Below are 72,089 nucleotides of genomic sequence, written 5' to 3'. Positions count from 1 at the left end.
TAGTCTCCCAAGTGTCCCTGGGAACTCCCAGGTAATAATGTAGAGTATTATCGGACATCACAGGAAAATTGCCAGGTGAAAAATGAAAGTCGACATAGCAACAACTTCTCGAAGGTACATGTGTCAATCTATTTGCTACCCCACCCACATCCCCCCCCCCCCCAAGTATAGAAGAGTCATATATGCTTCTTTATGACGTGTACACACAAAGATATGGCAGATATACATCGTTGTATCTCCTAACTTGATATCGGACACATAGATAACTTTGAGCACAAGACAACTCGAAATACATACCGGCACATGCATACAATGTGGCTCAGTTAGCTGTTCATTTTCAGTAGAGTTTAAAGTGTGCTATTACCTGCTGTCCGGCAGTCTCAAATGTTTGGCCTATAAATGTGTACCTATTTAGCCATTTGCTGAGAGTTCATGTCAGTAATGAATGCCATTCTGTTCCTTCGGACAGTTGGATGTGGTGCAGAATTGTGCAGAGTTTTCATACTATTAGAAGAACCTGTTCTAAATCCATTGTAAATTTACTTCTTGCAAAATTAGTATTGATTTTTTTTTTTTTTTATTGGGCTAAGACTGAATTTGAATCATGATTTTTGCCAAAATTTTTCAAGCCAACCGAGATCACAATATATTTTCTCATTCAGTTTCATGCTTAGTTGGCAGAACATAACGTTTGTTTTTATAGCCAACGCATTTTGGCCACAGGTGACAGCAAAGCAAAACAAACCATACATTGTGCCATACAGTGTCATACCAAGCCAGATTGAGAGCGTGTTGTCATAGCAACAAGGTCATGCACCTGGCCCTGAAACATTGCATACATGTACATTGTACAGGTGTCCAGAACAAAGAGAATCAATTGACTCTTAGCATTGTGATGAAAGTGTGTGCCATAGTGCAGTGGAGTGCACGTTCGGAGCGTTCCAGCACGTCTCTGGCACGGGTATGGTACGGTATTCAAATAATGCACAGGACAGAGTGGGTCGGTGAGAATTGGATGCGCGAGTTGAACTTTGGAACTGTTTAAACCCACGAGTGCAGCGAGTTGGTTTTAGACTGTTCCAAAGTTAAAACAAGAGCATCCAGTTCTCACTAATCGATGAAATAGGCCTGAGCATCATTTGTTTTATAAAATGGGCCCGTCAATTCATAATAATACAACCCTTTTCCCCATCATGCGTCCGGTACACCTACTACACTATACAAGACTTGAGTCATGCTTTCAGATTTTACCGGACATGGCTCAGTGTGGATCAGTAAAAATCAATGCGTGACAATTGACCAATCAGATTGCAGTAATTCTAAAGCTTATTTTATAATACAGTATGGTATGCATTAGGATAGCACTCAAATTCACCCTTTGTTTGAGGGTCACAAGGGTGAAACTTTTCCTTTTCTGTACACTCTATGAACTCTTAGCAGGTTTTGAAATGTGTGGCAGAAAGATAATCCTTACAAATTCTTCTGTAAGTCTGACATTTCTCTGTGGCTGGAAGGTCATACAAATGATGGCCAGAAAGCCAAAGTTGTAGCTCACTGTGGAGTGGAAGGATTACAGTAGTATACAGTGAATATCCATTTTTAATGGTAATTGTATACAGTATGTGTACGTAAACTCTTGAAAATCTACAAAAAATTTGCCATTTGTGAACATTTTGCATAGCTATGAGTATACACAGCAACTGACTTGTTATTCCAAAGTATAATGTCTCTTCCTTGAACAGTCTTTAGAAGATAATGTGATTGATGTATCAATGAATGCAGTGCTAGACTTTGTCATCGATTCAGAAGATCTCTTAAAACTGAAGTAAATGTAGCTTGCTTGAAGATTTCAGTATTTAGTGTGAGTCAAGGCATTTTCATCATTTTTTCAATAACCTTTGGGATGGGAGGAATGGAGGTTTTATTTTATGAGCAGCCTACATCTAAGAGTTTATAGCTTTATTTTTTCCCCTTTTCATTGTTTTGATAATGGATTGTTTACTATTTTTCCGTTTGCTGTTTTTGCTTTTTATTTCTTATAGCCCCAACTTGCACAAGAGGTAGAGTGGTGTAATTATTGTACAGAATATATGTCACTCAATTTTCTCACAGAATGAGTTCAAAATTCAACAGTGTAAATCTAGTTAATCAGTGTTTATGATCATGTACTATGTTTGTTTCTAAAAGAATTACCAACAGTTAGAACTTTTGCTCAGCTCATACTGTAAATGCTGCCTTAACTATAGCAAACTTCAAATTGATTCACAAATGTTTTTTCATGATTTTTTTATAATTGTCAATGCTTTGTCTGTCAGCTGCACAGAGATTTTCGATTCATGTAAGCATTGCATTTCCCTGTTAGATACGTTCTTACCTTAAGGTATCAGATACGTTGGCATGAAGGCAACAGAGAATTTGCTTGTGACCACTGAAAGGCGATAAGTCCATCAGATTGGGATGATCAGACGTCTGTCAGTGCCCTTATAGCGATCACAGCAGAACCTCATCAGAGCGAGGTCGGATGTAGCGAAAACATGATGTAGCAAGATAATTTTTCAGGTCCCGTCATTTTTATATTTGTTTGACTTCATCCCTGCTGTTTAGAGATACCTGATATTAGGAGGGAAATTCATTTGTCTCAAATAGCAGCTATTATTAAGATCCTTTGTATGATTTCCCTGCAGGAATAATGTCCTTTTAGACTTTCCAATAGTGGACAATGTTGCAACCGAGAAATGACATTGATCTGTGATACCTGAAAATGAAAGATAATGATATTGCTTTCATATGTGTTGATAAGTGTGTGTATGCCTTTTTGTATGTCCTGTTTGTTTATTTGTTGTTGTAATTGTTTTTGTCTGTATGACTGTTTTAGTTTCTGACTACACAGAGAACACTCAGTGTCCTGTAATTTTGAATACATCCATTTGTTGATGCTTCACTCATCATGGCAATGATATATAGTATCATTTAAAAATGATTATTATGACTATAACCAGGCTTGACTGGTATTAAAACTTTACAGTATGCACAGTGATACCAAGAACATTTTGATACAGGTCAAGCCTGGTTACACCAGGAGAAGGAGGAAAGATCCAGGGGGCAGGTCTCCCACCATCTTGGAAGGATTATTGTACACACTAGATTCCCTCCCTTATTGGATTCTCAGTGCAGGCGAATCAGCAGACATGTTACCATACTCTTTTCTTGTTTATTTTTCTTGTGTGGAAAAAACTGAGTTTCATATTTTATAAAGACATGCTCCGTTCTTGATGCATAGGAATTATTCTTCAGAAGGGTGTGTACTGTTTCCACTTCAAAGGGATTCAGGTTGACATACTTGCATTAGTTCTGGATTTGTTCCCTTTTGTTTCATGTTTATACGGGTTGAGGTATTTTGTTGATTGATGGGCATAGACATGATATCAAATTCATGGGACTGCGAAGCTGCAAAGAATGCTTCCTGTAGCAGGGATCTAATTCTGATTTTGTGTACCCAGGGTATCCAAGAGCATTCAGAGCTAGATGGTATTAATCTGAGAGTATTGCTTTTAACCACTGTTTATGCTCAGGCAGGTGCGTATGGGAAATATTTGTTGTAGCAAAATCAGCTCGTCCTCGATGGGTTAATACATAACAGCATATTCTGATGCATTGGCCTGATGCTATCTAAAGCACAGATTCGAAATTTTGTAGTGGGATTTTCACATGTCAAACTTAGTATCTGATACTTGTCTGATAGAAAGTAATAGCGCAGTTGGTCTGGTGCTGTTGTAAACTTTGTGGCTACTGCCCTCTATTCATGTAAGCAATCGACAATCTCGCAGTGCTCTGATGTATACAAGTAACATTAGTACAGCTTGATATATAATGTATAATATTTGTATCTTTGTGATGGGTGAAATCTATCATGTTCTGCTTTGTTGTCCTAACATCAATGAGTTTATTGTTGAAATACTCACATCTTCAGAAAATTTGATAAGTAGGGGAAAAACTGGTGCATATTTTATTCTGCTCTTCATTTTTCACCAAGAAGGAAATAGGTGTATTGGAAAGTAAAGGTTAAATGCATGCCTACCGGTGTCACTAGTAGTTATATCAAAAGTATTAAAAAAAAAGGACACAGTCTGCTCTCTTGGCACCAAGTGGCGTTTTACTGGGGGTGGGGGGGGGGGGGGCTCATTATAATGAGGACCTAAAAAAAAATGACAATAACCTTGTTATACTAGGTTTTTAGATTAAAGGACAAGTCCACGTTCATATACATAAGGACTGAGAGAATGCAGCAATATTAGTAGAACACATCAGTTAAAGTTTGAGGAAAATTGGACAATCCGTTCAAAAGTTACGAATATTTTAAGTATCTGCGCAGTCACTGCTGAAATAGAAAGACTACTAGAGTTTATGATGTCACATGCGTACAACTACATTGTATATAAAGAAAATAAAAAGAGAATTTCAAAAAATTTTACTTTTTGAATAAAGTGCACATTTCTTTGACTTGCTACTGACGTATGTTAAAGGTAATATTATTCCCCCTGCCTTCTGAAAGAGAGAATTAGAGCGTTCTTTTGTTATGTGAGAAAAATGGAAATATGTTGAATTTTCTTTATTCTTTCTTTATATCGTTGTACTCATGTGACATCACAAGCTATAGTTGTCTTTTCATCCAGCTGTGACTGAGCAGAAACTTCAAAAATTCATAACTTTTTAATGGATTGTCTGATTTTGCTCAAACTCTCACCGATGTGTTCTACTAATATTGCTGCATTCACTCAACCCACATGTCTATGAAGGTGAACTTGTCCTTTAATGTTTGGGTATAAGAATAGAAATGTAAAGATTTGAGACCTACAACATCACCCAGCAATTAGCATGTTTTGTTATGCCTTTTATGACTTTCCACTGTACAAGTTACAGAATTGCTGCAAGAGGTAAATCAATGACTACAATGTAAATGGGATTGGTATTGCTGAAGATTTTGCATGAATTTGCATGACTTATCTCTTTCAGTCCAAGAAGTATAAACTTGTCTTGGACACAAAAGTATTTGGTAACCACATTGATTGTCCTTCAAAATGATATTCGTGTCAGAGATTTGTGATGTACCTTGGCCGTCATTAGTTTTGTTTCTTTAATTGCTGCCTATTTAAACAAGGAAACAAGAAACAAGTTGTAATCTTGTCACCTGGTTCAATAGCAGATATTGCCGTGTACGTTGTTTTGTCACATGGTCACATGACATGTTTTGCAATGTGATCACATGACATAGTCATTGTCATGCATCAATGAATGAAATTTATATCTTCCGTTCTGTTCTTGTATGTTGATTTTTTTTTATCTGATGTGTGGTAAGATCTGTTTGTAAATGTTAAAACAGAGTGCTTAGCCTCATGAAGAAGCAGCATTGATTCTTCTATTTGTATTTCTCAACATGGAGAAAGAGAGAGAAAAAAAAGAATAATGATAGAATATAATGGAAATTTATGATGAAATATGAAGCTTTTGTACCGGTGTCTCTGTACTATTAAAGTCAGCATTTCACGTTTATTTTTTTTTCTCGTAAGTAAATGCAGTATGAGTGAAAGGTGTGTGTGTGTGTGCATGTGCGTTAGTGTATGTTTCTTTATACAAGCTCCTCATGTTGCACAGGAAAGAATACACCCACATACAAAATATTTACAAGTGGATGGGATAGTGAACCTTGTGAGATACACAGGAAAATAAGAACAAAGATGTACCTCCTGTAGTTCCATGTTCCAAGGTTTACAAAATGAGTCTGCATGTGTATGTTTCTATGTGTGTATGTGTTTTTAAATGGATGTGTGTGTTCATGTGTGTTTAAAATGTGTGTTTATGGCCTGTCACTTACTTACCAAACAAACCAAGAAAGCTTGTAGATTTTGGACGAGATTATTTTCTGATTGTGTCAATTAACTTAGGGAAGTAACTTAGGGAGAATTTGTTCTAAAGGTGAATTTTTTTCTCCTTAATGTTTTGACAATGTTTTCAAAGCCTTATCATTGATCTGGGGCGTCAGGACTACTCTCAAGTAGGGAAAAGATGGCATAGTGTATAGATTGAGGACTGTACCATCAATACAATTTAGGGGAGATTGGCAGGGATGGGGAAAAAATGGGTGCACATATTGGATATGACCATGCACTACAAACGAAGAAAAAGTCTCACGCACGGATTTTTTGTGAGGACTAAAAAATAGGTGAAAAGGGTCAATTTGGTCAATCTTGACTTTTATATATTTTCTAAATGAGCAAGTCTTCTTCTACATCATGCTAAAATTTGGTGTCATAAAATGAACATGAATGTTTGTTTTTTAGCAGGTAGTCTTGAACACTTTTTTAACAGTTTTATTAGGTGAGTCCCCCTATCATTTCTTTAAAAACCCTGATGTGCACACTCTTCACTTTCAACTCTAATAACTTTAGAAAGGATGATACTACTGCTTTGAAAATAGAAAGAACGTGTTAATTGAACATGCCCAATTTCAGCTTAATCTGACAATCCCTTCATTGTGGTTAAACCGGTAGTTTCAAACCTGGTTGTTTTTTTTTTTTTTTTTTTTTTTTTTTTTTTTTTTTTTTTTTGTCCCATTCATTGTACAGGTAGCACGGCTTGGTGAGTGAAGATTAAACGCTTAATTATACCCTGCGATTCATAGCCTCTATTCTCAGTTCACATGTTTTCCGGAGTGTGTGCTTTCTTTCCAATATTAAGATAGGTTAGGAGAGTCCATTTGATTTGAGTTATACATCATTTTAAAGCTTAAAATCTCCTCTTTCACAATATGCTCAGAACTAAAAATCCATGTCTGACGACTTTTAGTTTGTTTTGTGGTGCAGGGTCACATATTATAAGCAGTTTATTCTTTTAAGTGCAATATTTGCATTTGTCTGAATAGTTTCATGCTTTTTTTTTTATCAACATATCCCCGAACTATCATTTATTCTGCATTTTCTCTTATGGCTGGAAGTAGCGATTTACATCTATTATTTTATTATTTAAGTTACAGATTTTACTCACAAAAAAAAAAGAAAAGTAGAGAGATGCTGACTTCGAGGTGTTCAAAGGATTCTGACATCTTTAAATTTGGACAAGAGGACGTTTAAAATTCAAAATATTGTAATCTTCAAAATAAAACTGAATATTCAATTTTCCCTTCCTCAAATAGATTACCATTTTCCATTTTGACCTCAGTTTCAACACGTAAGTATTGGTTGTGTGCACACTTAAACAGTAATATCCTATATTACATCATCACTACATTCTATCAACGTATGTTTTAGATATCTTTCGACTCATCTCTACACTCTCTGTTCACTGTTGGGGAAAAAAGACCGATCTCTTGTGCATGATCATTTTGCCCTAGAAATACCTCCATAACATCTCAGACAATCATTCGAGAAATAGATAAAAACTAATATGAACGAAAAGCAGGGGAAGAAGACTCAAGGCAAATGATGGAGAGGAGACAATGAAAACGAAATTTGAAAAGGATAAAAGCAAGGAGACTTTTCTTTTGTTTTCTAATTGTTTATTACACCGAATACCAATTACGTTAATAACATTACAAGGAGAGACTTAACTTCTATATCGTGCATAATGTTACCAATCATTTTGATGACTACTAAATACAAAAGTTCATTAAGATGATTGAAAGTGCAGAAATTATGGGCAGAGTCTTTCGGGAAAAGAACAAATTTCACAGCATGGCTACCTGGGGAATTATGCATTTGAAAAATATAAAATCACAATTTTTTGTTCTTTTATGACACAAAGATGCAGCAGCATTAAACAGGGAGAGAATGCACAAAACATAATCTCTAACCCTAACCCTAACCCTAACCCAATCCCTAACCCTAACCCTAACTCCAACCTTCACCCAAACCCTAACCCTAACCAAAACCCTAACACTAACGCTAAGTAGATATCAGTTACGTAAACATAAATATTGCAACTATAGACTTATTTTCTTTATCGTGCATAACAGCTATCAATCATTTTGATGACTGCTAAACACAAAAGTTCATTTAGATAACTGAAATTGGAGAAATTCCCGGCAGAGTCTCTTTGGGATAAGAACACATTTTACAGGATGGCTACCTTGCGAATTATGGATTATTATAATATCATTAAAAACATAAAATCAGAAATTGTTTTTATATCTTTCATGAAACAGTGATGCAGCGGCATTATACAGAGTGTGAATGATTAGGAGATGATATCATAGCTTCATAAGTTGGATATTAACTCGATCACAAATCTCTCTAAAAAGAGTTTTTTTTTTTTATCTATCATAACTAAATTAGACTTATGAAATAAAGGTTGCATTATTCTCATTTTTTTTTTATTCTGTGATCTAGCACTGATACCTGTGTTGAGGGAAAAGAGTGGTAATAACTACTTTATCAATGAAGAAAAGAGGTTTATCAATATGAGGTAAATAGGTTTGACACATACTCAAGGGGGATTCGTGAGTCTATGAGTGACATCATTGCCTTCAATTTCCAATTTGCATATTAATGTCTTTTTTTAATCATGCAGTTGCAATGTTTTGTTAATGAGAATCTTCACGATATGTTCTTTCTTTCGGTCTTCTTTCCTTTTTCATACGCCTCATTTGTTGGAAATGAATATAAACCAACAACTTTCGCTCTTTAAATCTGCCATACTTAACAAGATTACGGAACTCATTTTCCCTCCCTGTTTGTCTGCTTAGAAAATGATATGGATCTAGTCTTCTTTTAATTTATTCCCATTAATTCATTTTCACATCCGCACAAAACCATGCTCAATGATACAGGATGTATCATTAATATTTGTGTCCATTTCTATTGCTAAGTCCTAGTAATTTATTTTTCTCTCTTTTTTGGCAATAACTTATTGTTTCGTTTGACCTGGAAAGAAATGCTGTCAAACTCTTACCCTTTTTAGAAAAGTTAAACTAAACATCAAACAAAATAGGGAGAGTGACAACATTAAGCTGATTTACCATTTATTTTTCTTGCAGTTCACCCCGTACTATGTAAAATGTGCACATTTTATAAACATGTTTCAAGTAAGTGACGCCGGCTGTTATTTCTCACCTGTCGAATTGCAATCTTCTTCGAACTCATAAAACAAATGATCTTGTTTTGCCATACTGTGATCCTGTCCAGCTGCTTTTAATGACAAATACACGTAAACTGCAAACGCGTCTTTCGGTATAAGTATCTGTGCACGTGAGAAAGATTAATAACCTTTATTATGGTTACACGATACTTTATACAAGTTTTCATGAGAACAAACCAGTCCAAACAGACAATGGATTGTCTTACTTGAAAAGAACAGAGAGAACCATTTTAGCCGATTACATTCACATTTATTTTGATACTCGATAATACACACATTACACAAAATGCAGGGTTTTTTTTAGCATACATGACTGTTTCCAGATTTTTGTGATTGTTGAACGACAGATTTTGCATAATAATTAAATATTCCATCCAAAAGGGGTCAAAATAACGTACATGTATGACGGTCAGAGATTAGCATATGTAAAACAGTATATGCAACAAATATTTACATTTCTATGTCCACGTGTTATGTCGATTTGGTAGTGCGCATTTCCTTGACCAATCTTTGAAAGTATAACGGTGCAGGAACAGCCTTTTAAATTCGTTATTGCATTGTATTCACATTGTGATATGTAAATTTTATTTGCTGGAAATGAAATAAAATGAAATGAAGTACATGCAAATACAATCCGGCTTCTGGACTGATCGACCTCTGCGGAAAATATAGTGACAGACACTTTACTACAATGAAAACATAATTATATACAAATCCAAGATGACGAAAAATCTCTCTTGGTACACGTACATAACTACATCAACATAAAAGTATAATTACAGTCATATTCGTATATGTATCATTTTTATCAGAAGAGTGCTGACAAATTTTTCGTCATTGAAACAATAACGCCAAATCAAATACCATAATGCCAGGAGGTTTTTGCTCCTATTTGTCTCCGGCAGCCGGGTACAAAAAAAAAAAGAAAAAAAAATCGCCGAGTTAACGCAACCTGGAACAACGAAACCATAATTATTTCGAAAAAAAGTCATAATATACCCAGGCATCAGTATCATAAAAGTGTAATTTATACATCAAAATAAGTAAGACAATATACATGCATGCGCTTAACAAAAATTACAGAGAAAATGCATGTGCTTTTATGTACCTGCGCCATAATCAAAATTGATGAACATTACATTACTATCGATACTAAATAGTAAATAGAAAACAAGACACTGCACATTCCTGGTTTTAAATATTTAAGAGTTGAACCAAACTTCAAATTGCATAGTCTTCATGGAAGAGAGACAGAAATATATAGAAATGAAAAACACACACCCACGCAAATACACACATAACCTTTCTTAGGTTCTCTCTCTCTCTCTATCTCTCACGTAGTTATGCCGCAGTTCGTTTACCTTGGCATCCTGCAAGTAATTAACATCATGTCCAGTACTTTGCAGCATTATACTCGACAAAATGATACGAGTAAATGAGCATTTCAATTTCAACAATTTCAAACACATTACAAGTTCAACGAAATTAAGCTATTTTACAGTACGAAGCATTGACAAAAAAAAAAAAACACACACACACAGACGTAATGCTCGATAACAACGACCATTCGATGAAAATGTGTAAAGTTTTAGAATACAATTTTCAAAAGAGGGTTTAGAAATGGGCGATGCTGTTCATGTCACACTGTAACGTTCTTCCAGAGAATATGGTTATGTCAGACGATGAAACCTACATGCCAGTGAAATAGCTAGAGCTGAAGGAGCAATGCAGAAATTTGAAACGATACACTTGAGTTTTGTTCATCAGGCATTTTCGTTAAACTCATTTTGAAACAAAGACTGTAATAAATTCATTAGCGATTCACCTTATCCTCTCTTTCGAGAAATCACGGCACATGAGCAAACGTGATGTATTTTTCATTGCATTCCCTATAATTATCGCTATAATTATTCAATAATTCTCGGAAAGCTTCCATTAGACATTAATTCATGTTCCATCACCATTTATTACTTTTTTGTTTATGTATTTCTTTATTTGTTTACTTATTTATTTATTTATTCACTTATATTTTTGGGGGGGTTGGGTTGGAAAAAGAAAGGGATTGATTATTTCACTCGCGGTTTCTAGGAATCTTAATTTGACCTTACCGTCTGCATGGATTATGGAAGGTAGCCCTTTCATGTAGTAATAAATTTGGAATGTTTCTGCCTCCCTTCCCCCAATAAAAAAGGGAACCATGATTGGATGTATTCTTCTAGAAGTGTTTCCCTGTAGATATAATTCTGAAGTATAAATAACAAAATACACATCTTAAAATGTCGACCAACGCTGCTACATTTGAGGGTTTCTAGTACCACACTACACTTTTCCAAGAAAAGACGATTTATTTTAACAATCCTTTGTTAATAATTTCATCGTGATGACAATTGTCACGTTTGTGTATGTCTTTGTGCATGACTTTGACCTATCTATACTTTCGACAAAATGTGTTACTGCTAGCTGTAATTTGTAATGATAAGCTAGAAAACAAAAATCAGTACGTGCAAGATTTTGTTTGGTTGTTTCTGTTTTATGTTTGTTTTTGTTTTTTATACAATAAAGAGTCAAAAGGGCAAGTTGCTAAAATACATGATACACAGATGTCTCCGCAAGACAGGTCCATCAGGCATCTCTTAGATGTAAAACGTAAAACAACAACAACGACTATGCAGTCCTCAATTAATCTGGTTATTAGTTCATTTCTTAGTCACTCTCTGAGTTTCGATTTGTGTATGTTTTCACTCTTGCCAAATTATTGCCCACATTTACTTGTACTTCATTCTCTTCTTCTCCAGTTCTTCTCTATTTCCAGAAGCTTCCTAATTTAAGGTCTCTCGATCGACGCCTTACTCCTTTCGTCTTCCTCAAGTGTCTCTTCCCTTTCGCAAATCTCTCACGCTTTCTATCATTTGTCTGCTTTGCCTTGTTGGTCCCAACTTATCAATGTCGAAATATATCTTTGACACTCTTTTTGAGGTAATTCGGGAAAAGTTTTCCTCTGATGTCTTGACGTTGTTTTCTTATCGGTCTCGTTTCTCTCCCTGGTCCTTTCGAGAAATAATCTCCTCTGACATGGTACCATCTATGCTTGTTTGCAGTTCTGTTCTGAGCTCGTACACTTGCCTAGAAAAGAACCTGGCCAGTAGTTCCGTGACCTCTCTCACCTTTTGGGCTGCTGCTACCTCTGCATCTCTGTGTCATAGGGAGAAAGGACATTTCATATGAGCGCCATTTATAAACCCTTGCTTTGATTGCTTTTAGACCAAACATTCTTTCCGTGTTTGTACGTTTGGTTGTTCTTTGTTTGATTGTTGTTGTTTTTTTTTCTTCAAATCTATGATAATATGGCTTGTTATTCACAAAAGGTAACTATATACATATGTATATATATATATATATATATATATATATATATATATATATATATATATTATCATACATATATATGTATATATATATATTATCATACATATACATATATATTATACATATACATACGAAGAGTTTGTTCGCAAAAACCGATAAGTCCATTATTGAAGATTTTGAAGTACGGTCTCTGTCATAAAGTACAAAATAACACCTTTTAAATTATATATTGGTCACTATATATATAAAGGTACATTTTTGAAGTTATGGTCAAAAGAAGCAACAATTTTCTCATTATTCTCTTTATTTTTCTTGACCTTTAATCGCAAATATCTCCATTTAGCAAATATGGACATTGGTTTTTGCGAACAAACTATATATATATATATATATATATATATATATATATACATATATAATATGATATTTGAAGGTGCTTAAAATATCATATTCTATGAACTTCGTCTTGTGCACGTGAAATATGGAAGAGATGGTACTGACATTACTGGTGGAATGGGGTAGACTTGAAATCAGCACACCAATTCACACAAAATACACAGGCTCAGTTGACGACATACAGACTACTGGTATGCTAACACAACCGCAGCTCACTATGCTGTCTTTATCACTTAAACTTTGATCAACAAGTCACGATCTTGAATGTTTTATTCAAGATTCGGGAGTTTATGAATTGTATTTTAGCAGGAAAAGAACTGAACAATTAAGGTGCTAAGACGCTGAACAGGTTCATAAACGACCGCTCTCCGTGCGATGTTCTAGTATAGTATATATGAATGAATGAATGAATGAATAGTGTTAAGGTAGCGTAGGCATTGCAGGCACCAGTAATTCAAGAAAACAGCGTTCTTTTTAATGTTTCTTCAACATGTATGTCAATATCATGTCATATAAGCTGCTAATTCTAATAGGGCTTCAAGACGTGACATGTGAATTTTAGTATTTACTCATTTGAAACACATAAAAAACATCCTTAACAATAAAAGGCATACCCGTGTCTTGCCTCCTTACTCGTCACCGAGCCACTGTTTCAACGGTTTTCCATTGATGGTAATGTGCTCAAGCTGTAACAGGTACGACAATATACACAAGTAAAACCATATTTGAATTCAACTGATTCCATTTTACTCAAACATAAATTGCTACATGGAATCATTTCATTGTGTGATCTTGCTGATAGTATATATATATATACATATATATATATATATATATATATGTATATATATATATATATATATATATATATATAATATATATATATGTATATATATATATATATATATATATATATATATATATTAATATATATATATATAATACAGCTTGCTGGTTTTATTGTCTCTTTGTTTCCACAAATTTAGACACACTACATTTGGGCCAATTTCTTTGTGAACTGGTGCTGCGGATGGAAAAATACAATTTCGGAAAATCACAATATAAATGAGTTCAGGAAACGGATTGAAATGAAATGGGACCCATCTATCATTTCATACATATTAACAGGTGTCAGAATAAGATATGAGTGGATTACCCTTTCCCCTGAATGATAGCTATTCGAAATTTTTCGTCGCAAAGACCGCAAACACCTCTGCAGTATACTTTGATATTGAAATATAGGCCAATGAATGCTTATCTGTTTACATTTTTAGCAAGTTGTAAATAAAACACCATTTCGACCTCATACTTACCTTACAGAATGCGTGCTGTGAAGCCATTTCTGTAAAAAATGTCTCCGGCATGTCGGGGCATGTGATATCGGTCCGTTCAAGATGAGGCATATGGCACAGAAATTGGGCTAAGTGTGTTGCTGCTGAGGCTGACTCTGACTTCCAACTCTCGGTAAATTTCATCGAAAGTTCGCGGATCTGAAGAAAACGAACAGAAGAACGCACACTTGCAAGAATACCCCTTTTCTTTTGCCCCGTCCTCTTCAAATATGTCACTCATTTTTACGTGAAAATAAACGAGTCATTGGAGGATATATTATGTGACCGTGCATCACAAAACGAACAAAAAGTCGCACCCCTTGATTTTACTTGCGGACTCAAAAAGGTGAAACGGGTCAACCGAATCTTGGGTTTTTCATATTTGTTGATAGTGCTACTTTTCTTTAACAAGATTCTTCAGGTTGGGATCATAGCATGAAAGGGAAAGTATGTTTTAAGCAGTTTTTTTTTCTACAACCCCCTTTTTTTTTTGGGGGGGGGGGAGAATAGAATAATCCCGTATGTCTCAGAGTCCCCTTTTCATTTCTTGTAATCCTTTACACACTCTTCACTTTCAAGTCTAATAACTTTTGATAGGATATCTCTACTGCTTTAAAGTTGGCATTTATTATGGACAAAATGTTTTGATAGGACATCATTAATTTCAGCTTGATCTGATAATCCCTTCATTGTTGTTGCTCCAGTGGTTTACATCCTGTGTTTTGTTCCTTTCATTGCACAGCTAAAGCACGGCGTGGTAAAGATCAAGCGCTTTCGAAATAGACCCTGTACTTCAGAGTCTCTTTTTCACACTTTTCAAGAGTGTGTGCTTTCCTTTCAGTATTTAGATAGGTTAGGGGAGTCAATTTGAATTGAGTTATACATCATTTTAAAGGTCAGAGTCTCCTCTTTCAGAATCTGCCCTTACCTAAAATTCCATGTTTGGTGACTTTTTTGTTGATTTTGTGATTCAGGGTCACAGATTACTTTCCAGTATAGGGAAGACCCACGATTTGCTAGAAATAGCGTAAGCACACGACATGTCCCAAAATATCACTATACCTAATTGGAAAAATCCTCGGGGAACAATTATCTCTGTGCAACTTTCATTAGAATTATCTCCTCGATATTAAACTTGTAGATGTTCGACATAACTTATTTCTCATTTCTTTTTTTTTTTCATTAGAATTCACACCACACCCTCTTCCCTTTTCTTTAATTTCTGTTTCTTTTTCAATTTTTATTTTTTTTTGGGGGGATGGGCAGTAAGAAAAGACAATATTCTAATCAAGGGAAACATCACACCATCCTGTAATTTGAACAGGATGAGTCCTCAGATTCTCAACGGAAATTCGATCTATTTGCTTTTCATGACATTGGTATTATGGAATCAAGTGCGATCTAATTCAGTTCTAGTCGGTGAATGAAGCAGTCATTACACTGGTAACAGTGGGGGATGGGGGGGGGGGGAAGGGGCGCACCGGGCGTGCGCCCCTCTCTTTATTTGCTGTTAAAACAAAATAAATAAAAAGAAAAACAAAGAGATGAAACCCGGAAGTAGCACCAGAAATATTGTTTGAGCCCCTACCCCCTTTAAAGAATCCCAGGATCAGCCCATAAGCATTCTAATAAGTCCCGCATGCTTCAATGTTTCGAATCCATCGAGCATGAGAGAGGGATCTATTACGTATAAAAGATTGTAAGGGAAGGGGACACAAAGACACAGCGCTCCTATAAAGGATTACCCAACCAGACACAGGGACAGCTAAAACATACCGTACATAATAAGGGGCTATGTTTCCCTAGCCCCTTTCTTTCCGACACGCTTTGTTTCTCGTTTCCTTTCTACATCACCTTTTTTATTTTCCGTTTATTAATTTTCAAAATTTTCTTTCATTCTTTCATTATGTTTCATTATGTTTCCCTAGCCCCTTTCTTTCCGACACGCTTTGTTTCTCGTTTCCTTTCTACATCACTTTTTTATTTTCCGTTTATTAATTTATGTTTTTTCCATTCTCACAAGGTGATTTCTCGCTTCCCTTTTCTCCTTTTCTTTTCTTTTTTTCTCACGGGCTTTATCTCTTGATTTCTTATGATTTTCTTCGTCGTATAATCTTTCTCTCTGTGAATTCTCGATTCACTTGTCTCAAGAATGCTCTCTATTCATTATCTTTGTTTTTTAATGATGCCATTACATTCTTCACATTGGTTTTACACTGGCGTTTCCTTATTAGGTAAGAAAAACAAATCTGAAAATCTAACAGCTGATACAATCAAGACGGTCGATGAGTAATAAGACCACCTATACTAAACACACTATTGGTACTACGTTTGTGACATTGTAATGGTAAAGTGTGTAATTAGAAGAATAAATATGAATCTAGTTTTGAAAGCTCCGTGCCATACGTACGTTCCTGCCCTGGCACTCTACATTATGCACGTATTAGAACAGCACAGCATACCCACAGGTCAAAGCACTGTTGGTAGGGGCGTCAAAATTTCATGCCATAATATTTACATAAAGTAACTCTGCTTCCAGACTAGTTGTCACACATTTACTAGGTGTGAAGCATAATCCATACCTACAAAGTGTTTGTACTAGTAAATAATTTTGAGGACAATTTATGGCTCAAACAGTAAATAACAGTAAACGGAGTACGTGAGACGACATGAAAGTCACATAATTTCCCCAGTTTCTCCGCCGCTTCTCCTTCGCTCTTGTCTACAGTACTTAACCTTTTCTTAGGATGGTCTGTCGTGCCAATGAGTTCTCCTTCATTTTCCTCCATTGCTTGATCAAAATGTGATGATTTTTTAAATATATTTGTCAGATTTGTGTGGTGATTTTAGCAGAAAGCCAACATCCAGAAGCCAACTTCTATTGTCTACAGACTTTGTCTACAGACTGTCAGTAGACAATAGTAGAGGGTGAAGTCAATACTGATCTCTGATTGGTCAATTTCCCGATGATGGCATTGGATTAGATGTAGTGCCTTGTGAAACCGAAGTAAAATTGATGAAATACCTTTTGAAACCAAACTGATTTTTTAATGTCATTTTTAAACACTTTCTGGTTGAAAATTCAGCTTTTTGTAAATGAGCACTACATCGCTGCTCAGTGACTGCTGCTACTAGTGAAGCTTGAAGAGAATTAAAAGTTGAGAGATTGTCAAAGGAGGGATTATTCCGCTCATGTGGTCTCTCTCTATCTTATAATAAAGTGATTGCTCGGGGTTTTTCGTGAAACACTAATGTGAAATTAGGCCGATTAACGATGTAAATAAGCAAAAAAAGAGAGACCCTCTGGTCTCGCGCCCGTCAGAGTATTTCCTTAATTCTATCATTTCAGGTTTTAGAGAAGTAGATTTTTAAAGATTCCTTTTTTTTTTAGGGGGGGGGGAGGTGGTGTGGGGGGGGGGAATGAGCCGACTTAACCCTTTTGTTACGGGAACCTGATACATGTATACGGAAACCTGGTATACTAGGTTCCAAAGATGATGGCACGAGTGCTTGATGTCGTGGCCTAAAATGTGTGTTTCTTTGTGTTATAAGGATCTGAAAATGAGTTAGGTAAAAAGATAAGAGTTTATTCTGTCAGTATTCGTTTTCTTTCTGTTGGGAAAATGCGTATATCACAGTATTATTTACCTTTTTTTTTCTGTTTCAGTTTTTTCTGTTTCAGCTTCTCCTGCTATAAAACCCGAGTAAACATGCACATAGCGATCAAAGCTGAGCTCAGTAGATTTGTGTGTTCGCTGAACCCAGTCATACTATTTAGGTGCCTGGTTTTTGCGTAGAACAAACGAGGCTGTAAGCCCTTCAGCGCACGCCCTATTCATACCTCGCATCCATTCGATATTACCATTGTTCAATAGCACAAGCAGTAGACTGTGGAAAGGGGGGGGGTGGGGTATACGCACCACTTGACTGCTTTTGCACAGGTGGCTTACCAACCTTACGGGTACACCTGGTATACGGTGTTCCCGCGGGAGCAACTGATATACGGGAACCTGGTATACCAGATTCCCAAGATGAAGATAAGAGTGCCTGCTTTGGCGGCCTAAATTCATGCTTCTTTGTCTTATAATGTCCCCCAAAGTGGGTTTGATAGAAAGATCAGAGTGTATTCTATCAGCCATTGTTCTCTTTATGTTGGAAAAATGCGTACATGATATATCACAGTATTTTTACCTTTTTTCTGATTTAGATTGCGTTCGCTCTGCTATAAAACTCGTATGAACGTGTACATTAGCTATCAAAGCTGAACTCATAGATTACTGTGTTCGCTGATCCCTGTCATTCATTCATGTGCCTGTTTTTCTTTGTGTGTGTGTGTGTGTGTAGAACAAGAGTCTGTGAGCCCATCAGCTCACGCTCATATTCATATCTAGTACCCGATCGATATTTCCATTGTTCAACGGCACATGTAGTTGACCGTGGAGAGAGAATACATGCATCGCTTGACTACTTCGTACAGGTGGATTACCAACCTTTCCGTGCTCCGTCGACGGGAAAAAAGAATCTCGTCGTGGAGCTTTAAAGGCACTCAGAGAATTGCGGAAGGAACGGGTTAAGTGCTTACATAAATTCTGTACTTCAGGGCCTCTTTTCTCAGTTCCATTTGATTTGAGTTGTAATATCTTTTTAAATCGTATAAAGTCTGCTCTTTCAGAATCTTCTGATAACTGAAAGCCATGTCCGGCGACCTTTTGTACGCTTTGTCAGGGTTAGGGTCACATAATCTAATTGTAGCTGACCATTTAAAACCACATAGATACTTGGAATAAAATACTGTATTCTAAAGATGCAACTGCAACTGCAATGATCAAATTTGACACCACTCAATATAAGCTTGTTCTATCATACTTATTAGACGTAATAAAATGATAGGAAGTCATTTCGTTTGATACAGGAACCTTGAATATTATTGTCTCGAACAATACTGAACGATTTTGTTAATATCTTTTCAGTAATATATGCCTTTTTTCGCTCACTTGGTAGGGGGTGGTCTTAATATGGGCGTAAAGTTACATTGCCATCGTCTTCTTTTAAACTCGATGATGACTTTCCACCGGAATTGGCAGGTAACATCATTAAAGGGGAATAGGATCTCAACTTGTTCAAATGGCTACAATTCTCCCCTTGGGCCCCCAATCATTGCCAAGCCGAGCTAGCTCTACGATATATGGAAAAAAAAATACGGGATGCTAACCACTATTGCAACAACAATGAAAGTATTATTAGATTGAGCTGAAATTGAGCATGGTCTATTTACACATTCTGCAGACAATTAATGCTAATTGTCAATGCAACAGCATATTTTTTTTCAGAGGTTATTGGAGTTGAAAGTGAAGAGTATGGAAATGGTTTTTAAGAAATGAAAAGAGGACTTTATGAGAAACACCTAATCACACTATATTACATCGAAAAGTGTTCGAAAAAAAAAAACTGCTAAAAACACCACTTCATGTCACAAGTTTATTTCATGATCCCAAACTGTCATATATTGTAGAAGAAAAATTGCCCTTTCAGAAAAAAAAAAAAATGAAAACTGAACAAAACTGAACTAAGTTTAGCTGGGTTGATCCATTTCACCTTTTTCAGTCCTAACACAAAAACAGTGAATGCGACCTTTGTTGGTTTTTTGATGCACTGATACATATATATATCTATATCTATATATATATATATATATATATATATATATATATATATATATATATAAGGGGAAGGACCCCGAAAATTCGGATTTTGAATATAAATCAAGGCAACTGACATCTAATACATCACTCTTTCGTGATGTTATATATATGAAGAGTTTGTTCGCAAAAATCGATGTCCATATTTGCCAAATGGAGATATTTGCGATTAAAAGTCAAGAAAAATATAAAAAATAATAAGAAGATTTTTACCTCTTTTGACAATAACTTCAAAAATGTACCTTTATATGTATTGACAAATACATCATTTAGAAGGTATTATTTTGTACTCTATGACAGAGACCGTACTTCAAAATCTTCAAAAATTGACTTATCGGTTTTTGCGAACAAACTCTTCATATGTGTAATATACATATGTATGTATATATATGTATGTATATATATATATATATATATATATATATATATATATATATATATATACATATATGTCTGAATGTGTGAAACTGCATCACAGAACCAACAATAAGTCGCCAGACACAGACATTTAGGTAAGGGCAGATTCTGACAGAGCAGGCTCTAAATTTTTAAAATGATGTATAGCTCCATTGAAATGGACTCTTCTAACATATCTTAATATTGAAAAGAAAGTACGCACTCTAAAAAAGTGTGAACCGAGAAGAGAGGCTCTGAAGTATAGGGTCTATACAAGCATTTAAGCTTCACCAAACTGTGCTAACTGTGCGATGAATGAGACAAAAAAAAAAAAGAAACCAGGGTGTAAACCATCCGAGTAACAGCAGTGAAAAGATCATTAGATTAGGCTTAAATTTGGCATGCTCAAACACATTATGTGCATGATTAATGCCTATTTTCAAAGCAGTAGCATCATAGCTTCAAAAGTTACTAGACATGAAAGTAAAGAATGTGCAAATTGTTATCAAGAAATGAAAAGAGGCCTCCTTCAAAGACATACCTGATCTCATTACTTTCCAAAAGAATAAATGTAGGAAATCTGCTGGAAACGCATTTTTCCAAATATTTTCTGGACCCAAATTTTAAAGTAATGTACAAGAAGGGCAGCTCTTTCAGAAAATATGAAAAAAAAAATGACTTGATTGACCCGTTTCACCTTTTCCTCGCGTGAAATCATGGGATGCGACTTTTTGTTCGTTTTGTGGTGCACGGTCATATATCTTTATATGAAGATCTTTCAATTAAAAGGCGCCAAATCCATTGAAAAATGCTGGATTTAGCGCCTTCTGGAAACAAGCTCTTATATGCAATATATGTGACCATGCGTCATAAAACAAACAAAAAGTCACATCCATTGATTTTACGTGAAGACTAAAGATAGGTGAAACGGGTCAACCGAGTCAAATTTGAGTTTTCCAGATTTTGTGAAAGAGCTAATCTTTTTTCTACTTTATTTTTTTAGTTTGGGATCATAAACTAAATGGGAAAGTTGGTTTTGAGCAGCTTTTCTTCAACCGCTTTTTTGGTAGAGTAGTGTAATCAGGTTTTTTTTTTTTTTTTCTTAGAGGCCCCTTTTCATCTGTTGAAAATCGTTTGCACACTTTTCACTTTTAACTCTAATAACTTTTGAAAGGATGATGCTACTGCTTTGAAAGTTGACATTTATAATGGACATAATATCTGTAAAAGAGCATGCTCAATGTCAGCTTAATATGATAATCCCTTCATTGTTCTTGCTTGTGATTTACATCCTGTTTGTTGTCCCATTCATGGCACTGGTAGCACGGCCTAGTAACGATTAAGCGCTTGAATAGGCCCTCTACCTTAGAGCATCTGTTCTCAATTCAAAGTTTTCTAGAGTGTGTACTTTCTTTCTAATATTTACATAGGTTAGGAGAATCAATGGGAATCGAGTTAAAAAGACTCGCTAAAAAGATTCATCTGATTGGAAAATCAACTGGATGAACGTTCGCTTTATCACAATTAGTGGAAATTACCTTTGTTTGAAAAGACTTTCGCCTGCTGGATCTGCAGGCTTCTTCACCTGATCTAGCGCCGTGAGAGAGACTTCCCACTAACCGACGTAGCTAGCGCACGCCGATCTGAGAGAATTGGATCGTATATTGAGGAAAGTGAGTATTGCCCCAGGTCTCAGTTGAAGGTTTTCCCTTGTTGTTGTTGTTGTTGTTGTTGTTGTTGTTGTTGTTGTTGTTGTTGTTGTTGTTGTTTGTGTGTGTTTTGTTTTGTTTTGTTTTTCGAATGTGAATGGCTTCCCCTACACAGCGTGAGGTTTTCCCAGAGTCTCTGGCTAGGATGGAACACTTCTTCCAGTTGATGTGGTGATTTTTTTACTGGCCACATGGTCGCTGATGGCCGACTTGTGCATGTGGGAGGGGGCTTCCCTTCTTTTTCCTCTTGCGAAGTAGGATGCACTACTCGGTAATTGTGTGTCCACCTCTTGTTTGTGTTAATTTTTCCTGATACCAAATTTCCTGGCTGTTTCTCCAATGTAGCTTCTTTCGCAGTTTCTACATGGGATCTGGTAAACTACCCCCGGTTGGTCATCGATGGATCTTTTGTCTTTTGGGTTTACTAAGATGTTCCTGAGTTTCTTGTGTGGCCTGAATGCTTTGGATAATATTTGATATTTCTGGTAGTCCTTTTGCAAGGCTTCGGAAGTACCCTTCACATATGGGATGGTTACCAACTTCTTCCTCTGATTGGTTGGTTTGGTCTGTGAGTTCTTCTTGGTCTGATTTTTCCCCTTTTTCTTTTGGTTTTCTTGAAGGACCAGCCCGGGTATCCACATTTCCTGAGAGAGGACTGGATATATCCTTCCTCTGCCTTCATACGATCCCATTCTATCATATCGGCGTGCGCCAGCTACGTCGGCTCGTGGGAAGTCCTTCTCACACCGCTCGATCTTGTTTGAAAAAGCCTGCAAATCCAGCAGGCGAAAGTCTCATCAAGCAAAGATAATTTCCACTGATTGCGACAAAACGAACGTTCATCCACCATATTATAAATGAAGAGTTTGTTTGCAAAAACCGATCAATCAATTTTTGAAGATTTTGTAGTACGGTCTCTGTCATAAAGTACAAAATAATACCTTTTAAATGATATCAGGTCACTACAGTCAAAATTATAAGACCATATATTTTTGAAGTTATGATTAAAAGGAACAACACTTTTCTTATTATCTTCTATATTTGTCTTGACCTTTAATCGTAAATATCTCCATTTTGCAAGTATGGGCTTATCGGCTTTTGCAAACAATCTCTTCATTTATATAATTATAGTTTCACCACTTAAAGTTACGAAAGAAAAACTGTAGGGGTAATTTTGTTACATGAGAGTAGTTCCTACATACAAGCAAGAAACATTTTTTCCATTTATTTCTATATCAAGGGCACTAACAATTAGGGGTTAATGTGACACTTTCTGTATTCACGGAAGTTTATATTTATAGAAATATTTCCATTTTTTCCATCGAAAATGTGACTGTGTTATATGTTTTTTAACGCGTGTTCAAAGCGTATGTGTATATTTTTAGATATAGCACTTACACAGTTAAGTAGTCGGGAGAGATGCTGTTTCTTGTCTCTGTGGAAAAATGATGTTGTATCGTCTGAAATAATTTCAACAATATCCCCCATGACAAATATTATTGCCTTGATTTATGACATGAAACATAACAGTGACGTACCTGGCAGTATTTCGCCAGTGTTGCGGCAGTGGAGAAGAACTCATCGTGTAGCAGGTAGTAGCTTTGCACTCTGAAGGTCGAAAGACGGGGCAGAGTGCATACCCACAGGCCCAAATTTTTACCCGGAGAGGACACATATCGAAAATCATGACGCCGAATGTTATAAATGATCAAGGTCAAATCTTGTATCTGCAGAAACACACAACAACCAGCAACAATATTAGTTAAACTGCATATGAAGAATTCGTTCGCAACAACGTATTAAATATTTTTATATGCAAAAAAAAACAAACAAAATGAAAAACAAAAAGTGCGAATCGCTTTACTTCTCCAGTTTACAGCAACGCTCTTGAAGTTTAGCACACACTGTCATAGACACACAAATACACAAACATAGGATTTCGGATGAAGATGTGCCAGACTGTTCAGATGAGACATTGATTAATTATCATTGGAAATTGAACTTTTGTAAAAGTGAACTTCAGATTTTGCAAACACACTCTTTCCAAAGATTTTCTTTTTTTAAGGGACAATGGAAAGAGGTATTATTTGCATGGCAGTGTATTGCGATACGTAGGAAAGTGTAAAATCCGGGAACATACAGCGAAACAGTTCCACGCATTTTTAAACTAGAAACAGGTTCAAACATTTTCCAACACTGAAGGATGTCACAAAACAAAATGTGTCTGTACGTATATCGCTCTCTCTCTCTCTCTCTCTCTCTCTCTGCTTTGAAAAGACTGGCAACAACATCTTTCATTATTTATTCAGCATAGTTTGTAATAATCAATTGTACCGAAATGATTCGCAAAATCATAAATCATAAAGACCGCATTGCACTATCAGAATTTTCGATATGGCAGGTAAAAACGAATATTGGTCGACAGTTTGAAAGAACTGATGAGTCAACTTTTTGTGTTCTGGCAATTTTAAGAAATTTTGTGCAAATACCGTCGGTGAGAAATTAGTTAGAGAGAAAACATGAATTACCACTTTCAAAAGGCTTAAACTTTAAGCAAGAGTTAAAACTTAAAGCAGAGTAAAAACATTACAATTCAATTAATTAAAACAAGTGTCAATGTCGTAACAGCATCTGCGATTCATCTCTAACAACATTTTTCTGGTAGGAATAATATCCCATCGTTTCCAAGAGACTTGCTACCTCTGAGAGATTGAACAATGTGAAAAACTTCATATAATAAATCTACACAAGTTTAAGGAAGAGTTTGATCAAAATGTTGTTAGTAGTTTTATTGCCGGTCCAACAATTTTCAACCGATGTTTACAAAATAAGAATTCGAAATAATTGCAATTGAGTATATGAATATAAGAACGACCCAAGTCCAATTTTTGGCCAAATTCAGTTTGACATGGGAAATTGTAGCTTATGCATGGACTCATCTTGTGTGTAAATAATAAATCCTAATTACCCCCGGAAGTGCCTTAAATGAATGAGTTAAATCTTATATTAATGTAAGAATGAAGGACTTGGGTCATTCTTACATTCATATAATAGCGCCCTCTCTCATCCTTCTTCCATCTCTATAGCAGAATGTCATGTATATGAATCAAAGAACGACCCAAGTCCATATGAATCAAAGAACGACCCAAGTCCACCACACAAAATGGCCTCTCCACAATTAATGTAAATGTTGATTGTCATATTTTTTTATGTTCTAATTTGTATATACAATTTTGCCTTCCCATCACAGTTAAATAGAATATTATTGGACAAATAAAAAAGATATGAAGTTTTTTTTAGTTTACTCGAAATGATCTTCCATGGACTTGGGTCGTTCTTATATTCATATACTCAATTTTCCTGCATGGATCTTTAATATTGTAACTCCTCATCATCATTGTGGGAGTAATAACTGTCTTCTTGTCCCGTAATTTTCAGTAATCTGCCAAATTGAATGTTTAACATTCTTCTTGTTTTCTTATTTGTTATTGTTGAAATTTTCAGATTTGCGGGATTAATGATATTAACGCGTGAACATAACGCTTATGAATATAAACAAATATCTTGACATGGCTGTTTGATAACTTTAAAAATAATTTTCTCGTGTGGATGGACATAAAAAAAACCTTTCGTTATCCAAGGACATTATGCATTTACAACATTTTGTTACAGAAAAAACAAAACAAAACATGTTTTTACCACAATAATACCAAACTTTGTCAATACAATTCTTATTTTCCTTGACAACATCTAACTATTGCTTCTGCGCTACCTCAAAATTAAATTAACGTAAATATGTTTTCCTTTCTCTGCGTTGAATATTCTGCAGCTTGGCGTTTATGGGGGAAATTGGTACATATTTGTTACTGAAAAAAAATAAAACCATGCCATATTCAAAAAGAAGAAAATATTCCTTCAAAAATCATCATTGAGATCATGTTATTTAAAAGTCTTCAATTGTAAGATAAAAAAGATAATAACTGTTATGTGCATTTAATACATATCGATTTGACAAAATGAAACTATTCCTACCTTCTGAATGCAAAATAATGTTAAGTACGATACGTTTTTAATAATACCATGCTTTAATCAGCAAGTAGTCTGTGAGCTGCTTGAAAAAAAAAGAGAGAGAAATATATCACTGATATATCTCCATTGTAATTCTCTCTCTCTCTCTCTCTCTCTGGGGTGAGCCAACCTCAGTACTATGCCAGTCCTCATGAAAGGTAACGTTAAGCTCTAATTGAAAACTAACTGAACATTTTTTTTTCTTCACATTAGTAGTATCAACATGGTCGAACGGCTTTTCTAGCAGCACCATAAGACACTGGGTTATGTAGACTTCAAGCACCGATGAGTATCTTTTACAATGGGAAAAAAATATGGTGGATTGTTGTATTAAAAATGAACAATAAAAGTGCTGAAAGTATAGAGTTGGCAGCTCGAGCAAACTCAAGAGATTGTTTGAAAATCTTGCTTTGGAAAAATCAGCAACACATTTGCGGAAACACACGCACACACAAGCAAGGAGGCACGCCGTTTTATATGCCTCTACAGGACCTGTTGTATTAGCACACACAAACACCTTGGATATACAAAAATAATGGTAAAGCGAAATACTATCGTAATTTGGGATTGTACCTCTTCATGAGATAAGAGACAATATTCTATCATTATTCTTCCTATGCCCCTACCCCAACCCGACACGTCTTCGTTGGTTTGTCGTTGTCAGGATGAGTCATCAAATCTCGTGTGAAAAAAATACATTTCATGTTAACACAGTAACAGTCGCCTGTCACGTGCACTGATAAACATAAACAAAAATAAACATACACAAATTACTCAGACAAACGTTGGTTAATTATAGCGACGAAATGTTGCGCAAATCTTACAAAGAACTTATATTATTCATAATCTTGACATGGCGTACCTGACATGATGTTGCTAACGCGGTGGCCATTGAGAGGAAATTTTCGTCCAGGAAAGGGCATGCCAAACTGAAACTTATAAGACTTCTCAGAGTGAATACCCATTGGGCTATTTCATCCCCCATCGAGAAGTGATGTTCAGAACTGTCATTCCACCTGTCTAAAGACAACTTCATATATTGCATCTGGAGGAAAGGGAACAACAGCAATAACAACAAACAAACCAAAAATATCATGACGTTGATGTTGAAATCAATGAATGATATTTTTTTTTTCTACACAAATACAATGTTCATGCAGAAACTTGATAACGAAAGAAGCAAGGTAACGTAAGGTAAGTACAAACTTTTATTATAACATTATCATTGCAAGGTCTGTATCACGATTTTTCTAGTTTAGAGTACGTACTCTTTGGTACAAGAAGATAATGCCAAACTAGGGTCAGTCACAACAAAAGAATATCATGATATGCCTCCATGTGGATTACAATAGTCCCAACAATGTCTACATGATAGACTACTCACAAAAAAAAAAGTTGCAGAATACAGAACATATTATAGCAGGTTTCAGGAGCAGTAGTTTCCCTTTCTGTCACCTTGGCTTGATTGGTTGTTTGTTGAACGTGACAAGAAAAAAGTCAACAGGAAAGAAATACATCAAATACAATTAAGATAATCAAATGAGATTTTGAAATGAAAATGAAATCGTATGGCAGTGAAAAAAAAAAAAAGGCCTGCAGAGGTTGTGTATGCTGATTGAATTCAAACATTCACAGTGCGAAGTTGTGTTCAAATTTCGAAATGAAATTGAAACTGGTAATTGACACGAATCTGAACGTCTATCCAGCTGGCGCGAAATTGAATGCCAACTTTGAGTCATTAAATTGAATGAATTTCTCTGTAAAATGAAATGAAATAGAACTGAAATTAAAAAGAACTGTGAGCGTAGAGCAGTTCCCAAAATGTCATGAATTCGAACGCCTTTTCATTAATTCTAACGCAAATCTAACGAAATTGGGCAGGAAAACTTATACTGAAGCCCCTGTCACACTTTGCCGGATAGGCCCACTGTGAAAGAAACGGGTGAGATTTTACTCATACGTTTTCCAAATAGTCAAACCGGTGGACAAAATGTAATTTGTGTAAAGTGTAAAAATTAAGAGAAGCGTGTATACACGGTGTAGCGGCCGAACAAACCAATTGTGTGCAGGACAGTGGAAGGCTCGCAAACGCATGATAAACGAATAAGAACGGTATGCCCACAGGACAGAACGTATCAGGATAACATGGTTGGACATAAAATGTACATCGAATGTCTGAGAACCGTGCGTACTCGTTTGATGTGTTGTACATAGCCGTTCAATCTAATCCAATTCATGCGGCATCGGACTCTACAGGAGGCCTAGCGGATGGAAATGCTTGGAAAATTACAAAGTACAGTACAGAAACAGGAAAAAAAAAAATACAACTACCGGACAAGGTTCAGATCGCGCTATCGAATTAAGCGAGGAAAAAAAAAAAGAATACTTTGTGCATTCACAAAGTTTTCTGGCCGCATTTACGGAAATCAACGGAAGAAAAGCATCCATCCAAAGAATAAGAAAAACAACATGAAACGCATTTTTTACAGATATCAGCGGATGCCCAAAAATCGACATTTGTTTTTTAATGCTTTTGCCATATCTGGCAAAGTGTGACAGGGGTGTTGTCGCCGAACAAAATGTTCCTGTTAAAATTGTGTAAGGGAAAGTGGAACGTCACCAAACGTATGAGAAACGAATATGAAGCGTATGCCCACAGGACAAACACATAAGGAACTATATGGGTTTGATGTGCTGTACATAGCCGTTCCATGCGTACTCTCACTTGCAGCAACGGACTCTACATGAGCTCAAGAAGATGGAATTGCGTGGAAAACGACAGAGAACAGTAAATATACAGGACAAAACGTAGAACTATCTGACAAGGTTCAGACTGCGCTATCCATTTCTGGTCGCTCTGAAGGAAATCTCCGGGAGATAAACGTCCATATACAGGATAAAAAGGACATGAAACGCAATTTAACGGATGTCAACTAATGCCAAGAAAAATCGAAAACAAAACAAAGCAAAAAGGCAACTTCATTTTCTCATGAGTTTTCTCAATGCGTACATGTGTCTGTAAAGTTGTCTAGACCAGCAATGCGTGCCATTTTCCGTTTGTTTTGTTTGTTTGTTTGTTGTTGTTTTTGTGTGTATTTCGAGTTGGAGGGATTGGAAACATGAGTGTCTAGGATATCATGCAAGTAAACAAAGTTGATCTTTATAATTTGTGATTATTTATAAATGAATTTTTACGCCAAACAAAGCACAGACATAATAATTATTACAGATCAATTAGTATGGGGCCTACTTCTTCGCAGGGTATGGCAGGAATGAAGAATAATGAAATAAAAAACATGAAACAATTAATTCTCGTGTGTACTATTTGATAAACGGCCATAATCAGGAGTAGAGACGACACGTGACAAGGAATGTTTTTAAGCAACGAACAAATTGACAAAATTATGAAAACAGATGACAAATCTGGTGTTAAGAAATCTGATGCTAAATGCTAGTAAATAATTTTACAACTGGTGTATGCGTATCATTCATTTCACGTAAAAATTACCAACTTCACTAATGAAAAATTGTCCATCGGCACAAAACACACTTTTGATAATCATCTACGTTGATGATAATCGATACATGATTATGAGTAAAACCTACGGTTCTCCATTGCGAGAAATTTATCTCTCGCTGATCTCGTTCCCAGTACATATGAAGAGTTTGTTCGCAAAAACCGATAAGTCCATATTTGCCAAATGGAGATATTTGCGATTAAAGGTCAAGAGAAATAAATAGAATAATAAGAAATTTTTGCTTCTTTTGACCATAACTTCAAAAATGTACCTTGATATGTAGTGACCATTATGTCATTTAAAAGGTATTATTTTGTACTTTATGCTGTTATGACAGAGACCGAACTTTAAAATCTTCAAAAATGGACTTATCGGTTTTTGGGAACAAACTCTTCATATACTTGGATGGTTAATGATGATAAAAAATTCAAAGTTATATTGTGAGAGGAGATTGATCTCGACGAGCAAATGTAAATCACCACAGTGTATAGTCCATGATGACATACCTTACAGGTTGATGTTGAGGCAGCAACGTTTTTCAGGACATTACCGTCCAGGTAGGAGGAGTTCACTTTGAAGCTCGAGAAACCTGGTATTGTGAAAACCCATCGGACCGATTCTGAGTAACGCCCCACGTATTGAAGCTATAGGGAAAAATTATCTCACCAAAGTAAATGTGTGTCACGGAATGTGTGTAACGGCGAGTTGATCCTTGTTCAAAATATCGATAAAAATGCAAACGAAAAAATAGTTACTTTGATCATAAAACGTTAATGTATTTGTATGCGTATAATTTTGTTTATTATACGTATAATCAATGTTTTCATTTTGCTTCTCTATAGCGTTTACATTGAGGTCAATCCCAAGCCATAAGCAAGCAGGGAGGGGGTCTTTATTAGTAATGTATAATTCAACAGTTATACAAAAGAGTAAATCATCGTTCCATAAGTTGATTTTTTGACATTATATAGCCCAACTAGAAATATATCATTCTTTCCATCAAACGTAAAAGAAAGAAAAAGAAAAGAAACAAACAAAAGAGCAAACAAACAAAATGTTGAAAAAGTTTTAACCACAGCTTGAAAATCTAGTGTAAAAGTACCTCCTCTGGGCCATCTATTAGCTAGAAGATATAATTACGTAAAAGGGGTTCATGCGTATCGTCCCCTTTGTAGTACCTTTATTATAATAACTCCATGTATCATTGTGAAACGCCGTTACGTTGACAAGGACATACAATGTAGTTTTAGTATTGCTTTAAATATCTCTCTTTTAAAACGTTATATGTGACCCTGCATCACAAAACAAACACAGAGTCGCCAGACATGAAATTTTAGTTAAAAGCATATTCTGAAAGAGCACACTTTAAGCTTTGATGTATAACGCAAATCAAATAGACTCTCCTAACCCATCTACATATTTGAAAGAAAGCACACATTCAGGAAAATTGTAATCTTTATCAAGCCGTGCTGGTTGTGCGATAAATGCAAAAAAAAAAAAAAAAAAAAAAAAACAGGATGAAAACCATCGGAGTAACAACAATAAAGAGATTAACAGATTACACTGAAATTGAGCATGCCTTATCAACACATTCTGTCCATAATTAATGCCAACTTTCAAAGCAGTAGCATCATCCTTTCAAAAGTTATTAGAGTTGAAAGTGAAGAGTGTGTACAAGCATCTGCTAGGTTGACACATTTCACCTAATTTCAGTCCTCACACAAAATCAGTGTGTGCGACTTTTTTTTTTTTTTCGTCTTGTGATGCAGGGTCACATTTGTTGTAAACGATGACAGTGCCGATCTCCTTTAAAACAAAACAAAACAAAACTTTCATTGTAAATTTTGTTCTCACACATTGCAGTCCTCAGTGTTGGGTACAGCAACTCTTTTAAAAGTGAAAAAAAAAAAATGAGGTAACAACCCAACATCGATGCGCAGGAGATATTACTATACTCAACAAATTTCAAATGCAAAGTAGAAATCATTTGTTAAAGAAATTGATTATGTAGTTCTACTCTGAGAATGTCTTTAGAAGCAACTAAACCGGGTAATTGACACCAATAATGTAAAAACTGATCGAGGCATAGAGTAATATTCATAGTGCCCAAATGAAAACCCATACATAGTCCCAGCTGATGTAATACCTCACAAGATGATGTTGTGGCAACGACTGTTGAGAAGAAATCACCGTCCAGGTAGGGACATGTCATACTGAAGCTCGAAAGACTTGGCATAGTGAATACCAATTGGGTCAGTTCCCCCCATATTGAGGATTGAAGTTGAGGACCGTCATCCAAACTTCGAAAAGGCAACTTGAGATTTTGAACCTATAAAGAAACAGAGAGAAAGAATTTAAAATATGTTATACAAACAGATGGAATCTAATAAACGTAATAATAATCATCATCATCATCATCATCATCATCATCATCATATACTAGGAAATATTGATGCAAATGCCGGAACAATATCTCGAAATAATGACGAAGGCCAATTTATTAGAATATGAAAAAAAAAATCTCAAATTACTATTCAATTAAACAGAAATTTCATCTCGTCATATAACTCCTATTTTGTTATCGCACTACGTACAAGAGAAATGTACATTGTGTAGTGTAGTGTAGGCAAATCCGATAGCGCCCCATTCAAGATACTGTTGGCACGTACGTGGTATCAATGTGGTCATTGATTTTCCTATCTATGAAGGTGATCATGCAAATTACTTATTTTAGTAATAACAAATTGTCAAGCAACACAATAAAATTGGTAATATTTTAAAATGGCATTTCAGTTATGAGAGATCATTTACATGTGATTTTGGTTTGTTTGTTTGTTTGTTTGTATGATTATTTTCATTTTCATCTCCATGTAACGAGTATTCGGTAACGGATATTATTAGTGAATAGAGCAATATCGGATAGAGTCGACTTTAATATAGACTTGCGGCTGCAGAAAAGTTACTAAAAAGGTACACTGAAGCCAATCCCAAGCTCAAGGCAAGTTACACCGATTACCAAAACCAAGTGTGCCTCGTGCTGATACCAGCCAACAATTTGGTATCTACCGTAAACATTATCCGCAATATCTTCCAGCGGAAATGAGACAAAATTCAGGGTGCTGTTGATACGCCGCTATACAGAGAATGCCTATACTGTTTGTCTGCATATACGATGTAATGTGTAGACAATGTATAATCTATCCACCATTCTCAGCTGGTCTTTTGATGATTAGGACAATTGTTATTTTCACCCCAAAGACAATTCAAAGACACTTAAATCATTGGAAATAAATGACGCATCGCGATATTGACGTCAGCAAGATTGATTGGAACGTGCAAGGCACGCCATTCTGTTTACGTGGAGCTACCTGAAAATGAAAAAAAAAAAAAAATCGTACCGGTGGCATCGATGTTATTTCCTACAATCTCCTCTAAATAGAGCCAAGATATGATATAATAACCGATTGTATATGTCTTATGCATCCATCACTATCAGGTACAAGCAAAGCCAAAAACTGCCTATGGATTGCGCTAATGCCAAACAAAGAAAGTATATAAAACTACAAAATATTGAATGGAAAACAATCCTTATTTTCTATATTGTTCACTATAATCGATCATCACCGACACCGATATCAATTTTGGTTATGCAAACATGAAACAACCCTGAAAAAAAAAAGAGGTGCAGTTGTTACATATGGGGGGAGTTGATAGGCCGTTATTTACGGTACTAGAGAAACACACACACACACACACACACACACACACCCACACACATCCATCAGTAGGTCCACATTGTACGACTGACTTTTATTCACAACCTACTTGAAATGATCTATGCCCCATGTCGAGTAATAAAATAGTGGAAATAATCAAGACATGACACAACTTGATGGGCACAACCATCATGATGTATAAGTTTTAACAATTGACGACTTTAGTGTAAAATAAAACCTCTCTGCGGCCATAGATTCGAAACCAAATTTACAAGTCTGGTAATCATTCCAAGATAACACACTTTATAATGGTCAACCAGCGGCTGTTAAACATTCATATTGAAGACTAATTGATAAACTAAAACACATAATATCCAAACGAAAACATGAATATTACTGGGAAAATACTAATACATAGTCCAGGCATGGACACGTCATACTCTGGAGATCAAACGACTGGTATAATAGTATTGAATACCCATTGTGTCAGTTTCTTCATTATCGAGGATTGATGATTAGGACCGTAATCCAAGGACAACTTGAGATTTCGAATCTATAGACAAAGAAACAAAAAAAAAAGACCAATTTAAAACATTTTGTAGAAACAATTGAACTCTATAATAAATAATAATCATACTATAGAAAATATTGATGCAAATGCTGGAAAAATATCTCGTTATTACGATGTTTGCACATTTATTGCCTGAGATATTAGAAGATGAAAAGACTTTTATTCCTTACCATTCAGTCAAATTTTAATTCAATCTCTTTAATTCCGAACGTACTCCAACATGTTCTTCCAGTACGGACGAGAGGAATGTACGTTGTGTCGTTTATGAGGCGGATCAAATATCACCCTATTTTAGATACTGTACATTGGGCATGTGATTCTGGCCACTCTCTACATTCATGTTCAAGGTCAAGTTTAACTTTTTTTCCTTTCCATCAAATAAGTTGAGAACATTATCCAATTAAATTCATGCTTTATTTCATTTTTCGAAGAGAATATACACATTTCACTTTCTTTGGTAACAGAGAATAAGGTTGCGTAGTCAGAACAAAGTAAATTGATAAAAACATAATCGAGGAACTTTGGGATAAGAAATACGTTGTAATGAAAATTGACTGAAGTGATAAAGACGATATAATACGTAAAACATCGAAAAATAGAGGGACCCACTAAAAAGACAATGCTTGTAGAATGTGGGCCCCTCAAGTACAGAATGTCAGTAGAAATTGAGTTGATGCAAAAAGCGGAAGAAAGACTGGGAATAAAGTCAAAAAGAAAAAAAAGTCTGGAAGTCCACCAAGAAGATAAAGTATCAAACAGACACACATACTCAGGCGTATAAACATAAAACGAGACTGGACAATGTATAAGCAGAAGATATTTGTAGCGATTGCAAACACGTAAATTGACAACATACATGTGAAAATGAAGAAAACATTATTTTATCTACTTTCAATATATATATATATATATATATATATATATATATATATGCTAATTACACATTATTAAAGCTTAGTACACATTATCAAAATAATTTACATTTTATGTGCATATTACGAGTTTTCAATAACGAACATTACTAGTGAATAGGCCTAGATAATATCGGATAAATCTCCCTTTTTGCATTTAGACTCGCGGCTGCAGAAAAAAGGTACACTGTACTTGAAACAAGTAATTACATGTCCAGCTGTATTTGTTTTCATTGAACAACTGATATTTCTCCACTTTTAAACAAAGCGAATTTGAATCAATCAATGGCCCATGTCGATTGATAAGATAGTGTCAATAACATTGACTTGTTTGGTCACTTCCATCATAATGGAAAGGCTTTAACAACAGCTCACCACCTCTGTGTCAAAGAACCTCTCCACGGCCATAGGTTAGCAGACCCATGCAAATGTGTATCAAATTGGGGCACCTTATAAATGGGCAGCATTGAGGTTCACAGTGAAGATTCATTAACAAACTAAAATAAACATTATCCAGACATATTTCTCATACCATAGTCCTAGGTGACATACCTGACAGGATGATGCTGAGGCGATGGCTGCTGAGAGGAAATCACCGTCCAGGTGCGGACAATCCAGACTAAAGCTTGACAGTTTTGGCATAGCAAAAACCCATTGGGCCAAGTAATTCCCAATGGAGGAGTGATGTTGAGGACTGTTATCCCAGCTGTAAAAAGACAATCTCAGATCTTGAATCTGTAGAAAAAGACGCACAATTTTCAGAACCGGATGTAAGACTGAGGAGATACATGGAATAAAGATATCCACGTTACTAATTAGTGAACACAGGTACACAATGCAATATTAATATAAATGTAGTAAGAACACGAATAATAGTAAGTAGTAAGCAGTAATTATAATGAAAACAACTATAATATTTATTATTATTGTTATTGAAAATAGCAATAATAAACAGTTATACATAATTCTTAATAGTCGTGGCCTGCAGCATCATCCTGTCAGGTATGTTACCCTGGACTTTGCTATGCGTTTTTTTTTTTTCCCAAAATAATATTATAGTTAGTGCATTATGAACATCGTCATAATTGTCATCATTTTTGTTATTATTATCATTATTACTACAACTCTTATGTTTATTATCAAGGATCAACAAAAAAGAAATTTGCCCGTTTTCGCACTCCGACGCAATTGTAGTAAAAGAGAGAGAGAGAGAGAGAGAGAGAGAGAGAGATAACTTTGTGACGTTGCATGACGCAGGCCTTGTAACATAACTTGATGAGCTCTTTGCCCGTGTATTTGCATGTTGACATAGTGGTTTGCCAGCCAGTATTCATTTCATCGATAACATCATGCCTAAGGACACTGAACAATGAACTTACTGATTTACACTAACATTTCAGAATTCATATAGGAAAGTGAGTGTTAATTTTGGATTTTCCGTTTAAATGATTTTCAAGTTAAGGGGTAGGATATTGCTCACATTATGTGACGCACATCCACTCCTATAATAATTACACTCACTATGAGATCCAGAAAAGGTAGAACTACCTAAAATGTAAAGGAAAGGCAGCTGGCAAAAATCGACACATGGCAAAGAATTGTTTTGGTGCAACCAAGGACTTGTAGAAGTCAAGTCGTTACTACAGCAGTCCAATTTGACGTCAACGAAGCTATCAACAACCGTAGGCTATAGAATTTACCACGCAAATTATTTCGTTAAAACATCGTATATAAGCAGATAACTTGGTGCAAAACAATTGAATGGACAATTTTTTTTGTTACGTCTAATTCACGTTTTCCGGGTAATTTTTCACAATTATTTTGTCCTTCAAGATCATATTCTGAGCCTACAACATCACGTGTTTCACGTTTGCAGCATTAAAGCAGGAGCAAAATTCGAAATCAGGTCATTCAAATTTACTATATACAGAAACAATACATTCTTCATTTACGTCATTAAAATCTAAAATAGGATCATGCAGGCATTTCAGCAATGAACATTCTAAATTAATTCAAGTCCTCGGGCAGTGGCGATTGAATCTCATCGGTAATTCAAATACATGCAACCGTCTTCCAAGTAAGCGCTTTTAATTCAAAGGAATTCTTGCTGTTAGTTAGCTTGGGTCCATGTATGTGGATCATTTTCACATAGCTTTGGATAGTTTTGGTTTTATGATAAAGACTATTTATTTTGCCATACAGGTCCGTCTGATCATTTTTAAGATTTGAACTTTAAAACAAGCATGACGATGATAAAATGACAACCATGACAGGCACATCAGGCACTGCGTAGGTAGGGGAGTTTGGTTGGCACATTCGAACCCCCCCCCCAAAAAAAAAAAAAAAACCAAACAAACAAACAAACAAACAAAAAACAAACAATCGTTTACATGGAAACAGAAACCACGAATATTGTTTATTCGGATATGTTTAACTTTGTAAGACTTATCATGAAATCTGTGTGTGTCAGCAAGTCTTTACATGGAAGCACTGTGTGGTATGTTTAAGTATGTTTAAGTTGTCGGTATTATAAATTATTTGGTGCACTGCTGATTAAACCATATGATTTAAAATGGTTTGAAATAAAAAAAAAACAACACTAAGAATGCACGAACACAGAACAGTACAAAAACATTTAACATGATTAAGTGCATAAATTTAAACCTGGGTTGTGTAGAACTCTTTGATTGTTTAATAAAAGAAAACTTGTGTCCATTTCTATCTCATTCCTACCCCATTCCTCCGGTTCTTCAAAATATCTACAAGACATTACATTTAAGCATATATATATATATATATATATATATATTGCAAACATATTGGTGTTAAAATTAGCACGATGGGCCTTAAATCTTTCATCGATCAAGGGTCAATAGAGGACCACGTCGATACACGTGTATGAATTACAGACATTAGATGTTGTGATAGTGTTGAGAAATCGTGGTGTTAATTTGACACTTTAGCTGTTGATATTTTTGACACTGCGCTGGTGTTAATTCAGCAATGACAATACACGGTATAACGATTTCATATAATGCTAGTTTTAATGTCAATGGTATAAAATCCGCTTCAATAACATCCGCTTAAAGTTTCAATAGGAGACCACACCAATTAGTGTTACTGTGGTGTCAATGTGTTTACAACGTTTAAAAGTTCTTGTTCATCTTGTGAAAATCAAAAGGAAGAACAGTAATTAATTACGTGTCTTACACAAGGGGAAGTTTTACATTAGGAATTTCAAGTAAAACCAGGAGGTTTGAATTTAACACCAAAAATGCGCTCGGTGTTTTATATTAAGCGCCCGACTTTTTGCAGTGTAATCATATGCATAGTAAGCCATTGTGAGTGGAGTATACCAGTCAAAGGTGCCAGTGTGCTGGTATATGTGATCCCCTACAACAAAAGAATCCAAAGGTCGAGGAAGGTCGATTTTTCTTTTTCTTTTTTTTTTCTTTTTAAATGACATGACATGATTTCCTTACTCCATCGCTTTGATTTCATATAATGCAAGACATATAAAAGTACTGGGATGCGGAAATATTAATGATTTTATGAGACTATGTCGAGTCGTCTAGGAAATAAGCGTTTCGAGAAAACCGCCTTCCAAGTTTTCTTTCCGATGTAATTGTGATCAAAAGGAGGTAAGACAGTTTTCACCTCTTGACAATAGATTGCTGCTCGTCGCAACCTCTGCTCCAAACAAGCTCATCGGGACTATCGGGTGGATTTGTGACACTGTAGGAATTAAAGTGTCTGCATTTGGAAATTGAAAGCACATGCGTGTATTTGAATTGACAGGAACTAAATAGAACCCCCATAAATGATTTTATCTCTCGGATATTTAATCTAAATGCCCAAATGTTTTCGCGTGGGTACTCTTTGTGAATTACAATGTACAATCATGAGTTGGAACGACGAAAGTATCAAATTGACCGGGAAAACCTATATTTATCATAGTTTATGGTCATATTTTGGTGTAGACTGGTAGTGCACTTGTGTGTGTAGTGCTTACATTTTTGTTCATATTCATTGCATCTTTTATTTTATCTTTTTTTTTTGGGGGGGGGGGCGCGAATTCCATTCTAACAGATTGAAAAATTGAAAATCTTCTATGGCGACTGCTATGTCCCTGTCATATCGAATTGTCCTCCCAGTACCTCTAGAGTATGTGTCGATAATGTGAGACAACAATTTGACACAATTAGCAAAGAAAAAAAGAAAGAAAGAAATGACAGACGCCAAATGTGTCGATTGTTTCCTTTCCTTAAACTATATTTTTAATCTCGGAGGATGGCTATAAACAACTTGTAGATTTGGACATTTTTCCTTGATCTTCGTCCCTCGCCCTTATGACCAATGTCCAACAATTCTTCACACAATCACTAACTGGTAACATCCATTTTCAAGATAATATCTTGAGCATCTTTTTTTTTTTTTTTTTTGAATAAAGACTCATTTGACGCCATGACCCCCGTACGCCTTAGGCAGTTGTTGCTTAGTTTCATGAAGATGAATTGAGCTTCTGCCGAAATATGAAAAAAAAAGACAACTTAGCACTTTCTCTTGGCCATTGACCTTTGAGCTCACAACCTTAAACTTTCCATAGACACAAATTTTGGTTTCCACACATATTCCCATGAAGAATCAATATGCAGTAATTCCTTTGCATACCTAGTTTGATTAAATCTGTGATCTGGAGTAATTTCCAAGGTATGGAAATAAAGATGACGTAATTCAAGCACTACGTAATAGTTTTTATCATTTAACTTGATCTTTGACCTTGCCCTTTGACCCCCATGACCCTATAATAGTTCGAAGAGAATCAGTGCAAGACATAATTATGGTCTAAGTTATATGAAGATATTTTGTGCCATTTCAGAGAGATGAAACAAAAACAAATGCATTCTAACTTGACATTTGACCTTTAATCCCATAGCCAAAAACTTCACCTGCAAAATCTTTAGCTGGTAATATGCACCGGTATAAGTTTCAAGAAAATGAATTTTTGCATATTATTCCGTAGATATAGGGGTTATAGCGAAAGTAGTTGACATTGGGCATCATTCTGCATCCAGACAACCCAATAGGCACAACTTCATCCCCTCTGGTAGAAATTAAGGCTTTGTAGGAGAATTTCAATTTTGTTTCATTCTGTCCGCAAAATTGATTACTGACGAATTGGAGGATGGAAGGAAGGACGGACGAACGGACCTCGGACAATCCGAAAACAAAATGTGTGGCATTGGCATACGATCGGCGTGCAATGGTGAGTCTTATATACTAGACAAATGTCACATCAAAATTGTAATTATTTCTCAAAGAAAATACAGTCTACCCGAAGCAGGCCATCAGGCTCATGAATCGACTAAAACAAACAAATAAATAGATAAAGGCTGAGTTTCAAATACAATGCATATTTACAGAAAATTGTTTACCGTACATATTACAAGATAATAGGCCGTACCTGACAGGATGATGATGAGGTGATGGCTTTTGAGAGGAAATCACCGTCCACGTAAGGGCATTTTAGACTAAAGCTCGAAAGACTTGACATAGTGAATACCCAGTTTGCCATGTTCTTCCCCATCGGAGAGTGATGTTGAGAACCGTCATCCCAGCTACCAAAAGACAAACTCACATCTTGAATCTGCAGAAAAACATATTGAGAAAGTTGAGTGGTCTCACAACTATAATCACAATATATCGATTCATTTCCATGAAAAGTGGACTTTTGATATTGGTGAACAAACATTTCACATATTATTAACACAAATAAGTTTTAACAAGACATGACATAAATCAGATTATTCCAGGCTAAAACCAGTGTTTTGTCGAAAAGCCGATAAATGGCATTATCTTTCTTCTGGAAAACTTGATAAGTCCACTAAATAACCACTCATCTAGTCGTACATGTGTGTTGGGTGATTTTCAAAGTGTCTGCCTCCATGTTACGGTATAACACAGAAAATACGGACTTCGCGATAAGCATGCAGACTGCATCGTCAACGTCGTGGCCATGTCATAATCTGAACATAATTTGGTGCATTTGACTGACTTTTCTAAAGGTTGCCCAGATTTTGTCGGATCCGGGAAGAAAACGGAAGCGCAAGACTTTCGAAACATGTGTCCTGCTGCCATTGATCCAAGGAATAGTATGTGTGCCGAATTACAGGAGTATCACTCTAAAGGAAACAGAAATGAGGAAGTAGTTTTATCCAAACATGTTGTCGTGATTTATTGGCATACTGGTAATCATGGCAATTCAGTTTCAAACACACTTAAAAAAAGAAAGAAGTAGAAATTAGAGTAAATTACACTTAACACAGCTGCAGAGTAACTGGTTGTGATTTCATTTTGCAGTAAAGTTACTGTAAGCAATTTCTACTATAGGTTACTGTACACTGAACAAATTCTAAAATAGATAACTGTGCAACTTACAGTATGTCAATGTGAAACTTACAGGAAAAAAAAAAGGTGAAAATAAAAGAAACACATTACATTGTGTTCATGATGTCTACAGCAAACAATTGCAACTAAAATGAAATAGGAAAGAAAACGGAAAAATTATGCGGCGAGAATGCGCACGTAATTTGCTTCACACGAAGTATACTTTCATACATCGTACGTTGAATGTTGACCCGCCGCGCTTCAAGTTCAATACTAAGAAGTTTTGACAAGTACGACGCGGCCGGGAGTTGAGCGTGCAGTGTGCAAAATTTGCTTCTGCGCATGATCAAATCCAAGAAACGTCCCGTCCTAGGGAGAATGAGTACGGCACCTGGCCAAGTTAGCGTTCGGTCCCCATGCTGGGCACGAGTGAGCCAGCCAGCCAGCCAGCCAGCCAATCAGCGATCTTGTCCCCATGCCTCCGTCCTGTACAGAGAAGCGACACTGCTTAGATATGGAACGGGAGTCCGAGTACGGGGACTGTCACAGCTGATTGCTTCGGCGAAACTCGGTCTTTTCGTTTTGTAGCGAAAACTCCCTAATGTAATGCCCCAGTCACACAGTGCTTTACGATGGGTTACGTCCGCCGCGGATAGATACGAATCAGTGGACGCAGGGGGACGCAGCGTGGACGCGGGCATCCGCAGGGACGTATGTAGACGTAACCGTCCGTAACTCATCCGTAAAGAAACGCAAAATGACGGCGGCAAGCCTGCGAAATTTTGAAATGTTCAAAATTTCGCAGAGGGACTCCACGGATGCAAACTTACGCAAGTAACCGTAACCAAACGTAACTATCCGTAACTGAACGTAACTACCGCAAAAACTTTTACCTCCCGTCCGTTTGCGTTCGTTTACGTCCACCGTATCCGAAAATAACCGCAAGTTAACGTATCACAACACGTTCGACGGCTTACGGATATTTGCGGACAGTTACGGATGCTGCGGACGATTACGTCCTTCGACGTTTTCCGTTTTCCACTCGCATGGGAACACAGAGACTCGTGGGAAGCCACACAACTCATGTTGCCAAGCTGCAGCGCATTTACCTGAAGGAATGCTACAACACAGTCGGAGCGGTGGAGAGGCAGAACCGCATGGTCAAATTATGAAATGATCATTTCAGGTGGCACCCATAGGCCTACTCATGACATCGGTGGTTCCTTGTGCTGAACTTTTTTTTCTTGCACTCTTTGAATATGTATTTTTTTTTCGAAAAAGGCAATATTTTGGGTAGGGGATGGGGTGACAGCATTTTATTCACTTTTCTGGCCGGGGAAGGTGTGAGACAACGATAACTATATAAAATGAGAACGAATCTATTATTTCTCTGTAGTCCTACCTACCCACTTTAGGCTCCATGCACACACATACACACGCATACACACATATATGTGTATATGTATATTAGATATATATATATATATATATATATATATATATATATATATATATATATTGTACTTGTGTGTCGGTGGGGTGTTTGAAAGTCCTAATGTCTTTTTTTACCACCCCACCGACACACAGAAAGTCCTAATGTCTTTTTTCTATATATTTATAAGCATTGATTATTATATAACTCTTAATCTAATTACAGTATACAAGTCATATATATTCTATGACTGTTTCTCTAATGTTTAACCTATCGATCTATATTGTATTTCATTTGTGGTATAATTATGTCATGTATTCTTTACATTTATGACGCCTAATCATATATTATTTGAGTTGCACAAATAAAATTGCAACTTCAAGTTCAAAATTTCATATACCTTTTGTTACTGTAAAGCAAATTATAGGATTACGATTTTTTCACAACTTGTATTATACGTCATTCAATTTCAGTTTCCCCCAGTGTACAATGCAAGACAGTCCAATATGTTATATCCTTGCTGTCATAATACACTGACTTAACAGATATCGTCAGAGAAAACCATATTGTCCACAATTATATATAACAATCTGTAACTATCCGTAACTATCCGAAAATATCCGCAACTCTCCGCAAGTGTTCAAAACTATTATGTGCCAATCCGTAAGAATATCCGCAAGTGGACGCAAGTATTCGCATCTGGTCGTATCTGTTCGTATCGCCCGCATTTTCCCCCGTATGTTTTGTACAAATTTTCTGGTGACGGCAAAGGATTCGCGGGAGACCGCAGAAAAAAAAAAAAAAGACTTTTTTGGACGTAACGCCGGACGCAGAGCATTATGTGACTGGGGCTTAAAGCAAAGAGCAGGAGTTACGAAACTATAGTGGAAGACCTCACCTGACAGGACGCAGCATGATCTGCGATGATCGTGTAGAAGTCCGAATGGAATTTTGAGTGCGTTATATTCACTTTGCGCAGCGCACTTCTAGAACACATTCCCTCCGCCAGGTCACGTGACGCAGTTCTTCCGCAGTTGACATCGTCAATGGACAGCGACCGCTTATGTATGAAACAAACATTGATTGAATGAGCTAGAACAATGACGATTCGTAAGAATGAAACGCTGAAAATGTAGACGCAGTTGTTTTGACGGATCATAGAGGTGGGGGTACAAATCAGATGTGGTAGAAATATTGTGTTCATGCCTTAATTGATGTCATACAGGAATTTAGTGGAGTAACTGAGAAGGAAGACATGCCTCACCTGCTTCATTTTTTTTTTACAGGCTGACCCAGAAGTGAGGACATGGGAAACAGATTCAGCAACATATTACAATGTGACATAAATGTGGGTAGGACATAATGTCTGTCGCATCGACACATTAAGACACGAAGCCTTTAGAAATTTCGTCAGATTTGTCAAGAACATGGAAGAGTTGCACTAATCTCCCAATGAAACTTCGCCATAATCTTTATCTTGGCAAACATAGCAGCTTGGCTCTTGATATGACATTAAGGGTGGTATTTATGTCATTAAGAAATATTATAACTTCATAATAGTTTTCTATCAACTCAGAGGTCCATGCTTAATAGGGGAAACGCATGTTCAAAACATATAACTTACATTAAAATGAATAGAATAGGAAACAGGCCCGTAGCCAGGATTTTTCAAGGGGGGGGGGGTGCGGTCACAAAAAAACGGACCTTCGGTACCAATACCAATGATGACACACACACACACACACACAATTATATATATGTATATATATATATATATATATATATATATTCTTTGGACGACCGAACTACAAAAGTTGTATAAGAGTTTGCGCGCGAAGCGCGCCGCAAATTGTGAATTTTGACTGTTTTACCGACGTTTTAAAGTCTCGAGGAAATTTGTAGTTTTGTCTGTTGCATGCAATCGTTACGGTATTTCATCTAGGAAATAGTAAAAACTCATTTTGCCAGGAAGTTGCAAAGTTTAATTGTGTTCGAGACTCTGCGCGCGTAGCGCGCCGCAAAATTGAGAATAGTGATTTTCCTGGTGTTGTTTTAACTTTTATTTTGTCTATTGTATACCCGCGTTAGCAGGCCTGAAGCCTGGTATGCGAGTTTGTCAAAAACGAAAATAAATAAGAACATTTTTAAAACAAAATGAATTGTAAATGTGAACCATTTATATTTTGCCTCCTTGTGGTAGGATATTTCCAGCATTTCCGAACTTTCAAATAATCATTTTAGATTTAATAATATTAAAGGTAGTAGATCCGATTCGCAAACATCTCCAATATCAGTCAAATGTCATATTAACCATCATGCTAAGAAGGTTTTCTTTGTGAAATTTGGAGGTCAGTGAAATTCAAAAATTAAACATCCGTTACTGGCGTTAGCCATTGGAAGAAGTTGAGTGCAAATTCAGACCTCAGGCTTAATGCTCAGATGTTTTCCTATTTGATTTGATCTGTCTTACTGTGCACACTAAGATACATACTGGAATGGTTATTTCTTATCTATTAAATTATAGTAGCATATTTGGTTACTAGCTGTCGCTAGGCATTTTCGAATTTGGGCTGCAAAGAGATCCACTACCTTTAAGTTAGAAGAGAGATAAGTAAAGAATGATAAAATAAACAAACAAAACAGAATGAGTTTCTTTTGTAATACTATGTGACAAACTTTTTACTTTACCATTTTACTTCATAGCTCAGCACTTTCCATTCTCTCTCATACCCTCTTACCCATTACATTTAAATGAAATACAACTAAAATGAGTTTGCGTGCCTGCATAATACTCTTTGGAAATTATAAGTGAGAATGTTCTTAGGTTTTGGCTCACTTTAAAATGAGAACCAATAGAACTGTCACAACATGAGAAAATGTATAAGTAATAATCAACAGTACATTTCCGTATTTGGCCTGCAAAGAAATCCGCTACCTGTAAGTTAGAAAAGAGATTAGTAAATAATGATAAAATAAACAACAAAAAAGAATGAGTTTCTACCGCCGTATCGAGAACAGAGCCTGAAACGGTGCAGGCTCAAGAAATCGTTTGTACTAATACGTCTCGAAGTACTGTGTGATACTGTTGACTCAGACTTCTACAAAGCTGTAAGTGAGAATTTTAACCCAATCCGGCTCATTACCTGTGTTTTTTATGAAAAATATGAATAAAAAATGTAAATTAAATAACGATGCGTCAGAATGCAGTCTAACGCTCTCACAATGTTATCATACATAGGGTTTTTCCCTGTTTTTACTCCGGAGCTCTTGTAATATTCAGGCTTTTGTAATACTATCTGACAACCTTTTTACTTTACCATTTTACTTCATAGCTCAGCATTGTCTCTCATACCCTCTTACTCATTACATTTAAATGAAATACAACTAAATTTAGTTTGCGTGCCTGCATAATACTCTTTGGAAATTATAAGTGAGAATGTTCTTAGGTTTTGGCTCACTTCAAAATGAGAACCAATCGAACTGTCACAACATGAGAAAATGTATAACTAATAATTTGTTTGAACCGTAAGCAAATGCCAGCTGAAGGCGAGTAGGCAAGTGTGTTTAAAAGCATTAGATTATGCACGGAGATCGTACAGTTATTTGATAGATGATCTTTTCTCGAATATTGGTACTAGCAAAAGGGCTAGAAAAAGCAGCTATTATAATTCGCTAGGCATGCATAATGGCTCAATGAGTGTTACAAGAGAACTGGAGTAAGACAGGTCTTTCATTTCGTTTTGTCTCTCCTGATCGTTCGTAAGAAATGCTAATTCATGACCACCTTTTCACAATTTGATTGGAGCATGCATTCATAATGGAAAATAGTTGACATAATAATCTATCCCCAGGCATTATCATGCCAACATGTACATATATATACATGTTCTATATCTTTGTGAGACGTAGATATAAAATGTCTCAGGTTTTCGATTATAGTAATTTCGAGGAAATTTCTTTAATTTTTATCATATATGTAAACTTGAGGCTATTAGATTTTCATCCACTTACCTCTGTTCCTGTGAAAACCTCAATGTCATCCACGAATCGCACGTACTCGGGCGGCAAGTCGAAAAAAAAGTACACACGCGCCAAGGGCCATGGCATGCAGTGCCAATATAATAATAGCTCGCACAAATTGATACATAACATTTGTGTTTGTGTGCTTGGGGACGATCCGATGGTTCATACAACAAAAAGGTTTCGTACAATTATTTTTAACATTGTTAAAGATAATATAAAGTTTTGGTATTACCTCAAAAGTTTCCCTGAATTTCCTTGTCTTAGTTTGTGTTTCAGGTTAAAGTACCTTTCATATAACTAACACTGTGAGACTTACTCGCCCCAAAGTGCTCTCATGTCTTAGTAATCATGCAATAATGGTTTCGTACCAGAGCCGCCGCCGTACGGCGGCGAGGTAGTACACGTATTGTGCGAATATCACTGCGACCAGCGTGCAGCCCCATACGCATACTGTGTAGCTAACTGCGACCAGCAGCCCCATACGCATAGCTAAATGGGGCTTCGCATTGTAGCTTACAGGATCATGACAGATTTAGTATCGCGGGTAAATATCAACTTAAAATCCAAAAATGTATTCAATTTAAAGACTTACCAGTTAAGTTGAAGTATTGAAAACAGGCTTTGGGCAACGTTTGGTTTTGCCAATAGTCCCTTTCTGTTCGAATTGATGACTGAATGTGACTCGGTCGAGAGGACCTTGGGAGAGCTACGTACACTGAATTGACGGCCAGCGCATGCGCACACAAACATCTTATCCGTTCATGGATTTGAAATTTGTTCGCATGTGATGTGTGCGTATGCGCTGGCCGTAGTAATCAGTGTATGTAGCTCTCCCACGGTCCTCTCGACAGAGTCACATTCAGTCATCAATTCGAACAGAAAGGGACTATTGGCAGAACCAAACGTTGCCCGAAGCCTGTTTTCAAGACTTCAACTTAATTGGTAAGTCTTCAAATTGAAGAATTTTGTGGATTTTAAGTTGATATTTGCCCGAGATACTAAATCTGTCATGATCCTGGATGCTACAATGCGAAGCCCCATTACGCTATGCGTATGGGGCTGCTGGTCGCAGTTAATTGCATGATTACTAAGAAATGAGAGCACTTTGGGGCGAGTAAGTCTCACAGTGTTAGTTATATGATAGATACTTTAACCTGAAACACGGAAATTCAGGGAAACTTTTGACGTACCAAAACTGTTTATTATCTTTAAACGTACTCTTCCACATTTACGTAGCATATAATGTGTCTTTTTATTTATTTGGATTGTTATCTTGAGAATTGCTAAAAACAGTTATGAAAAAGTGGACCTTTCAGAATTGGGGGGGGGGGGGGTGCGTACGCACCCCCCCCCCCCCCCCGGCTACGGGCCTGGGAAACCAACAATCAGGTTCAGTTTTTAGAAATATAATGATTATATAACACAGAAGGTTAGCTTAAGTTTTCAAAATGTTAAAGGTAGGGGATACCTTTTACACACCTCCCAAAATGCAGCAAAACATTAAATATGAACCTCAGGAGACTTGTTTAGGCCACTGCTGAGAAATTGGAAGTCAACAGTTATCTACAATTTGAATAATGCACAAAACTCAACTACTCGTAGTTCTGTTTTTCAGCCACACTTAAGCCTTTTTGTTGCAGTCTTCTGTATTTTTTATCTATAAATACAAATCTAAAAGTATAAGAGCTGATGTAATAACATATAGAGTGTGTGGCAAGAATGTATATAGAAATGTTGTAAGTTTTGATGAACTTTCTTCACAAAATATACATGATGGACACACATGCAGTGCATGGGTCTGCAAAGGTAGCCTAGTAATGTACTGGAATTTACGGTGAGCCCCGAAAAAATTCAATTCAAAATCTAACGGTCAATAAAAATGTACTAAATGTTACCTTCCACTTTCGATACTTTATGGGAGTTTCTAAAATGATACTCTCTCTTCAACATACCACTGTATTTATACAACTCTTCATTTGAGGCATGCAAATGGGATTCCCTACCTTTAATGATTATATAGCGCAGAAGGTTAGAGACTTTATACCTCCATCACACAAAACCAATCAAAAAGAAATAAACAGTTACAATACGCACCAAAACGTACATCGCCGTTTTTGTTATTCCTCTTGACACTTTTTTTTTTTTTTTAAGTTGATAAGCAAGTCGCGTCACTTACCACTTGGTCACAGTGCACCATGAACACTACTCCTGACGTAGTATGTTCTGACATATTCCGTGATAGTTTGTATTCTTTCCACCTTTCTCCCACTGCTCTAGCGGCGTCCTCATTATGACATTCAAACGCAAGGTCAACGCAGAAATCCGTGTCATTATATTTCCTTAAACCGTTCATGATATCAAGACCAATTTCATTTCCTAATGCTGAGGCGAAATAGAGTAGATAGCGGAACTCTTGATATCGACAGAGAAGTGTGTCTCGCAGCTGTTCGTACTTTGCACGGTCATTGACGTATATGTTTGCAACATATAATCCTGCAACATATTCTTGGAACAATTTATGAGGAAAGGAAACACTTGACTCAACTACGTTAACATTTCGCCTACGTTTTTCTCTAGTGACATCTTTTTCTATTGTCAAAACCCCGACTCTGCAGCATGTAGTCATGGCATCATGACACTTTTTGAAATGTTTTTCAGGAAACGAAAGCTTTGTGTGAATCAAACCGTTCAGCGCTATTTCACCTATATCTTGAATAGCCCTACCAGCTTCCGTCAAATAATCATCAACCTCTTGATCCTGTAGACGTTCGCACACTTTTGATGCGTAGTGCTCTTTCAGAAAAGAAATAATCTCTCCAAATATCTCAGAAAAAGTTTGCATTCTTTTAATTTCTGTCCGTTTTTCTTCACTGAAGTCATTCCACATAAGGCAAAGCATTGCACAGTAGATGGGAAACGGGGCCATGTTAGACCGAATGACATCATTTTCCTCCATAAAAGAGGTCAAGCTGTCTGCAAGAGCATTCTTTTCTCTAATCCGAAAGTATCGACTGATATAAATTGCCAAATTCTCCTCGTTAAATCCTTCAACGCTGATAAAAGTATAAGTTTCGGCTAGTTTCTTCGTCATCTTGAAATCGTGGCTTTTCCATGGTCTTGTGGTCACTATTACCTTACATGACTTATATTGCTCTAATGATAGAATTCGGATGACCTCACTCTTGCTCCTTTCTTCCATATCTTCGCTATACTCGTCAAAGCCATCAAACACAAGGAGAATTTTACTTAAATTTGTTGAGATATAGCCGTCTATCTGTTCTGGTGTTGTCGCATTAGAATCAGACAAATAACTTTTCACAATAGCACCAATACGTTGGTCGTCAGTGACATCTCGAAGAGGAATCACGATCACCATATCCAGATCATGGAGAATCCTTCCCTGACACCAGTCCCAGGCGATCTTAGCACAAAGTGTTGTTTTACCGACACCTCCCTCACCCTCGACCAGAAGGCGTTTTGAAAGCTTTCCGCTCTCGTCATTGACCAAAATGTCCTCGTAGGTTATTGGTGTTTTACGCATATTACTTCCATCTATCAGGCTCAAATTTGTGTAGATTTCATCTAAATTAACACGTTCCATAAAATTGAGGGGATCCACAGTGACTGTACGCCGTGACTCAAGGTAATACTTCTTTAGCTCTTCCTTGCATTGCTGTACTTGTTTCTTTACAATCACCGGTGGATGTGATGCTGATTTATGGAAGAAAGGCAAAAACAGGCATATTTTGTTATTTATGTATGTGTATTATATTATCATAATTATGAAGAGCTTCCTTCCAAAAGGCGATAAATCCATTGAAAATTGATGAATGTAGCGCCTTTTGGAAGCAAGCTCTTCATAAATAAGAGATATATATATATATATATATATATATATATATAACATATATGAAGATTTTTTTCGCAAAAACCGATAAGTCCATAATTTTGCCAAATTGAGATATTTGCGATTGGATGTGAAGAAAAATAAAGAGAATAATAAGAATTTTTTTGCTTCTTTTGACCATAACTTCAAAAAATGTTATGTAGTGACCAATATATCATTTAAAAGGTATTATTTTGTACTTTATGACAGAGGCCGTACTTCAAATTCTTCAAAAATGGAATTATCGGTTGTTGCGAATAAACTCTTCATATATATATATATATATATATATATATATATATATATTACTGGTTATAGCTCAATAAATACAATAAACAAATATTTAGAGAAAGAGACAGAAAGAGAGAAGAGAGGAGTCAGACAAAGAGAAGAATGTAAAGAAATAAACGTTGCATGTCTCTTTTAACAAAATAAAAGAAATGCTGTATGGACTTTTAGTATTTTTTTTATTGTTTTATTAAAATTTTAAAATGTGACCATGTATAACAAAACGAACAAAAAGTCATGGAGTTTAGGTTAAGGGCAGATTCTGAAAGAGCAGACTCTAAGCTTTAAAATTATGTATAAATTAATTTAAATAGACTCTCCTAAACTATATAAATATTGTAAATAATGCACACACTCTGTACACTTGTGTTCTCAGAAATGTGGCTCTAAAGTGCAGGGTCTATTTAACCACTTCACCAAACTGCGCTACCTGGCAATGAATGAGGCCAAAAACAAAATATAAGCCATTGTAGCAACGACAATGAAGGGATGATTAGATTAAGCTGATATTAAGCATGCTACAGATCAATAATGCAATATTTATGCAATTTTAGGAGATTCTCTCCATTAATAGTGCCAATTCTTGAAAATTGAAAGTGAAGAGAGAAAAGGATTTTCAAGAAATAAAAAAGGGGCTTGCAGACACACCCGATGTCACTATACTTTCTCAAAAAAAAAAAAAAAAAGGATTGGAGAAAAACAGCTTTGAACACACGTTCCCATTCATTTTATGATCCTAACCTTAGGAATAATGTAGAAGTAAAACTCTTTTAGAAAATATGAAAAACTCAAGATGAGTTGGTTGACCAGTTTCGCCTTCTTGAGTCCTCACGTAAAAATAAGGGCTGCGACTTTTTGTTGGTTTTGTGATGCACGGTCACATATTTGATTTATCTTATGAGCATGTCTCCTTCTCTCTTTCTCTGTCTCTCCCTTGTTTAACTCTCTGTTTAACTCTCTGGTATTCTACACTGCATTTAATTACATGCCCTAGTATAGAAATTGTATATGAATATCCTAAACTGATCACCTTTGTTTCCATCTAGATGTGTACTGTTGTTCGTCATTGCTTTGTCTGTTTTCTCTTTGTTTACTATGTTTTTATGTAAAAGCTCTGTTTTCATATTTGTGTTACATTATTGTTGTATTTTATCAGTACCGACCTGCTGGTTGAAGTATGTGCGGCCCTTAAAGGGGCATTCCAGACGATTTTCATAATTTCATATCATGTAGTACATAAATCAACAGCTAAATGGATAAATTTGTGGAAGTTATTCAGGTTCTTGAGCACAGAAACAATACTTTCAAAAACCGTAAACAAATTACACTGAATAAGGGTGATGACATAGGAGGATCTTACATTTTATAAATGTGGCAGTGTAATTCCATTACAATACTAATTAAGGCGACTCTGCCATGTCGTCATCCTTGTTCTTTACAATTTGTTATAAATTTAGAAAATATTCTCGTTCTTCATCTCAATTAACCTAAATCCTGAAATTCTGCATTCAGTATAACTAATTTTTATTATTTTGTTTAAATGTAAATATCTGAAAATCATCCGGAGGTCTCATTTTCATAAAGGAATGAAAAGAAATGTAACAAATATAATTAAGCTGTAATATGTAATGAATTTAATAAATCAAACCAATCAAAGCAATTTAAAAGAAAATGTCTTTAATTGTTTTACACTTAATATTCAATAATCACTCAAGGATAACTGATGCATTGTGCCATCCTCCTTGAAAAACAAAACAAAACAAAACAAAGCAAGCAAAGAAACACACAACTGAACTAAAGGAAGTGAACATTCAATCACACCGTGTATTGAATAATATTGCAATTTGGCATAGGAACCAAATAATAATGGTTCGTTTTGGCAAAAAAAAAAAAAAATCATATTTTGATTATAACAATGTTTCTCATACTCATCATGAATTGTTCCTCCTCATCAAATCGCTTTTGTTCGTGTGGTCTTCGCCAGCAGGGATTCCAGCCACATCCTGTGGAACATGCTAATGTCGTCAATAACGGCAACACCTGAGATGATATTTTAGTACGGTTACAGCTCGTTATTCCGAAGGTTCGTTATTCCGAAGGCTCTTCAGTCCAAAGATTCCTTATTCCGAAGGTTCGTTTCTCCGAATTTCATTTTCGGACGAACAAATCTTCGGAATAACGAACCTTCGGAATAACGCCACAAAATGTTCGGATTAACGAACCCTTGTTCGTTTTCGGATTAACGAACCTCTAGGTATAGGGAATTTGCGTGTTTCGGATTAACGAACCTTCGGAATAACGAACCCTCGGAATATCGAACCTTCGGAATAACGAACAGCACCCTTTAGTACATACATGTATCATATCATATACATGTATGTGATCCTGCATCACAAGACAAAGAGTCGCACACACTGACTTTGAGTTCGAGCTGAAAATAGGTGAAATAGATCAACCTAGCCAATCTTGACTTGTTCATATTTTCTGAACGAGCAACTCTTCTTCTACATTATACTAAAGTTTGGGATCGTAAAACGAAAAGAAATTGGGTTTTTAGTATTTTTTTTTCCTCTGGAACACTTTTTGGTAGAATGTCATTGGGTGTTTCTCGAATAGTGCCCTTTTTGATTTCTTAAAAACCCTGTCCATGCTCATCAACTATTATTAACTCCAATAACTTTAGAAAGGATGATGCCACTGCTTTGAAAGTTGATTGCGTTGATCATCTACAGCGTACCGGTTTAATCTGATAATCCCTTCATTCCTGTTGGCTTGGTAAAGATAGAGCGTTTGAATAGACCCCGATATTTAGTGCCTCTTTTCTCAGTTCACTCTTATTCAAAGTGTGTACTTTCCTTCCAATATTTATATAGGTTAGGAGAGTCCATTCGGATTGAGTTATAAATCATTTTAAAGCTTAGGTCTGCTCTTTCAGAATCTGACCTTCACTAAAAACACAAGTATTGCCACCTTCTGTTGGTTTTGTGGTGCAGGGTCACACACACACACACACACACACACACACACAGATATATACATTTATTGTCAAGGATGTATTTGCCATCGATATCGCAAATAATTTGATTGCTTCTTCCATCATCCGTCATCAAAATGTATTTTTGTTTACATTACTTCTTTAGAAACAATATTATATAAGTCGATACATGTACTTGTGTACCATGATTTGAATTAATAATAGTATGAGTTTGATATGATATTTTTTATGAAATACATTCAATAATGTAAAATTAATTATATATTCTATTATTGTATTCTGTTAAGCCTATACAACTACGGATTCATTGATGACATAGTCATTATGGACTATACCGTATTAGTTAGATTTATATTGTTACGAGTGTAGCCAAACGAGTAATTTATTGTTGTATCATTGCACACACACGTTGATCACTAGCTACGTCCACGAATGCCCTTTTTCTCGCACTGAATAAATAATGAAGGAGCTACACTGTTGCTGTACATGGTTGGGACCCTTCTCGCACTCTATAATGAATTATATGCATATGGTAACGTTACATCTGTCGTTTTGCTTATTCACATTATAAAAATGCTTAAAATTTCAAGAAAATATTGTGCAGAAGTATTTCAATATCATAGTCTTCTTTTTACAAATATGACTATGAAAAGGTTGATGGATCTCGTCAGCCATATAAATAGAACCCACTCCAATTCAGGGTTGTTTGATAAAAAAAGAAATGAATCAGAGAGAACCGGTACAAAAAAAAAAAAAAAAAAAAAACTAAAAACCTTTTCGAGGAAGGGTGTCCGGAAGATAATTTTGCAGACACTTTCCAACTAGGAGAAACGGGATGAACACGGCAACAGGAACACCAATGACCAGTCCAATGATGAACCCAAGATTGTCACGTTTTCCTGAAATTTGATTTAGCAAAGTAAATACACCTCACTGACTCATTACCAGTATCTATATGAGACATTCAGAAGTATACATCTATGATTTTGCAACATAATTTTATTTTACGAAGTGCTAAATAAGAAAGAGTCAAAATTTTCTCCTCCGTCACATCATGACAAATGCCAAAAGTCGGAACATCTTTATGCGTTTATCCATACCATTAAAAATGTGAAACATCTCTCCTGTATGCATATTATTTCACTTAACTGTGCCCTGTTTACATTGTGTGGGCATTGTTTATTTTTGATTTCAAACTATTCACTATGTAAAGTATTTCAATTCAAAAGAAAACTAGAAATGTCGCTTTGGCGACTGGTATGCCTCCGCCATAATGCATGATTTTCCCAATAGGTCTAGATAGTACATGTGGAGAATGTGTGATTACATTTTCACAAAATTGGCAAAATATTGAAATGACAAGTTTGTCACAAATGTGTTGAATGTTCACCTTCCTTGACCTAGGTTTAATTGGATGAATAGGAGAGCATGTATCTAGGGATTTCAGGACTTTAACTTGACTTTGACCCATTCATACATTTAGGCATTGAGTAATTTTCAAGGTACAGGTGTGGAGAAAAAGTGCAATTTCTGAATTGAATAGTAAATTGTTACCATTTTCATCTGGCCCTTGACCCTAAAATTCATAAGATAATCACTTTCAGGTAGAACATGCATAATATGTACTAAGTTTCAAGATAACTTGAGCCACTTCGAGATATGGAGGAAAAAGTTAGTTCAGCACTTTCACTTGATCTTTGACCTTTTGACCTTTGAGGCAAAAAAAGAAGAAAAAAAAAACTTTCCAGAGAATTTCTATTAGGTTACACATGCATACACCAAGTGTAAAAAAATAATAACCCTGCTGGCATTGCATAAATATGAGGGAAATAGTAAAATTATGAAGTGGTGCACTTGACCTTTGACCCCTGACCTTTGACCCCATGAACCCTACATTCTTTAGATAATCACTTCCAGTCAGTACATGTATATACTATGTTCCATGACGATACCTTGAACAATTTTCCAAGGCACGGAGAAAAAAAAGAAGTTTTGATATTTTTACTTGACCTTTTGACCTTTGACCTTTGACCTCATGACCCAAACTTTCACCAGAGAATCTAAATTGGGTAATACATGTATACACTAAGTTTCACGAAAATATCTTCAGGCATTCAATAGATATGGCGAAAATAGTGAAATTTCATGTATTTGACCCTGACCTTTTGACCTTTGACCTTTGACCTCATGATGCAAACATTCACCAGAGAATCTTAATTGGGTAATACATGTATACACTAAGTTTCAAGAAAATATCTTCAGGCATTCAATAGATATGGTGGAAAAAGTGAAATTTTATGTATTTGACCTTGACCTTTTGACCTTTGACCTTGAGCATGTGCACCCAAAAGTTGATAGGCACAACTTCACCCCCTAATACACATACATGCCAAGTTTCATTAGGATACCTCAACAGGTTTTGATAGTTACCTTGTCCACAAAATTCATTACGGACGGACGGAAGGACGGAAGGACGGACGGACGGACGGACGGACGGACGGAAGGACGGACGGACGGACGGACGGACGGACGGACAATCCGAAAACATAATGCCTCCGGCACCACTTCGTGGCGGAGGCCTAAAAAATATATATATATATTTTTTTACCTCTCTGTAACGAAGGGCAAAAACTTTGTTGTGACCTTTTATCATTCTAAAGCACAAAATTTTAAACATTTCAAAATACCTGATTTAGGCAGAAGGGTGATTTTCTCAGTCGATGTTCCATTCAGAGAGTCACCCGTAGATGTGCATGTAAAGGTTTGTTCAGTCCCATGTTTGGCTGAAACAGTGATTGTCTCGAACCTTTCGTATGTGTCGTCAGGTAGTGTTTTTTGTAGTGAAAGCGTAGAATCTAGTCTCTTTCCAGACCCATCGGTCCACAGCATTGAAATGTTGGGTTTGAATCCACTAACAACACACGTGAGGTTGAGGTGAGGAGTGTTGGAGGGAGTTTGGTATGTGCATCGGTTTTTATGGGACTGGATCTTCTCGATGCATTCCTCGATTCCATGTTTTGATGCCATCGCTATTGAAACAGAAACACACACACACACACACACACACACGAACAGGGCAAGGTGAAGAATGGTGTATATTACATTGTATATTGCATTTTAATCACAATATCCTAAGAGCTTATTGAAATTCATCTAGACTATTAAGTGGAAACGTAAAGCAAACAATGCAGGGGAGGGGAGAGGGTGACTATTGGTGCGGTTTGAAGGGCATCCGGGTGAAATCACCTTAGGAGTATGTTTAGCAATACTGTGCCCTATATTTATTGTTGTTCATTTATTCATTTTTTCTGCATTAGTGGTTTCTAGTGTTAAACTGCCGATTTTGTTGACCAACTTGGTGACCAATTTGATACCCCCCCCCAAATGCCACCACCACCACAGAACCACATTACACTCATAGACACACACACACACACACACACACACTTTTCTAATATTTTTTTATATTAATTCCGTTTGATGTCCAGATCGTTTTCACAATGAAACGAATGTAAACAATCAACTTCATCAACGTAATCAAACTGAAAAAAAAAATGCTGCTTAATCGTACACAAATAAAAACAAATCCTATCATGCAAGCCTGCTTAATGAGGTTGGAGATTCATTGCAATGTGTCACGTGTTAAAAGGCTCTCTGGATTTATCATCTTCTTGTTCTTTTCCAAGTTTTTCATCAAGTAATAATTATCACCTTTGTCTACTGGACACAAAGAAGACTGTTTTGGTGTGGTTTGATTTCATTGGCACTATCTGTCACAAGAGATAAGGAGCATTCTCAGGACAACGTCTTTGCTGATCTTGGTGTCATTTTTGAACTCAAGTCCCACATATTGCATTTACTGTGAGTTCCTGCCAACATGCCTGGTCGAAGCAAGAAGAATATGCCAGGGAAATTTCTGCCTAGCAGCAGTCCTAAACCGCAAGACCAAATTCCAACTCAAAGGCGGCCTTTCATTGCCCACCCGGGAGTTGACCAAGCGGTGGAGAGGGAGAGAGGAATGGCAGCTGAGGGAGGCCAGACGGCACCCAGCAACAGGGACATACAGCTTAATTTAGGTGGTCTGTGTGAGGAGCTATGTGAGGGTGGGGCAGCAGGCAGCCAGATCACTCAGCTCATAGATAAGGCAGTCAAAACAGCGCTTAAAGCTGCACTACCCCAAATAGTGCAGGTGGTCAAGGAGGCCTGTCTCAACACCATCAAGGAAGCCATAAATCCACATTTGCTGCGAATACAGTTCCAGCAAGATGAAATTCAGCAGGAGCTGAGAAGAGACAACCTTCGACTGACTGGGATCCCTGAGGCTGAGGAGGAGACGGAGGACCAGCTTGCTGAAAGTGTTGCTAAAGTGGCCAAGGAAGCTGGTGTGGAGATACGCCCTGAGGACATATCTTCTTGACACCGACTTGGAAAGAAGCGCGAAGAAGGGAAAAGCAGGCAAACTGTTGTCCGCTTCACAGCAAGGAGGAAAAGAGACAATTTGTATGCTGCCCGTTTCGGTCTTAAAGGGAAGGACAACATGAAGGGGGGTATACATCAATGAAGACTTGACGGCAATGCGGCATTCAATCCTCATGAAGGTAAAGACGGCCCCAAATGTCAAATCCACAACAAGCAAGTACGGGAATGTGTCTTGCAAACTAACAACTGGAGAGACAAGGATCATCAAGAACCCGGATGATCTCTTTGATCTGGGGTTTGATGATGTTTCCTATAGCGACTTCAAACTTCACTTTATAGTATAGCCTGTGACCTTGTTAATCCCAATTTAAGATAAACTCCAACCTAATAAGTAATGATAGAAAATGAAGTCAATACTTCGGAAGTTCATGAATACAAATTATGTCCCAGTGATTTTGATAATGAAATAAATAAAATAAATGAGAACTCTCTTAGTATCACTCATGTCAATGTTAGGTCTTTAAATAGAAATATAAGTGGACTGCAATTATTGTATGATTACAGCCTTAAATTCAAGTTTGATATTATTGCACTTTCTGAAGTTTGGAACGTTAGTACATGTAATGTTAACACATTACCACTACAGGATTATGTTTTGGAGGTCAATTGCCGCCAGGGAAAGGAGAGGGGTGGAGGAGTAGGAGCTTATATTCATAAGATGCTTAACTATGTTACATTGAATTATTATGTTGAACACACGGAAAGTCTTTGGTTGAGGATAAATCAGAATTGTTTTGATAAAACTGTGATAGGAATAATTTATAGAAAACCAAATACTGATGTTGAACAATTTCGAAATAGCTTGCTTAATGTTTTAGAGGAACTTAATGTTGGAAAAACAGGCATTGTGCTTCTTGGTGATTTCAACATAGACATATCTCAAACGAATAATCAAAACGTATATGATTATCTGAGTATGGTAGAGAGTACAGGAGTGCAACAGATTATCTCGTCACCCACAAGGGTGACAGATTCTACGTCGTCTATTATTGATCATATTTATACTAATGTGTACACTCATGCAATTCATTCAGGTGTCACTGAGACAGATGTGTCAGATCATTTTCCAATTTTTGTAATTTTTGAAAATGGGAACAAAAATACGAATGTCTTTGTGCAGAAATTTGCCCGATCCTACAAGTCATCTAATGCCCAGTCATTTCACGAGGATCTAGGGAAAACTGAATGGGCACATGTATCTAGATACGATAATGTAAACACAGCTTATAAAGTTTTTCATGATATGTTTGAGAAAATATGTGATAAGCATGCACCTACAATAGAATATAATGTATCCCAGAAAAAGAACAGCCCAAAGAAACCTTGGATCACATCAGCGATTCTTAAATCCATCAAGAAGAAGCACAACTTATACAAAAACTACAGGTCTTCAAATTTTAGTGACGAATACGGAAACAAGTATAAAAGGTATCGAAACACTTTGGTAACAGTCATTAAAAATGCAAAGAGATTATATTATTGCAATTCTTTTAATCGTAATAAAAGTAACATGACAAAGACCTGGGATAATATTAATGAGTTAATTGGTAGAAAGGGTAAGAATAAGCATTTGGATATAAAAAAGTTAACTATTAATCACGGTGGAATTGATAAAGTTGTATCTTCTGAAAATGAAATAGCCCAAGAACTCAATAACTACTTTGTCACTGTTGGGTCAAATTTGGCAGAACAAATACCAAATGGGCCTCCTAATAGTTGTTTTCAAGATTATTTGGGTGCCAGAAACACAAAGTCTTTGGCTTGGAAACCTATAAGAGAAGAAGAAATTATGGATATTGTATATGCTCTTGATGCTACAAAGTCTCATGGTTATGATAATTTGTCAATAAGATTGATCAAGGACGCAGCACCATATATTGTTTCCCCATTGACTTATATCTTTAATTTGTCATTGGAAATGGGCCAATTCCCAGATGCACTTAAGATTGCAAAAGTGACGCCTTTGTTCAAGAAAGGTTCCAAGGATGACCCAGGTAATTACAGACCTATTTCGGTTCTGCCAGTAATTGCAAAAATTTTTGAGAAATTAGTCAATGGTCGTCTAATGGACTTTTTAGAGTCCACTAAAATTTTGTACAGACACCAGTATGGATTTCGTAAGAAATACAGTACAAAGTTATCATTAATCAATTTGGTTAATACATTAATACATTCAAATGATAAAGGTGAAATAACCCTTGGTATATTTATAGATTTCAAAAAGGCGTTTGACACAATCAATCATCGCATTCTTTCAGCGAAATTAGAATATTATGGCATAAGAGGCATTGTGTTGCAGTGGTTCCAAAATTACCTCTCAAACCGATCGCAGGTATTGTGCTACAAGAATGAAGTATCCAGTAGTAGAACGATAACATGTGGAGTACCACAAGGATCAGTGCTAGGACCCACACTGTTTCTATTATACATCAATGACTTACCTAGCTCATGTAACTATTTTCAGTTCAGACTATTCGCTGACGATTCAAATATTTTTCATACATTTCCTAAAGGTACAAAAGAAATTGATATGAATGATGTAAATGGAAAATTGAATGAGGTACAGAAATGGTGTATTGTGAATAGATTAACTATTAACTTGAAGAAAACAAATTATATGATTATTAAAGGACCAAGACAACCAATTGCAGTTAAAGGTGTGTTAACAGTTTTTGAAACGGTTATAGAAAGAGTAAATGTAGCATCTTTTGTAGGTATCCAAATTGATGAGACCTTGATGTGGAAGGATCAGATTAAATGTATCAACAAATGCATTAGGCGCAAAATTGGCTTAATCTTCAAGTTAAGATACTTTGTTCCAAGGCATGTTCTCATGCTTTTATATAAATTCTTTATACAATCACATATACTTTATGGAATTGAAGTATGGGGAAGTACCTACAGAAGCCACTTAAATTGCATATTTTTAGCGCAAAAAATGGCCGTGAGAGCAATTACATTTTCCACCTTAAGAACAGGTTCTAGGCCATTATTCACCAGTCTAGGAGTGTTAGATGTTTTTGACCTGCATAAGCTTGCAGTGTCAACCTTTGTATATGATCTACAAAAGGGACATTTACCACATTCTGTAACGCAATATTATGAGCCAATGAATCATGCATACAGGACTAGAGGCAAAGATCATTCCATGCTAGACTCCCGAAATGTAAAACGACACATGGTACATTTTCTATATCTTTTGTCGGATCAAAGTTTTGGAATAGTTTGCCCAAAAATGTTCAAGAGGAAAGAACAAGATCTTCATTTAGAAGAAACCTAAAAAATCACCTGTTAAAAGAAGTTTAGTGATGAAAAGAAATTTCAGTGTTCAGTTGAATGTACTTCTATAGTACAGTTACTTTAAAAGGGTAGACATTGCAATAAACAGCTTAAATATAAATGTAGCTATGATGGGAGAACCATTCTCGACTAGCACTTGTGCTAACTTTTGGTTCCCCCTTTAACAACATTATCTTCTGTTTTTCTATTTTTTTTTTCGATTATTTTTTTCAGAACCTCTGTCTATGCATATATGTCTACATTACATACTTATTCATTCTCTTTGCCTTTTCAGTGATAAATGTATCACAACGAAACTAAATGTATTATAACACATGTATTCTTATGTAAGGTAGATATAAGTATGTAAAATATATGCTTGCAAAGCTGTAAGAACCTTGTACAAAATCATTGCATTCTCATAAAAATTTCATGTTATTGTATCTTACACTGTGAAATTTCATGTTATCATGTTATCATATTCATATGTATGTTGTTAATAAACTCAACTCAATGGTACAACATAGCCAATTGAAAGGATTACATGGCATAAGAGCCTCAGCAAACTAAAATCTCATAAAGCATTCTTGAATTCATCAAAGAAAATCCTTCACGTTTATGTTCAACTTGATTTATTTCAATTCCAAAAGGTAATAATTAGGAATACAATGAAATGATCGCATATACAGATGTCAGTAATTCAGTTTAACAATGCGATGAACATAGTAACATATGATAAAGACACAGGTAATTATCAACAAAGAGACAAATAAATGTTATACTGGTATGGTAAAGGCTGAAACAAAATTGTTGGAAATGGAGGGGATTGCTGAAAAGCAGAGTCCATAATATACATTGCCCCCATTAAAAATAAAAATAAACAATAATAAAAATCCGATTGCCAAAAAAAAAAAAATTACATCAAAATATTAACCCATGCTCCTACATCCTAACCACTAGTCCCCCAGCCCCTCACTCTGTCCACACCTATCACACTCATTGACACACACACACACACACACACACACACTCACATACATTTTCCCTCTCTCTCACACACACACGTTATACACAACACCACACATATCCAAAATAATCATAGACACACACTACGCATAGTATAGTGCGTCTATATTTTCGATATCTTTTCAATCCGTATACTAGTATCCCCTCCTGAATATTTAACACCATTCCTACACACGCACCCTTACAGTACACACACATACATGCCGAAACACGCACATGCACAAAAGTACACCACACGCGTATAGAAAACGCTGTTGCGACACGGATTGTCGCCCCTACACGGATTGTCGCCTCCTGCTCGGGGCGACAATCCGTGACGGGCGCTGGCGGCACGGATTGTCGCCCCCTACACGGATTGTCGCCTGGCGACAATCCGTGACGCTTGTGCAGTTCCCAGTTTTTGACCTCGAAGGCGACAATCCGTGTTGGCAAAAAAAAATTGTTGCGACACGGATTGTCGCCCCGTCACAGATTGTCGCCCCGGGCTCGGGGTGGTTCCTCCGGTGTTAAGCTTTGGTGGGATGGGTATGACTGGTAAGTTATGCGTATGTGTGTGTGTGTGTGCGTGTGCGTGTGTGTCTGTGTGTGTGTGTATTGTGAGCTGCATGATATGTGATGTGTATGATTTGTTGTGTGTGTGTGTCTGTGTGTGTGTGTGTGTGTGTGTTTGGAGTATAATAATACAATATGTAGAAACTGTGCATGTGTGGTGGTCATAGTGGTAATGGTTTGTTTGTCTGTGTGTATACGTGTGCCTGTATGTTTACGTGTGTATGTGGAATATAGTGGCGCTACTGTGGCAATACAAACGCCTTCAGAGTGTATGAGCACGTGTTTAAAAAAATTCACACCAGCGTTGATCTAAAAAATAGTATGGGTGTGTGAACCAATATCAGCGGTGAGGCGGGCTAGGCAAGAGAGAGACCGAGAGAAAATACATACGAGGGAGGTACCCTCCCCAAATGTTATTTGTCTTTGTTCATTTTTCACTGCAGTCAGTTTCTTCCATCAGTCTTATAAACTAGGACGTCCATACCACTATTCTTTGTCCCAGAATAGGTTTGGCATGCTTTATGCATGAGCGAATAATTTCCACACGCCGTAAAAAATGTGTCAATCGTTAGTTGATTTTAGCACAAACGAACTGCCATTGCACACCGCTAATACATACGTAATATAAACAAACACCAACAAACACTCAAACAAATCCTCATAATGCAAATAAACCAACTCAACACTTTTTTTTCCTTGATATTCATTGATTTCATTCAAATCATTCATAAATCGACTCATTCTGGGTGTAACATGAAAAAAAAAAAAGAAGTTACAAATGGCAATTCGAAACAGAAACAAATCCATTTGTCAATTTATACCACAAATAATCTCACTTCAACATAGATAACTCGATTATAGACCAACCCTACTAACAATTTCTTCACGAGAAAGTTTTGACATGTAGGGCCCTACCAAACCTATATTCCTTGAATACATTGGTTTGGATCATGTAACACCTTCTTACTTACAAGGGCATATACAAAAAAAAAAACACAAAAAAAAATACATTACACGAATCTAGAATGAAATCAGTCATAAAAAACCGGACCACCCCCTCCCCTCCCCATCCGAAACAAATCTAGGGCCTACATCTATCCTAAATATTAAATCCTACCAACATCTGTCATACCATTTATAACTATCCTTCTTCAAATCCAATCCCCAACCCACCAACCCCTGATTAAACAAAACCTAAATCATCCCACACCCACATTCACCAACCCAAATACACACACACACACACACACACACACGAAGGTTCCGTTATTCCGAAGTTTCGTTTTTTTTTTCCGAGGCTTCATTTATCCGAAACAAACAATTCCCTATACCTAGAGGTTCGTTGATCCAAAAATGAAATTCGGAATAACGAACCTTCGGAATAATGAGCCTTCGGACGAATGAGCCTTCGGACGAATGAGCCTGATGAAACGATTTCCCAATGTTGATAAATAAGACATAATGGACCGTATGCAGAAAAGTAGCATCTGCCCGCACGCAAGCTCCACTCCGAATTCATAATTATACAAATCTGCCAAACAAACTCATCAAATTCAAAGCTGCTGATAAAATCAATATCAACGTTTATGCCAGCAACAGCTTACTAGGTATCCCTCCCCACGCGCAGCTAAAAAACACATACCCCAAAAAACTGACATGATAAACACATTCTTCCATCACACACACACACACATACACACGCACAAACGGACACTAAATTATCATGTGCACGCGCACATACACACTTACTTGAAACCTCACCATGACTTTTTACATGGCATGTTTGCATGGATGTAGCCATGTAAGATATGTGTTAGTATTTCAATGATTATGTCCAGAACGATATTACCCGGCAAAATGTGCTTCGAGGGCGGGCGACAATCCGTGTAGGGGGCGACAATCCGTGCAGCCAACGCCCGTCACGGATTGTCGCCCCGAGCAGGAGGCGACAATCCGTGTAGGGGCGACAATCCGTGTCGTAACAAACGCTCTATTCATCATCTCGTGTTCCCCTTCTCCATTCCGTCCGTTTCCTGACTTGAAAGAAAGAGGATATACAAAAATCAGTTCATTTTTAATCAGGATAAGTCACCCTGATCTAACAGTCGAATGAGCAAATCTCTCCTTAGCAAGGTATCCATGAGCAGCGCTCAGATGACAAACAGAACTCTCGCATACAAACATACAATACATAGGAGACATATGCATTGGAATACCAACACATATCTCACATGGCTACATCCATGCAAACAAGCCACGTAAAAAGTCACTCGAGGAAGTGTGTATGTGACTCGCACATGATAATTGAGTGTGCGTGTGTGTGTGTTTATGTGTGTGTGTATGCATGTATGTATGCATGTATGTATGAATATGTATCTATGAAATATAAAGAGATACTTAGTAAAATTAAACGATTATTAAATTGGTTGAAACAAACAGATTTATATTTGATGGGTAAGGTTCATTCACTTAAAAAATATGCATTATCTGAATTGGACTATCATTGTCAATTGTTGTTCCTTTGTGGGTATTTGCAGAGATGAGAAAAACGTTTTGAATTTTTATAGAAGGGAAAAGACCGCATTAAAAACGTTATCTTGTATCAAGAATAATTATGGAGAGGGGGACTTATAGAATGATGAATTTTGAGTTGCTTGTTACAGCTCAACGAGTAATGTGGGTGAAACCTTCCTTTTTTTTTTGAGAAAAAATATGACCACGAAAAGGTATTTCATGTTTTTAGATCAGTTGGTGATATTTCAATTTCTCAGTGTAAATTTAAAAAAATATTTTTTTTTGAAAGGTCCAAAATTTTATAAAATACGGTATTTTACAAGCGTGGCAAGATTTGGGGAATTTGAGATATTTAGAAAAGGGGAATATGAATTAACACCCACCCCAAACACACATTTCATAATTTCATGCGTCTTATCGTTATCTTCTGCAGCTTGAAGACAATGACCGACGATAAGTTGTGCAGCTACGTTTTAGTTTTAAATGCACAAATTGTCACCATAGAGGTCAAAAATTGGGAACTGCTTGTCGCCAGACGACAAATTGTGCAGAGGCGACAATTTGTGCCGTCACTCCCTGCACATAATGTGACCCTGCATCACAAAACCAACAAAAAGTCGCCAGACATGGATTTTTAGGTAAGAGAATGTTCTGCAAGAGCAGACTTTAAGCTTTAAAATGATGTACAACTTGAATCAAATGGACTCTCCTAACCTATCTAAATATTGGAAAGAAGCACACACTCAGGAAAAATGAGAACTGAAAAAAGAGGCTCTGAAGCACAAGGTCTATTCAAGTGTTGAATTTTTACCAAGCCGTGCTAGCTGTGCGATGAATGGGACAAAAAAAAAAAAAAAACAGGATGTAAACCATCGGAGTAACAACAATGGAGAGATTATCAGGTCAAACTGAGCATGTTTTATCTACCCATTCTGTCCGTGATTAATGCCAACTGTCAAAGCAGTAGCGTCATCCTTTCAAATGTTATTAAGAGTTGAAAGTGAAGAGTGTGTACAGGGTTTTTAAGAAATGAAAAGGGACTCAAAAGACACACCTAAACACACTATTCAAAAAAAAAAAATCACAAAACGAACAAAAAGTCGCACACACTGATTTTGCAATAGGACTGAAAATAAGTGAATTGGGTCAACCTAGCCGATCTCGACTTTTTCATATTTTCTGAAAGAGCAAGTCTTCTTTTACATTATGCTAAAATTTGGAATCATAAAACGGGAAGGAAAATGTGTACTGCTTTGAAAGTTTGCATTAATTATGGACAGAATGTGTTAATGAGGCATGTTCAATTTCAGTTTAATCTGATAATCCATTCATTGTTGTTACTCCAGTAGTTTACTTCCTGTTTTTTTGTCTCATTCATCGCACAGTCAGCACGGCTTGTAAAGATTAGGCGCTTGAGTATTCAGTGTACTTCAGAGCCTCTTTTCTCTGTTTACACTTTCCCTAAATTTGTGCTTTCTTTCCAATATTTAAATAGGTTAGGAGTGTTCATTTGATTTGAGTTATACAACATTTTAAAGCTGAAAGTCTGCTCTTTCAGAATATGGTCGTAACTACAAATTTATGAACGGCGACTTTTTTTTTTTTTTTGTGGTGCAGGGTCACATATGCTTGTGATTCGAGGACAGTTTATGACCATGGAAACGACCTTTTTGTTCGTTAACGAAAATGATATAATGTGACCCTGCATCACAAAATCAACAAAAAAGTCGCCAGACATGGATTTTTAGTTTAGGGCAGATCTTGAACGAGCAGATTCTAAGCTTGAAAATGATTTAAAACTCAAATGAAATGGACTTAACCTATTTAAATAATGGAAAGGAAGCACACACTCTGGACTCGGAAAGGTGTGAACTGAGAAAAGGGGCTTTGAAGTAAAGGGTTTATTCAAGCGCTTAAAGGAGACCTCCTGATGATTTTCAGATTTTTTTTCATTTTAACAACTATAAATTAGTTTTACTGAGGACAGAGTTTTAGAATTGTGATAATTTGGATGAAGAATCAGAATATTTTCAAAATTTAGAACAAATTGCAATGAACAAGGATGAGGACACGGCAGAGTCACCATAAGAATACATGAGTTAGGGCTCAAGGAAACAGAACAAAAGAAGAAGGCATGCATAGACTATGCACAGGTGAACTCGCAAGCAAGCGGTATTGTAATGGAATTACACTGCTACATTTCTGAAATATGTGAACCTCCTATGTCATCACCCTTGTTCAGTGTAATTTGTTTGAGGTTTTTCAAAGTATTGTTTCTCTGCTAATGAACCAAAATAAAATTCCACAGATCTGTACATGGCGTTGTCGATTTATGTACGACATGATGTGAAATTATGAAAATTGTTTGGGATGTTCCTTTAATCTTTAGAAAGCATGCTTGCTTTGCGATGAATAAGACAAAAACAGGATGTAATCCACATAAAGAAATGACAAGGGACCACTGAACACGTACCTAATCGCTCTATTGTACAAAAACGGGTTGTAGAAAAAATGTTGAAATTACACTTTCCTGTACGTTTTATGGCCCCAAACTTATGAATAATGTAAACGAAGAATAGCTCTTTTAGAAAATGTTAAAAACTCAAGGTTGACTTGGTTGACCTGTTTCACCCTTTTGAGGTCCTCATGCAAAATCGAGCACATGGATGACTGCGACTTTGTGTTCGTTTTGTGATGCTAGGTCACATGATATGGTATATTATCATTCGTTATTTACACTGTATTTTCTTTCACTACCTATTTCCTTACTCCCAAGCACTTATCTCTGTTTTTGTGATGCACGGTCACAAATACAAAGATCAATTATCCACCTGTATTTCAAAATAGTGAAGAAAAATAATAACATACTTACCGCAAACTGTCAAAACGATAGAATTCTCGACATTTACGAAATTCCTTTGAACCACCTGACAAAGGTATTGACCTTCATCTGCTACTTCCAAGTCGTTAATAACGAGGCCAAAGTTCTCGTTGATGTCAAATCGTTCCTCCCTGCTGTTAAAGTTTCCATCAATGAAGTCGGCCTTGGGCGTCCTTGACTGCTGGCGTGAGGTCCTCTCCTTGACCCAGATCACAGCTTCAGGCTCCCCTTGGAAGTGACATGGTAGTCTGATGTCTTCTCCTTTCCATCCCTGAACGGTGGGGGCAGTGTCTACCACCGACACCACAGCGACAGAAATGTGTAAACATTTGTGCAAATGTCTTGACATCATCACAATTGAATATTGTTTTGTTTTGTTTTTTTTTTGTTTTTTAAGGGGATGTGCACAATGCTGAACCCTTGAAAATCCACGGAAGTGTTTAGGGTTTAGCAATAATTAAGCGATAAAAGAGCACCATGACAATTATGTTGTTTGTGTGTGTGTATGTGCGTGTGTGTGTGAGCGTGTGATGTAGGCTTATGCTATCACTGCATACTACTAGTATTATTTTAAATGAGAGTGCACTATTCATGCATGTGCGTGCTCGTATTGTTTTGAATATAATTATATAGTTAAAACATGAAGAGTTTGTTTCCAAAAACCGTTTTTGAAGATTTTGAAGTACGGTCTCTGTCATAAAGTACAAAATTATACCTTTTAAATGATATATTGGTCACTACATAATATAAAGATACATTTTTGAAGTTATGGTCAAAAGAAGCAAAAATTTTCTTATTATTCTCTTTATTTTTCTTGACCTTTAATCGCAAATATCTCCATTTGGCAAATATGGACTTATCGGTTTATGCAAACAATCTCTTTATATATATATATATATATATAATTTATATATTTATGTTTCTTTCTGTTGTTCCTTTCAATAAGTGATTTTTTTTTTTTGGAAATTCCGTTAACTTTTTACAGTGAAAAGCATACATGCCAACATTTTGATTTTAGAAAGTGGTACAATCCAGTCGAGGGAGTGGACCGAGCAAGCGGGATAAGGGTGTTGGAGGGGCTGGGCTAACCCACTTTCCAGAGCACAGAAAATGTGAATTTCGATCTCAATTTTTTTTTTTTCCATTGCAACAATCATGTAAGACCAACATTAAGTTAACACGCCCTCATTCATGATGACGTGCTACAATTTGCGTAGTTGCTTTAAAGGGACAAATCATTCTATACTCTTGTAAAAAGCATAGGTGTCTCTTTAACGCAAATAAAAAAAAAAGTATGTCACTGTATGTGAAAGGTGATATAACCTCTTTGCTGAAAGAGATATGTATGAACCAAGCGATTTCTTTTGTACACGCATTGTGCTGCAATGTCTCGTTCGTAATTCATACCCAGGCAAATACTGATCAATGCACACGCAAAAAAAAGAGCATCATTGTGACGGGAAATGTAAACAATACTAAAATGCATAAACACGTCCTGCTAAGCTCATTTATTTCTTGTGGCGAAGAGTAGAAAAAAAAAAGAACAAAAGAATTCCCACTTCATTGGGAAACGTTATGGGACAATGGGGAGAGAAGAAGTCACTCTGCATCACAATGGATGTCTAAGGTGGAGGTGAATGGGAAGTACGCAGACTCACGATCCATGGACCAGGGAAACACATATTTTCTATTCTCTTCTTCATGCTGTCGAGATATTTGAAAAGAATTCAATTGGTTCACATCAGTCAACAGTGCATTCGGTACTTGGCAGTCTGGTACCCTGTGCTTTGTTCAACCTGCATTGTCAGTACCGCAGGCTCTCTATATGGATATCATAACATGTAACTGGACAGAATCTGACACCCGGCCACCTACACGATTAATGTATATATCTCATCATTTCTCGGTGCTATTTGGGCTTTGCTCAGGAGGAAGATGGTAGAGGTGATTTTTCATGGCAAAAACACATTGATTAAGCATCAGTATCGATTCAAAAATCATATAATTCATTGCTTCAGCTATAGTCAAGTATGAGACGTGGACATCACTTTTAAGTTAACGTGACACATTTTAACGAAGTATTTCAATCAAAAGATTCTTTTTTTTAATAGGTTAAAAGTTTTATTTGAGATGAGTTGGTAAAAACTTTCGTTTTTTTCTATTACTTCATCTTGAATTCAAACACACATAGTCATTTATACACAAACATTTTCTTTCTCTCTCAAACACAAGCAGTCAGTCACGCAAAGACACATGCGGAATCTTAAGTACAAAGAGAATACTAAAATGCTGTAGGTGATTAACATTAAATTGTTCTTCGAGTACACTTCACGAGACCGAAAACTATGGGTTAAACACGCGCTAGTCATATATACAGCACATGAGTCATACAGAGCAAGGGTTATACAGCCCACGATACTTACAACCCATGAGTTCGACACTTACGCTAAACAGGGCCCCTGGTGTAATGTCAAACTCGTGGGCTGTTTTCCCTAGTGTCCAACACACGGTATACTCGTACCAGCGCTATGTATAGACCTATAGAGCGATGTGATATGGGATGCAAGCACAACCCACCCAGGACAGTCTAGACCCGCAAGCTGCTGCGGCTAGACTATACGTACCATATTAGCTTACATTGAACTTATCTATATTTTTTTTTTTATTCTCTCACAAAAGTTCAACGATGTCGGAAAAAAATAAATGTTTATCGATCACAGTTTCAACCTCAACATTCTTCATTTTCAGGATACTTTAAGAATCACATACTGGTTCATAAACTAGGTCGTGGTTTTATTTTAAAGAGCAGTGTCAACTCTATACTGACAGATGTTGCTGAGATTATATATTCAGGGAGAGTCACAAATCGACAACTCTCTCGCTTAAAAAGTATTCCCTCACTCAATGTCGAGAATATTCTTAGTCCATGCAGCTGTCTCACTATGTCTTCTAGTTCTAGTCATACTGTGTGCATTTTTTTTAAAGTCTTAACTATCCATTGAACACTACTCGTTTTAAAAGTTGCTTGGGAAACTTGATCTTTAAAACTCAATTTGGAATGAAATTATTTTGAAATAATGAAATAAAATTTCAAGGCCTTTCTCACGATGAACCTCCTGGAGAGGTACTATGCATAGTTCTCTCTTCAGAACACTCAGTATGCATTTCAGTGCTTTGTTTCAAAAACTTTAGCAGAACACACATAAGCTTCTCAGGATGAAAACAAAGCTGTCACTTTGCAACCGATTCCTCCAGCCCAGTTGAATAGATGACAGATTAGCTCAAAAAAAAAAACAAAAAAAAAAAAACTCTACATTTCTTAAAAAGAAAAGACAAATTGTGAGGTCATTAATACGGAATAGAAAACTCGGTTCACAAGAGATGGACATCTGGCACAGTCAGTGTATTGACTTTGTGTATTTTATCTCAGTTCACTCAATTATTTGGATAGGTAAAGATACGCCAACACATGGTAAATTTCTTTAAAAAAAATCGTAGGCAACTGTTTATAATCTTCAGGTTAAGAAGTACATGTAG

General features: G+C 36.3%; 1 protein-coding gene across 3 annotated transcripts; it reads right to left on the bottom strand.

Moving 5' to 3' along the window:
• Positions 1-12,051: 12,051 nt before the first annotated feature.
• On the bottom strand, positions 12,052-57,025 carry LOC140226570 (uncharacterized). Of its 3 annotated transcripts, XM_072307025.1 has the most exons (14): positions 56,509-57,025; positions 54,595-54,720; positions 52,755-52,829; positions 48,829-50,363; positions 43,528-43,689; positions 40,275-40,457; positions 35,363-35,545; positions 33,807-33,881; positions 31,759-31,941; positions 26,957-27,139; positions 23,565-23,753; positions 14,205-14,381; positions 13,506-13,577; positions 12,052-12,321 (listed from the first exon to the last, which is right to left on the bottom strand). In XM_072307025.1, exons 1-13 carry the CDS (start codon positions 56,846-56,848, stop codon positions 13,521-13,523), a joined length of 3,468 nt encoding a protein of 1,155 aa, XP_072163126.1. In that variant the 5' UTR covers positions 56,849-57,025; the 3' UTR covers positions 12,052-12,321; positions 13,506-13,520. The 3 variants fall into 3 exon arrangements, with proteins under 3 accessions (XP_072163126.1, XP_072163128.1, XP_072163127.1); XM_072307027.1 differs by lacking the exons at positions 12,052-12,321; positions 13,506-13,577; positions 14,205-14,381; positions 23,565-23,753 and having other exon boundaries at positions 27,006-27,110; XM_072307026.1 differs by lacking the exons at positions 12,052-12,321; positions 13,506-13,577; positions 14,205-14,381; positions 23,565-23,753; positions 26,957-27,139 and adding an exon at positions 30,135-30,201.
• Between the last annotated feature and the right edge of the window lie 15,064 nt (positions 57,026-72,089).

The sequence above is a fragment of the Diadema setosum genome, chromosome 3, assembly GCF_964275005.1.
Source record: "Diadema setosum chromosome 3, eeDiaSeto1, whole genome shotgun sequence".
NCBI classification, from domain to species: Eukaryota; Metazoa; Echinodermata; class Echinoidea; order Diadematoida; family Diadematidae; genus Diadema; species Diadema setosum.
The sequence above is the reverse complement of the archived record's forward strand: the minus strand, read 5'-3'. Positions and strand labels throughout refer to the sequence as shown.

What these genes read in the sequence shown, in the direction of transcription:
- LOC140226570 (XM_072307025.1), bottom strand. Translation starts at nt 56,848, where the DNA reads ATGGCATCAAAACATGGAATCGAGGAATGCATCGAGAAGATCCAGTCC. An exon ending in GGACACCCTTCCTCGAAAAG is followed by an intron (nt 52,830 to 54,594) that starts GTTTTTAGTTTT and finishes CATGTTCCACAG; the next exon opens with GATGTGGCTGGAATCCCTGC. An exon ending in CACTGGCGAAATACTGCCAG is followed by an intron (nt 14,382 to 23,564) that starts GTACGTCACTGT and finishes CGTTTTCTTCAG; the next exon opens with ATCCGCGAACTTTCGATGAA.